The 69597-nt window shown below is 57.0% G+C and overlaps 1 protein-coding gene and 1 long non-coding RNA gene across 4 annotated transcripts in view; one reads left to right on the top strand and one right to left on the bottom strand.

Annotated features, from left to right (window-relative positions):
* LOC120889572 (uncharacterized) overlaps nt 1-6325 on the top strand; it is a 7124-nt gene extending 799 nt beyond the window's left edge. The window contains exons 1-3 of one of the 2 annotated variants that reach the window (XM_078046174.1): nt 1-99; nt 222-290; nt 2975-6325. The exon at nt 1-99 is cut by the window's left edge and continues 799 nt beyond it. In XM_078046174.1, the coding sequence (XP_077902300.1) occupies nt 3292-4200 (909 nt within the window). In that variant the 5' untranslated portion in view covers nt 1-99; nt 222-290; nt 2975-3291 and the 3' untranslated portion in view covers nt 4201-6325. Of the gene's footprint in view, nt 100-221 lie in introns of both variants that reach the window. The other variant, XM_078046173.1, reaches the window with a different exon arrangement.
* A 33970-nt stretch (nt 6326-40295) lies between these two features.
* Nucleotides 40296-45869, bottom strand: LOC120889570 (uncharacterized). 2 transcript variants are annotated; one of them, XR_005733524.2, is made up of 4 exons: nt 45627-45869; nt 44176-44357; nt 42543-42704; nt 40296-42201 (listed from the first exon to the last, which is right to left on the bottom strand). It is a non-coding gene; the product is annotated as an uncharacterized LOC120889570 (long non-coding RNA). The 2 variants fall into 2 exon arrangements; XR_013437601.1 differs by lacking the exon at nt 45627-45869 and adding an exon at nt 44942-45378.
* Between the last annotated feature and the right edge of the window lie 23728 nt (nt 45870-69597).

Here is a 69597-nt window from a genome sequence, read left to right as displayed (position 1 = left end):
CGCGGGGCCGCTCCAGAGAGCAGAGGGCCAGTCGGAGAGCCGCCGCCACACACCTCTCCTGGCGCTGAGCCCGGTCCAGCCAGCGCCCCCCGTGCCCAGGTGCAGGGCCTCGCCCAAGCGCAAAGGACCGAGGCCGCTCAGTGGAGCTGTTGTAGGTCACCGGCTCCGGGAGCTGTGTTTTGCTGCAGCGGGAGACCCATACAGCTGCCCTCTGTCCCCAGGTCTGAGCCTCTTGTTCTCCTGCTTCAGGACGCAGCAGAGCACCGCCTACGGCTCCAGGGGACACACCGGTAAGACCCCGATTCCCCCACTTACCAGCCGTGGCCGCAGGCAGGTTCCTACCCTCCCTCCGGAACGTTTCTGTCCTTCCTCCACAACATTCCAACAGCAGTCCCCTGGGCTCTGGGTCACTGTGAGTGTGCAGTGAGATGATGCTCAGTACCTGACACGTGTGCAGTGCTCGATAAAAGCGTTGAACTGCTGCTAAGTACTTACTGAGCTCATACTACATGCCGCCCCTGATCCTGAAGTGAAGAGGCGAAATAAGACGGACCAGGGCCCTGCCCTCATGGAGCTTATATTCCAGAAGGGAAGACAGGGTAAACATGACAAATAACATAAAGGTCATATGTGCTCTGAAGCACAATGTGACAAGTGACTGAGGCAAGGGACTGAGTAAGACAGGCCTCTCTGGGGAGTGACATCCAAGCCAGGCTCCAGGTACCAAGAAAGAGTCAGCCAGGGGAAGAGCAGGAGAAGGGGTGTGTGGGAAGAGGGAACAACACATGCAAAGGCCCTGGGGTGGAGCTCAGGGAGGCTGGCGGGAGGAGCAGGTGGGAGCAGCCAGTCTCCGTGGTCCCAGGAAGCGCAGGTGATTGGCCGTGAGAGCGGCTGATACCGATGTTAGCTGAAGTTCAAGGCCAGACCTTGGGTAAAAGCTTGGTTCACGCTGGACAAGTGCCCATGAGGGAGGCCTTCAGGCCTGGCTTGGGTCGTGTTGCCATGGACACCTGTCACCAACCCCGCTGGGAACCAGAGCAGCTCCCAGAGGTCACACCCTCTGGGCCCTGACCTGACCTCGCTGGCCACGTGCCACCTGGCCGAGCCTCCCTTCCTGTCATCGGGAGGGGGGTGGGGGGCTGCACAGCTCGGGGCTGGTGCTCCGCAGGGTGTCCACCCACGGGCCCCAGGCCAGGCCGCCGTCCCTCCTGCTCCAGCCAGGCTCCAGGACGCAGCTGGAGGAAGGGCCTGGATGACAGGGACTGGGGGCAGCCAGGGGACCGTCCAGACAAAGGAGCTGCCCAGACGCACTCCTCACGAGAGCCGGCCACCGGGCCACCGCCACGGCGGGCAGTGCCGTGCCCAGGACTGGGGCCCGCAGCCACGGGACCCCAGGGGAGCCGCGGCGCAGAGCGGGGCCGAGTCTGCTGGGGACAGGGCCACGCTGCCGCCTCCACGTGGGCACAGTGTGTGCCCCACCCAGACCCGGCACAGCCATGAGTCCTGCGTGGCTGACAGACACACGCAGTGCAGGACAGACAGACAGACAGACACGCAGTCGGGCGTGGAAAGCACAGCAGAGTGGGCCGCTGGCAGGACGGACGCCGCTCCCGGGAGGACGTGCACACAGAGCCGCAGTCGCCGCCCTCCGAGCTCCTGCTCCAGGTGATTGCACCTGGGGACAGAAGCACCTGGACCCCACCCTTGCCCGGGCCTCGCCACGGATCGGGCGGCTAAGCTGAGCCCGGATCAGGAATTCCCAGTTTCCTAGCAGTGGACATGAGGGGTGGTGTCCGCAGCTGCCCTCTGACGTTCCAAAGGCTAATTCTGTACCTCTGGCTGGAGGGGACTCAGTGTACGTTCCTGCCATCCAGGGTTGGGTAAGGCCATCTTCTGGCACAAGGACCTCCCTGCCACCCTGGACTTCTGGCTCTTCTTCCCATAGGCCAAGCTCATGACTGCCTCAGGGCCTTTGCACCCCCTCTGCTCACTGTCTGAAACCCCCTCTACCCAGGTCTTCTCCTGATTCCCTCCTTCCCAACATTCAGCTCTCAGCTCAAATGTCACCACGTAGGAAAGGCCACCCTGACCCACCTCCTCACAATCCCTCCTTTAAAGCCAGCGGCTCAGGCTCAGTTGTTTGCTACCGAGGTTCTGGGCCCTGGCTGCTCGTTAGTATCACCCGGGGGGGGGGGGCGCCTATCCAAGGATCCTTCCATGCCGGGCCTGTGCAGGCTGATTAAGGACCCCTGCTCTGTGGGTCCCCAGTGCTGGCACTTAGGAAAAAACCCTCACACCATCTAATGCGCAGCCCAGACTGAGAATTCCCAGCCCAGAGGCCTCACAGCCAGCAAGAAGGCAGCGCCCCCCATCCTTGCTACAGTTTATTGAGCACCTACTGTGTGCCCACTGTGGTGGTTACATGCTTTGTGCCTGGTGCTGACTGTGTGCCAAGCACTGTGGAAAGTCCCTGCTGGGACAACAGCTCTGTGATGTGGCAGCTGCTACCATCCCCATTTTACAGGTGAGAAAAGGAGGCACAGAGAGGGACAGTTGCCTGCCCAAAGCCACACAGCCAGAAAGTGGCAGAAGCAGGAATGGGCCCAGGCGGGTGGCTCCGGGGCCTTGTCTTCAATGCTGACCCTGAGCCGCCCTGTTCCGTCCAGTCCTCATGACTCGGCAACCACCAGTAGAGAGTGAGGAGTGGGCCAAGGCCATGTGGGCAGCATCCAAGCCACTGGGACTCCACAGTGCAGGGTGCCACCAGGGAGGGGGTGGCTTCCTGATCCCTAAGTCCTTGTTCCTCCAAGTCCTGGAAACCAGCCCTGGGGGAAAGGTGCAGACCAGAGGCTGGCCCTGCTGCCCGTGAGTGGTCACAGGTCCTCTGGGTCCCCTGCCACTCTCCCTGATGGCAGTTTTCCTCCTTAACTATCCAAGCTCAGCTTCTCTGGATGAACGTTCTCCTTCTTCCTAGAAACGGGAGCAGTCCTACATCTGAGTGGAGGACCCCAAAGCCAAGGCACCTTGAGCCTGTGTGGGAGCCCCAGTGCCAGACTAGAGCACAAACAGGAACGGGGCGTGCCAAAGCCCTGGGCAGGACGTGCCCCTGGTAGGACAGCCCTGGACAGTCAGGTGCTGTTCCTCCAGCCACCAGCCCGAGCGCCACAGCGGGTGCTGGATGGAAATGCGCTGTGACACAGGTGGTGACATTTGGGGGCCTCCAGCTTCCTCCAGAGAGGAACAAGGCACCAGTGGCCCCTGGGGACCCTGAGCTCTGCGTGACACCTTCGGATGCCTGGAAACCGCCCGCGTGCGTCACTGCCCGGTCCATTAACGTGCGCGTGCTATTTCGGGCGGGTGGCCGTGTTCTCCGGGGTCACAGCCTCAGCGGAGCAGGAAACAGCCGGGCAGCGGGCGGCGGCGACGGGGAGGGGAAGGGCCGGGCCGGAGAGCGCGGAGGTGGCGTCTGGCCCTGAGAGTCCAGGGGTGGAGACCCCGGGCCGCGCCCCCGCCGCGCGCCCTGGAAACGCCTTCGCTCGAGCCTCGCGCTCTGCCTGGAGCTTCCCGAGGAGTCTGTCGGCTCCCCCCACGTGGCTGCGCCGACATCTGCCGCAAGTCACCGGGGACATCCTGCCTGGGGTTGGGGGCACAGTTTTCATTTCCAGCTCTAGTTGCCTCCTCCGGAGGCGGACCCCCCAGCCCCCTCCCCGCCTCACACAGGGTTACAGTCCCTCCCAGAGACGGGGCCACCTTCTGCTCGTGACCAGGGCGCATCTGCCTTCCCAGGAGGCCTTGGACGTCAGGGAGGACCCGCTAGGTCCCTGGGCCAGCCTCCCGGGTCCAGGCCAGCCTGGTGAGCCCCTCCCGCTCCTGCCAGCTCCACTTCAACCGCCCTCTTTCCTGGCACCGACCCCAGCCCCCATCCGCCCTGAGCCCAGTGGAGGCCGAGCTCCCGCCAGGGGTCTCCAGGACTCTTCCACGGGTCCTCCTCCAGCTTCACTTCCCAAGGTCTCTGGGGCCTGGGCTTGCCCTGTGCCACCCAGCCAAGGTCCTGCCCTCCCGCCTGCCACTCAGGGCCCTTCCAGACCCGTGTCCTCTAATCTGCTCCCTGACCCCCGCTCTGCTTGGGGCCTCCAAACTGGGCCCCGCAGCTTCCCTCCACGGCGGTCTCAGGTTCCCTGCATTCTGCTCTCTGCTTAGAGATCAAAGGGACCGGAGGCTGGCCCTCGCGTCCCACAGAGCAGGTCACCAGAGCGGAGGCGCTTGGATGAACCTAACAGCGGGCCATGGACTCATCCCAGGACCTGATTCTGTTGGGAAAGAAGTATTTTGACAAGTGCTGGGAGGAAGGCAGGAGCCTGGGAGCGCTGCCAGAGCCCGGAGCTGGGGGAGGCGGCCCTGGGAGGGGCCTTTCCCGTCCCTGGGGAGCGACAGCTCCTACGTGCTGGTCTCAGTGCCCGGGGACTGCGGGAGCTCTGCACGGAACACACTGAAGCCGTGGGGCACTTGGTCGCTGGCTGGCAGAGCGGCAGAGGAACCCCCTCGGGAGGCACCACGCTACCAAAAGGATGGCCCAGGAGCAGGAGGGCTCAAGTCAGGTGGAAATGGCCGTCTTCTCAGTGCCCATCCAAACCTAAGGCGGTTTTCCTGCCCGTCTGCCCTCTGGAGCAGTCCCTTAGGGTCGTCCATATACGAGGGAAAGGTAGTTTTTTGCAGGAAGTCCAAGGTCAAGGCATTAGCAGTGTCTGGCCAGGGCTGCAGGTGCCAGTGGTGGCGCTCCCCCACAGTGAAGGGCGGGGGGCAGAGGGGCCTAGTGGCTCCGCCAACGCTGCCCGAGGTCCTCTTCTGAAGGCCCCGGCCACCGACCTCAGCGCCTGGGCAGCGGTCTCGGCACCAGGGCTGTCTTTCCACCCGGCGGGGCTTCCCAGCCTTGGTCTGTGGCTCCCCAGCCCTCGTGGTCCCGGCAGGCACAGTCCTGCCTCCAGCACCAGGGGAGGGCGGGAAGGGGAGGCCCCCGGAAGGAGCATGCCCCACTTCGGCGCCCACCCACTGTCGCAGGTGCGTCAACAGCCGCCAGGAACAAGGGGGTGGGAGGGCAGCTGCGGGCCGCTGAACATCCTGTCCCAGGGCAGGAGGGGGATGGCCGCGGGGAGCCTCCGCCAGGTGCGGTCTCTCTCCCAGAGTTCCTGGGTCTGGAGAATCCGAACCAGGAAACCAGTAGAAGTCCAGGGGGGCCACGGGGCGGGACCCACAGCCACATCTTGTCCCCATGGCGCTGGGGGTGGGGGCTGGCCCTGCCGTCACTGCTTCTTCCAATTTGTCTCAGCTTCAGGACAACCATGCGGGGCCCATCAGTATCCCCATTTTCTAGAGAAACTAAAAGGCAAGGGATGTGCTCCATGTCCCCAAGCTCAGGGGTCTGCACTGGTTTGCAGCCCTGGTGGGCGCAGAGCTTGGAGCGCAACCAGGAGATACAGGAGCGCGGAGAGATCTGCTCCATGCAGCAGGTAAGAGCACCAGGTCCTTCCCAGAGAGCTCCCCGCGGAGCAGGCCAGGGGCTCCTGCTGGGGGACACCCCACCCCCACCTTGTGCCGTACTCACACAGGAAAGACGTCTCCCGGGCTCAGCTCCAGGTCCCGCTCCTGCAGACATGGCAGGTTCAGAGGGGGCGGCCTCTGGTGGAGAATTCAGGGCGGTAATGAGCGGCTTGCTCCAGGTCATCCAGAGAGAGTGGGCAGACTGACTCGTGGTGGTCTTGGTGCTCCATGTGTAAAGGTAAAATTTCTAAGCTGACTCTAAGCTGCAAGAGTCTGAGTTAAAGTGTAAAAGACTGGGGATTGTAAGGTTTCTAAGTTGAAAGGCTTGGGCCAAAAATAATAATAATAGGCCAGGTATTGTTAAAATTCCTCTGCTACCCCCGGAACCTGTACTCTCTGTAGCTGTTAGGACAATACCTGAACTGCCCAGTAAATATTTCCATTGATTCCCTGGTTGTTTATTAGCTAAGGGCTCCAAGTAGCTCAGACGTAAGCATCCAGGCCACAAAACCAATCAGTTGAAATGTTACCCCGCTCAGGGGTGACCAACCACCCCTGCCCAGATTGTTCCCGCCAATAAATGTACTAATCATGGCTCAGGGTTGTTGTTCAATTTTCCCGCGCCTCAAGATGATTTGTTCTGATGTATGCAAAGCCCCCCACCCTCTCCAAAAAGTGTACTTAAGCTCCTCTTGACCTCTGCTCTGGGCTCTGGGCTGCTCTCCCTTCCTGAGTGGGCCTTGAGCCCCAGCATGCTGGTTCAATAAAACTTCCCCCTGCAATTGCATCAGGCTGGTCTCTTGTGTGGTCTCTCCCTCCGACGCTCTGCTGGACCCTTACACATGTAAGATCCTCTGGAACAAAACAGTGACTTCCAGGGACGGTGGCTTCCCACCTCCTACCTGCCTGGGAACAGCAGCTGCAAAGCCGGGATCTGAAGGCGGCGCGGGCTCCAGGGCCCAGCTCAGGACCACCTCAGCCCTCAGCCCCTGCTGAGGGACGCGAGGAAGCTGTGGCCGGGCCACCTCGGGTTCTCCGTGACGACAGTGGAAGCTGCTGAACCCGGGAGCTGTCACTCCCTGTCCCTGGTGTGAAAACCGAGCAGACTTCCCCAGGCTGAGAGAGAGGTGCCCAGCGCAGGGAGCGCCCAGGGAGCTGTCCCCGAGGGGAGTGACAGCCCTTTCGCTCGTCCTGCTGGGGATGAGCAGACATGCAGGCGGCTTTGGCCAGGCACGGAGTCCAGTGCCTATCATCCAGCAGAGGCTGAGGCAGGAGGATCGCGAGTTCAAGGCCAACCTCAGCAACTTAGGCCCTAAGCAACTCAGGGAGGCCCTGTCTCAGAATTAAAAGTGAAAAGGGCTGGGGATGTGCTCGGTGGTAAAGGGCCCTGGTTCCATCCTCAGCACCACATTGAAAGTTAAGTTTTTTAAAAAAATTGCAGGAGGCTTTGAACTTCAGTAGGGTTGGGGGCAAAGGGCGTACAGGGGGTCTCCTCTAGTCCTTGGAGGCAAGGTGGACAGCAGCTGCTACCTGGGTCACTCAAACACAAAGCCACAGGCAAGAGGCTCCTCTCCATCTGCCTCCTACTGCACGGAAGCTTCCAGACCTCAGCCAGGCGCTCCCTGGGAACGAAGTCACAGATGTGAACTCCCCCGCGTGGCCTCCTGACCCCCTGGGCACACAGGGTGCTCCCATCAGGCTGCTCCCATGACACCGACGGCTGAGACAGGGTCACAGACCTCCCCGAGCCGCCTGTCCCCGGGATCCAGGGAGTATTCTGTCCCCTGCCCAGGGACGCCGCCGAGGGGCTGTGGGGACCCTGTGTGGGAGACAGAGCCAGGCGAAGGCCCGGCCCCTCCTCCTGCCAGGCCACGGCTGGTGGACAGCTGCAGCGTTGGGAGCCGTGGGTCCTCGGAGGCCGCTGTCCAGGCCATGACTGAGCCCCAGGCCTGCGGGTCCTGCCCTCTCCTCTCAACCCCAGGCCAGCGACGGCCGTCAGAGCAGTCGGGGCGGACGACGCCACGTGTCCTCATGGCCACGGCTGCCCAGCCAGCCGCGAGTTTCCGCATCTCTAAGGCCAGGTCCTCCCCCCTGTGGGCGAAGAAGGGCAGCTGGGGAAGATGAGCCCAGGGCCACCACATGCATGAGGGACAGAGCAGGGCGCAGGCCCCGTCCCGAGATGGTGGAGGCCCTCCCACCATGAGGAGCCGTGGTGAGGCAGCCTGGGGGAAAGAGGGCGGCGGCGGACCACACCCCGAGCGTCTTGGGCCGCAGCACCCCAGGGTGAGTCGCGACCGAAGTCCAGCTGCCCCTGGACCTCACCCCCACAGCCCAGAGGAGAAGCCACGGTGGTACCCGGGGTGCCCGCCCTGTCATCTGCAGCTGGGGCACCAGGGGTGGGCGGCCAGCCACTGCGGCCAGAGACCCCTTCCCCTTCACAAAGGTCAGAACTTAGAGGCCCAAGGTCTCTCGTTGGTGGGGGCGGTCCTGGCTCTGTAGGATCTGCAGAACTGGGTCCCCGTGGCCATCAATGTGGCCAGCTTTTCCTTCCACCCCCCCTCCGACCGCAGACTCTCTCTTGCGTGTCTGAGACCAAAATTATAGGGAGGGGAGGAAACCACAGCATGAGAGTAAGTCGGTCCCCAGAGACAAAGGAGGCGCGTGGAAGAGGCCCCACGGCTGCGGAGGCCGGGGAAGCACTCGGAGGCCGGGGAGGGTCTCCGGTCCTTCCCAGCTCAGGCCCCTGGAGATCCAGTCTGACGTGATCCTTTGCACGATCTCTGGACCCTCCCCAAATTGACCTGAGCTCTCCTGGGCAGGATGATGTTCTTGGCAACTCAACAGTTTACACCAAACAGGAAAACAGAACGGACTGCGGACCAGGAGCTCCCAGAGGAAGCAGAGGGCCATCCGGGGAGCAAAGCAAAGTCAGGGAAGCCCAGGGTCCTGGGGGTGACTGTCGGCACCACCCCAGCTTGGGCACGGCCATGTGGCAGTGCTGAGCCGCCCAGCCGGAGGCGGGGTCTTATGACAATAGAACCTGGCAGAAGGGAGGGGTGCCTTGCCCACTCCTGTCAGCTCCGTCTCTGCCCTCTGGTACCTGAGCTAGCCCGGGCTAGCCTTGGAAGGACGAGAGGCCACGTGGAGGTCAGCCGGGAGCCCAGCCCACAGCCAGCACCGGCCACCAACCCATCCACAGAAAGCCACTGTATCAGTGAACACAGGGGACAGCAGAGGAGCCACTTGAGAAATCCTAAATCACTTTATACGAAGTGGCAAGGCAGCATGACTATAGTTGACAACAGCTCAAGAAACGGGGGCCTGGACCTGGCTGCTTTTTAGCCAGAAGCAAATCTGGGAGCCACGCTGTGCCCTGAGGAACAGACAGTGAGGACTGGGTGGATTGTGGGGAAACTGCCCCTGGAGGCTGGGGAATGAGTGACATGGGTGGGGGGGGTGGGGTGGCAGGACACCTAGCAAGGCTGTCACCCAAAGAAGCTGGTAGAATAGAACAAGTACCAAGTGAATTTATGGATCCCACTAACATGGAGAGAGAAGTGTCTTCACAAGGAATTGTGTGGATTTCAGTGGCTACACGTGTGATTCACGGGAAATCCATCACGTTTGAGGGGATTGTATTGGTAAGAGAATCACCAGCTTGCATTCAAAAGGACGGGCAGTTCAGAATGGAGAGTCCCCTGGGCCCATGCATCCATAAGCAGGAATCAGACCAAGAAAGCTACCAGCTGCCAATATTTCTCATGGAAAAGACGGATCTCAGAGGGCAGGGGCCCAGTGGGTGGAGGCCAGATCTCAGAATTGCTAGGGACCAGCGATTGTCACAGCCTGATGGCCTTCCTTTCCCGCGTCACCGCATCATGGTGCACTCAGCCTGAGGGTTAAGACAGCTTGTCACTGAGCTCTCAAGTCCTTGGATGAAGGGACGCCTCATCAATGTCCAGTCCTGACCTAGACGTGAGACTGGACGTTGAACCTGGGCTGCAGTTGGAGGAATATTACAGAGACTTGAGGACAGATTTCACAGAATTTGCTGTGGAAAGAAGGTGAATAATTTGGGACCCAAAGGTAGCTGTGGTAGGATTTTTAATGGCTGCCAATTCCTCCCATCCCAACATCTCCACCCCTTTGCAGGGTGACTGCTGAGCCTCCCATTCAGGGATGGGGGCTGTTTTTTCATCTCCTCAAATCTAAACTGGCCTGAGACTTGCTTTTGCCAAGAGAATCTGGCAGAAGTGAGTTTATGTGGGTCTTGGAAGCTAGACCTCAGGAGGCTTCTTAACTACTGCCTTCACCCTCAGAATAGACTTGAGGTTTGGAGCTACAGCAGCTATTTTGTGACCATGAGACCTCAAGCGTCACAATGAAAACCAAAAAGCTAAGAATGTCCAAGAAGACAGATGATGATTCTGGACTCCCGATAGCATTTTTGAGGCCTGAACTACCTCCTCCATCACATACTCTAAGATGAGAAAAATAACTTTCTATTTATTGGGAACCTAAATTTCAGGCCAGTGGTTCTCAAAGCGTGGCCCCTACTTGAAGAGCAGCATTAATGGCATAAAGGGATCTGTTGGAAAAGCACGCTGTGGGGCCCCACCCAGATGTGTGGACCAGAACCTCTGAGCTCTCTGGGCTGAGCAAGTCCTCCGGGAGATCTCAGCCCGTGTTGGCATAGCTCCTTGTTAATCTGGAACTTATTTACTTGTATCTGACACGGGCTTCTTGCTGGCACGTCTCGGAGCCTTTGTGGACAGCTGTCTCCCTGCCCCACATGCCCAGTCCCCCCACCCCCCGTCTTTTTCAGGAACTGAATTAATTTCAATCACGGAAACCCAGGACAGCAGAACATTCAGCTGCGGCAGTTTGGCCCCGTGACGGATGATTTCCGGGATCTGGCCTCAGCAGCCTCCGTGGCCTGGGCGTGAGCAAAGAGCTGAGAAATCGCCCCATTTAGAGACTGCGCTGGTTCCACCTGAGAAACCCAGGTCAGTGTCCCTGTCACACCAGACCAGAGCCCCGAGCTGCAGGCTCCAGATCCTTCTCCTGGCAGCCACAGACTGCCCGGCTCTCCTCTCTCCAGGGCATAGCGGTGGCTCGGCACCGGGGCTCACTAATGTTGAGGACCTGTGTTCGATTTTGCAGCATAACCAGCCACCCCAAATCGCGGTTGCTTCACAGGGTGATTTCCTATTTTCCCAATTCTGTAGTTGACTGGAAGTTCCTCTGCTGGTCTAGCCTGGGTAGGTGTGACGCCGAGCCCTTCTCTCTCCATGTCACCTTTCAGCCTGGACCTCTGTAGGGCAGCCAGGTCTTGAGCAGAAAGTTGAAGGGTGGGGACGGCAGAGGAGAGTGGTCTCAACTCTCCCAGGAGGGAAGCCCAGTCCCCCCCCCCCGATGTCCTGCTCCCAGCACCTCGACGAATCAGCTGGCCTGTCCCATACGCATAAGGGCCACCTCTGGCTATGCCGTGGGCTGGTGACACGTGGCATTCTCGCTACCCTGTGTGCCGGTGACATGCAGGGCCGTGTGGCCTGGGTGCAGTCTTGCTGGAGTCGAGTGGCGCCTGATGAGCGTGTGTGAATGAGTGTGGGGGCCAGCAGGGGCTGTCCTGAGGCCCCGCCCACGCTTGGACCACCTTGGACACTCCATGGCTCTCAGTTTCCCTTTCTGTGAAGAAGAGCTGGTCCCCACACGAAGCTGAGATGCTCCACAGGGAAAGGTCCCCCTGGGGCTGGGACTCGGGGTCGGCGGTGGCCAGGACCCGGCCTTTCCTCATCTCCTTCCCACGGCGGCCTCCCATTCATCAGATGGGGAAGCTTGGATCAGAGACCTTGAAGTCACCGGCTGGTGAGCAGGTCCCCGGGCTGCAGATGTGTCCCTGGGCACTGTCTCAGCTGTCACAGAAGCAGCGCAGCCCCTGCCTGTCCCACCCTCACTGGGTCAGCAACTAGTGGCAGCCGGCCTCTGGGGACCCGCCCACCGCCCCTGAGTGCCTGATTCTCCCTGGAAGGTGCCTGTGGCTTGATGTGACATGTCCCTCAAAGCTCAGGCGTGAGGGGGACTGAAGGCAGGCGGGGTGTGGCTGGGGGAGGTGGATCATGGAGGATGTGCCCTTGGGGACCTGTCTTGTCCTTGCTCCACTGAGCTCGCTCATGCGCGCGCTCTCCCTCCCCCTCTCTCTCTCCCTCTCTGCTTCCCCACATGGTGTCCTGAGCTGCTTCCGCCCACCCCACTCTTCTGCCCCGATGTTCTGTGTCACCTCAGGCCACGAGGAATGGCGCTGGCCTCCTATGGACGAAGGCCTCTGACACTGAGCTCCCCAATAGTCCTCCTTTAATTGTTACCGCCAGGTCTTTGGGTCACAGCAGTGACAAAGCTGATTAACGCACAGGCTGTGCCCAGCAGGCGGGCTTCCCCTGGACCCTGTCCAGGCCCAGGCAGGAGGCTGACAGCACGTGGCCCAGCAGGGCGCAGGCAGGTGGAGGGTCATCAGATGTGGCCAGGGACAGCGCCTTAATGAGGGGGCTACTCTGGGCAAGAGACACTCAGGAGACCCCCACTTCAGTCACCTGTTGCTACCAGCCTCCCGCCTGGGCACGGTGGGGTGGGGGAGAAGCCACCCAGATCCCAGGTGGTCCCAGGGAACTTCCGATTTTAATGACAGCGACACGATCACAACCAACACACTCTGGCAGCGTCCCTCCACCTGGGTCTTCCCCCAGAGGTGGTGGGCACCCTCCAGCCAGAGGGCTGCTACCCAGGAAGCCACTAGGGTCCCCTGCCAAGCACCCGCCTCCCGCACCCAGAGCTGGCACCCACAGCCCAAGACGGTGACTCACGCCTTCTCCGGAGCAGGCAAGGGAGGGAACAGAGACTTCCCAGGCGGGAGCAGCCAGCCTCAGGGAAGCCCCCATCTGGCAGAGGCAATCTGTCCATCTGGAGGGGGGCGGAACGTGCCAAGCGCTTGAGCAGCTGTGCCCAAAGCCAGCGCTGCAAAGGCGAACCATGGGCCCGGGACCAGCTCCGCGGGAAATGGGGCGAGCCCCGCCCCCAGAGCCCCAGAGCCACGCCCCCAGAGCCCCAGAGCCACGCCCCGAGAGCCCCGCCCCCGGAGAGCCCCGCCCCCAGAGTCCCGCCCCCCGTGGGCACATGGAAGGGCCGCGGATCCCAGGGTGAAAAGGCCATGGACGTCCCTGCCTCACGTTTTCCCGGCATTCACACCTGGTTGCTGTTTAACCCTGAGGCCTCAGGGGCACGAGTTGACCTCGGGGTGCAGCTTTGGAACACGCGGATCCCAGCAGCCTGACCTGAGGGGCATGACGCTGAAGTGGGGTGACGCTGGGTCCCCATGTCTGGATGAGTGATCTTATGAGAAGAGGAGGAGAGACCAGAACTGTTCATCTCTCTCTCTCTCTCTCTCTGTCTCTCTCCCCCCCACCTCTTGGCCACGTGCGAACACAATGAGGACACGGCTGTCTCCAAGCCAGGAGGAGAGACGTACCGCTGCCAGATTAGTCAGCACCTTGTCTTGAACTTGCAGCCTTCAGAACAGTGAGAAATAAACTGCTGCTGTCTGTGCCGCCAGCCCGCGGCCCTGGGTCACGGCAGCCGGGCTGTAAGAAAAGTCCCCTGGTCTCCAGAGCTGGACTGGAACCAGATCCTCTCCCACCTCAGCGAGTCTTAACCTCTCTGGCCATAACCTCGACCCCCTGGCCACTCTATGAGTGAGGTTTTCTTGTCCCCGCTTTGCAAATGAGGTCCCTGGGGCCCAGATTGGTCCAGGGGACTTGCCCAGTCTTCCACAAGTGACAGACCGAAACCCAGGGACTCGGTTCCTGGATCCACACGGTCACCCACGGCAGAGCCAGCCGCATCAAATGTTCAGAGAGAGGTAACGGCCATTACTGTCCCCTGCTAGGAGGTCCCAGGACACAGAGCTGGGCGGGGCGCTGCGAGGAGCCCGTCTGGTGCAGGAAGAGGGACAGGCTGAGCACAGGCGGCCCCAGGGAGGGGCTTGTCCATAATGTGGTGCTGGGTCCCCCCCAGTCGGGCCTGGTTTCCTTTCGTAGTGGCCTCCCTGCCGAGGCCTCAGGGCACCGTAGGGATGTGCAGCCTCTGTCCCAGGTCCTCCCTCACCTGGAGCAGGGAGCCCACTGCTGGGCGCCAGGGGATGGGAGGTGCCGCGTGTCCCACAGGCCCCAGAGAAAGGCCGGAGTGCGGTCCCTAATTGGAGAGCTCACCAAGGACAGGAGTGTGTCGGGCGGAGGGGCAAAGCCAGGGATAGGTCCCAAGCAGAGTCCCTCCAGCCGGTGGGACTGCCGGGCACTCAGCTAGGAGGACAGGGGGCGTTGCCTCCTGTGGGGAGATGGGACGCCCTTCGGGCAGTGCGGGGCAGGGCGTGGGTCTGTGCGGGAGACGTGCCGGGTCAGCAGGGATCTGTCGGAGGCCCAGCCGCCCGCAGGCAGGTAGGGCGGTCCTGCGCGAATACGGTCCACACCTGCAGGAAACGGACAGAATAAGCTGCAGTGTGCAGAGCGGGCCACCGAGGGGCCACCCAGCTGTGGCTGAACAAGAAGACCGGGTCAGCTGAGCAGGGACGCCCGTGCTCCCCGTGGACAAGGACAGGTCAGGCTGAGGCCCAGCGTCCCTGGCCACCTTTGCGTTCACCCCAGTGATGCCGCGGGGTGGGGGCCGCGGACGCTGGGCTGCCAGGAGGTTGGCGGGCACCTCTGTGGGCGCGGACGGCACCCCCAGGAGGCAGAGCGCTGTGCACAGAGGGTCCAGGAGGAGGGGTGGGCGAGGGGAGGCTGGTGGGGGCGTGGGGTGGGGTTGGTGGAAGAGCTGCCCCCGCAGCCCTAGCCTGGCCACCTGGAGGGGACGTCTGGGCCTCTGCCGCTCAGGGTCCATGTCCCTTCTTCTGGAAACGTCTTGGTCTTCCTGGAGGGGACTCCCCTGACTCCACCGTCAAGGTCAGAGCATTCGCTCCAGGCAGAGCTGACCCCAAGCCCAGCCTGGACCACAGCCCGAGCACATGCCCGGCTCAGGGCTGGGTTGGCGTGGGAGTGGGCCAATCAGAGTCAGCCTGGGAAGGAGATGGTCGTTGCAAACGGAGATTGAAATGGGAGGGGGGGGAAGCCCTGAGGTGTGGACAGACTCTACCTCAGCGTGAAGCCAGTAAGTACAAGTGAAGTGGAAGGAGAAAGATGGAACCAGAAAGAAAGGATGCAAATGACATCCCTTGAGCACCTGGATCCAGCTCTACCTGAAGCCCAACGCCCAGCCAGTTCTGAAAGCTGCCTTTCTGTCATTGCACCCAAAGAACTGGTTCACTGTTTTCACTCCTACACTCCAGTCACGCAGCCTAGTTGCAAATTCTTAGAAACGTTTAGATTTCTCCCCTCCAGACGGTCCCCAGGCAGTAACGTCTCCCAGATCCCAGTCCCCCTCACAGCCTCCGCTTGAAGCCCTGCGCTACCTGCCTGCAGGAGCCCCCAAGATGCAGTCACAGCGCCCTGGGGGAATTGCCACCGGCCCTGCTCTGCATTCAGCCCTTCCCTCCAAGCCCTGGGACACCTGCTCCCGAGGCCCTCACCACCCCTGCCCACAGGTAGGCCCCGGGCAGCGCAGGCTGCAGGGCCCCTCTCCGCCTGTGGTGCCTGGGGCCTGCCCGTCCTCCTCCCCATCTTCCCGTGAAGTGCTGGGGCTGTGCTGAGGTTCAAGTTCAGACTCTGCTGCGGGCAGCTGTTAGCCTTGGGCAGGTGACTCGGCCGAGCACCCCCTGACCCTGTGGGTGACACTGTGATAAAATGCATTTGGCATAAAATTTGCCACCTCCACCGCTGTCAGTGCGCAGGGAGTGACGCGTGTCCGCTGGGTACCGCGCTGCGCCTCCCGCGTCCGCCTCCCGGGCCCTTTGTATCTTGCTCAACTGAACCGACCCCCAGGACAGCCCCCGCCCGGCCTCCCCCTCTACCCTCTGTGTCCTGCAGTCAGTGCCCAGGTTCCCCGCGAAGTGGGATCCCGCAGTGTGTCCCCTGTGATGGGCTCCGCTCAAGGACAGTGTCCTCACGGCGGAATCCCCGCCTTTTTAAGCCTGAACGATGTTCCAGGGCGTGTGTCACGTGTCATCTCTAAACTGAGGCTGGAACTGATGTCCCCAAGGAATGTCAGCCGCTGGGAAGGGCTCATGGCCAGCCCACGTCCCTTCCAGGCCAGAGCGGGGCAGCGGTTGGGAGGAGGCGCCTGGGTGGAAGGGGAAGTCAAGTCCAGGTTGAGGCCCAGCCTCCGCGGCGCCCCAGGCCGTGGTCTCCAGGAGAAACGGGAGGTGGGTGGGGGGTCTGCGCTGTTCTCTGGCCACGAGGGAATGGGGTGCCCCGGGGAACCGTCCTCCTCCCCAGTCCCTCTGTCGGCTCCCAGGACCTCCTCCAAGGGGGGAGCCAGGCTGGCAGCCACGGTGTCCCCTGGCCCGCGCCCCTCTGCCTGCCCAGGACACTGGCCACGGGTGCAGAGGGGCGGGGAGGGGAGGGCCCACCAAAAGCTGTTGGCGGAGACCCCAGTCACAGGTGACGCTGCCACTCCCCGGGGGATCTGCGAGGTGTCAGGACTGTGGGGAAGGGACATCAGGCACTGGGTGGCAGTTCAGGGAGCTGAGACGGAGGAGGAAAGGCACGGAGGTGCTCTGGGCCCACGGGCGGCCCCAGGACTGCGCTGGGCAGGCCAGGCGCCTCCCGCAGGCTGGGACCGGGACCGGAAGGCAGCAGATGCCCTGCCCACGCCCCGGGCCTGTTGGTGTCAAGGTCAGCAGGCGCCTGATGCCCGAGAGATCCTGCCCCTCCAAGGCCCGTCCCCAATCCTCCGTCCTCCTCCCAGCACCTGGAATCCACCCCAGACCCAGCCAGCACCCGAGCTGTGACGGCCAGCGGCTGCCAGCGGGCAGGACAGGCTGTGCTTGCTGCAGGGAGTGAGGAGGTGACCTGGCCAGGACGCCCCAGGCCAAGGAGCTGTGCCCAGGCCGTGCCCAGTGGGAGGTGCACCCCTCCACCCCCGAGTTGCTTAGGGCCTCACCAAGCTGCTGGTCCTCCCGCCTCAGCCTCCGGGTGGCTGGGATGGCCGTGACGTCAGGTCTGGAATGTCCACCCTCCGCCGTGGGCAGAAGGCAGCCAGCCGGGGACAGTGTGACTAACACCAGGAGACCCGATGGCAAGCCCCAGCCCCAGGCCACACCTGACACTGCAGGCGACATCCCCCGCAGGGCCCTCGGGGACCAGCCAAGCCCAGACCAGGAGTGAGAGGCACACATCTCCCCCAGCCCTGGACAGGGCAGTCTTGGCAGGTCACCCTCCTGGGACCTCATCCCAACCCGGGGCTGGGGACCTGGGCCCTCCTTCCTTCCGGCAGAAGGAAACCGAGGGCAGGGCCGCGCCTGGGTCCCCTCCGTCCCAGCAGGACCCAGCCCAGGGCCTGGCTCCCAACTCAAGTGTCCAGTGAAGTCCATGGGACCAGCCCAGCCCAATGTGCGCTGGGGACTCTGTCCCTGGAGCTGGGGACTCTGTCCCTGGAGCTGGGGACTCTTGGGTCGCGCAGTGTCCACAGGCTGAGGGCAACCTGGGTGGCAAGGGGGGGCACACCAGGGGGGGAGACCCAGTCGTGCCTGGAGCCACAGCGGGCAGCCTCCCTCTGAGCCACACGCTGCCAGGCATGGGGAGCCCGGGGGACACACGCCACATCCCAGTTGGCCTCATGGTCCGTCTGTTCCAAGAAGGTGAGGGCCTAGCGTCTGGAGGTGACAGGCTCCAGCCTCAGGCCGCTGAGTCCAGTCCTGGCTCTGCTCCTGGTTGGCTGTGTGACCTTGGGCAAGCTACCTTGCCTCTCTGGGCCTGTGTCTTTCCTCCACGTATTCAAGGCCAGCCCTCCCTGGAGCCTCACATGCCAGCCCCTTTCACCCACTTAAGGCTCCAGCAGCGCTTCCCGCTTCCCTTCCGGTACCACCCACTTCCCTTCTTTCCCAGGCCAACCTTGATGGCATCCGGCATCTGGCCATGTTGATTTCTCCAGCCTTAAAACCAAAACAACTACAAGGACCTCCTCACGCCACCCCTGCACCTGCTTCCTCTGCTGCCTCTCCTAGCAAAATCCCCTTGCAGAGCAGCCAGACTCGACTGTGAAAAGCAGCTGGCCTCTCTCCTAGCCTCTCTCCAGGCTTCTCTTCTGGCCTCTCTTCCCAGCCTCTCTCCTGTACCCTCTCCTGGCCTCTCTTCTGGCCTCTCTTCCCAGCCTCTCTCCTGGCCTCTCCTGGTCTCTCTCCTGGCCTCTCTTCCCAGCCTCTCTCCTGGCCCCTCTCCTGGCCTCTCTTCTAGCCTTTCTCCTAGCCTCTCTCCTGGCCTCTCTCCTGGCTTCTCTTCCCAGCCTCTTTCCTGGCCTCTCTCCCAGCCTCTCTCCTGGCCTCTTTCCTGGTCTCTCTCCTGGCCTGTCTTCCCAGCCTCTCTCCTGGCCCCTCTCCTGGCCTCTCTTCTAGCCTCTCTCCTAGCCTGTCTCCTGGCCTCTCTCCTGGCTTCTCTTCCCAGCCTCTCTCCTGGCCTCTCTTCCCAGCCTCTCTCCTGGTCTCTCTCCTGGCCTCTCTTCCCAGCCTCTCTCCTGGTCTCTCTCCTGGCCTCTCTTCCCAGCCTCTCTCCTGGTCTCTCTCCTGGCCTCTCTTCCCAGCCTCTCTTCCCGGCCTCTCTCCTGGCCTCTCTCAGGTTTTCATCCTCATGACTCCACTAAGCAGCACTCTTGTCGGGATCACTCACCTTGTCTCCAAATCCAGTGTCATTTCTCAGGTCTCATGTCACTGGCCTTCACCCCAGCCACCGCTCCCACGCTGGCAGGGTCTCCGTGGCTTCCTGCTGCCTCCTGCTGTGGCTCTGCTCCTCCTCTGGTGGGCCCAGGGCTGTGGCTCCTCTCTGTCACACTCACTTCCTGGGGGTCGCGGATGCCACACCACGGCCGGCAGCTCAGCAGGGGACAGAAGCCAGGCCTGTCTGCACTGCAGTCCCTGGATACTTCTGGGTCCCCGACCCCAGCCCTCTTTTTTTTTTTTATTGGTTGTTCCAGACATTACAAAGCTCATGACATATCATCTTTCATACATTTGACTCAATTGGGTTATGAACTCCCATTTTTACCCCAAATACAGATTGCAGAATCACACTGGTTACACATCCACATTTTTACATAATGGCACATTAGTGACTGTCGTATTCTGCTGCCTTTCCTATCCCCTACTGTCCCCCCTCCCCTCCCCTCCCCTCTTCCCTCTCTCCCTCCTCTGCTGTTGTTAATTCTCTCCTTGTCCCCCCCCACCCCAGTCCTCTTGTCCCTCTGCCCATGCGGGGCTTCCTCCTCTCCTCCTCCAAGTGGTCCACGGCCGACCCTGCAGGGCCCTGGTGCTCAGGTCCTGGGACCCTGACTTGCCCCACTCCCCGTCCCTCACCCTGATGGCCTCCAGGCCCCTGAGAGAGTGCCCCCCGCAAAGCCTCTGGGGCCTGGTGGCTGCCCAGTGTCCCCAAGGCTCCCGCTCTGACTCCTTCCCCCGACCCCAGGCCCCGACCTCCTGTCCCCTCCCCAGGCACCTCTGCCTGCGGCTCAGAGCTCAGCAGGGCACGCGGCACAGAGACGTGACTGTCCCCGCCACCGTCACCATCTCCTTCCACAGTGGGTCACAGCGGGGCCCAGAGACACACCTGGCCCAGGCCACACACAGAGCTGCTGCCCCGGGTGGGATGGCCTGGGACGGCCGGCTGGCCCTGCTCCAGGACCCTGGACAAGATGGCCGCAGCCCCTGTCCAGGTCCTGGGCCAAGGTGAACTGGGCGGGGCTCTGCCCTGAGCCGCCAGCCCCGACCTCTGGGCCTCTGGCTGTCCCCGTCGCTCAAGGAGAAAGGGACCCAGGAGAGAGTGGGCAGGGTGGCCGGGCGCCGCTGTCCCCGGGACCTGCATCTGCATCCCGGGCGCGTTCTGCCCACGCTCTGCCCGTCCTGCCCGCCGTCCTGCCCACTTAATTGAAGCCGATTATTTCATACAAAGGAGCAGAGGACGGTGGTCATTGTGTCTTTGTCCCAGCCACAGGGCCCTGGACACGGAGCCCGGCTGCCTTTGTTTCCTGAGCTGCTCATTAGAGACCAGCTGGGCCCGGGCGGGCAGCCGGGGCCACTTGCTAGGACTTCCAGGGCGGGGGCTGGGCTGTGGGCACAGGGTCCCTGATGGGGGACAGAGGGCAGCCGGGAGGCCGGAGGCCCCGGGGGGGCGGGCAGGATAGAAGCAGCCCAGGACCTTGAGAGCTCATCCACCCTGAGGCCCAGCGTCCTGGCCCCGTGTCCAGGGTGGCCACGGTTCCGGAAGCCATCGTGGGAGTACCCAGCACAGCACCCGGGACGCGGAGGGAGCCTGCGTGGGCTGCTGGGTCGATGGGATGGTCCCTTGGTCACTATTGAAACAGCGGGGCTTGCTTTGGAGGCCACCTGCCCTCGCCTCGTCCCTGCTGTGTGACCTTGAGCCTGTCTGTGTGACCTTGAGCCTGTGGAGTGCCCTCTCGGAGCCTGATTCCTCGTCTGTAACAGGGCAGTCACAGTCACACAGACCCCAACGTCCTGCCTCGAGAGCAGGGACGCACCAGGGGCTTAGGCGGCAGCAGGTCCTGGGCCAGGGTACAGCTCAGTAGCTCGTGGCCACAGTCACCCTGGGTGGCCCCCAAGGGCGGCACTGGTGTCTGAGTCAACGCTGGCTGGGTGCCTGAGGCACGTCGCTCACCCTCTCTGGGCCTCCGGTCCTCAGCTGGAAAGTGGAACGAGGTCCACACCCTCAGAGGGACTGGGGCAGGCCCTGGAGGAGGTGGCATCGAGGGAGGGGTCTGCAGGAGGGGGGCCAACGGGAAAGCAGGGACAAAAATCCCAGAGGACAGGAGCGTGGGACGGGCTGCAGGCCAGCAGGCAGCCCCCTGGGTGGGCAGGGGAGGGGGCGGCCCTGACGACCGGGGTCCTGGAGACCTAACTGGAAAGGGCTTGGAAGAGCCACCTCCCGGCTCAGTGTCCACCGTCACCGCAGAGTGGCCCCTGTGCAGGTCCCTGATGGTGGCCGCCGAGGCCCCAGCCCTGCAGCACAGCCCTCCGTGGCTTAGGGCAGGGCTCCCCACCAGGTCCTGCAGCGTGATGGCCAGCTGCGGGGGACCGTCCTGGGCTCTGCAGGACAGTGAGCAGCGTCCTCGACCTCTGCCTGCTAGACGCCGTTGCATCCCTGTCCCCAAAAACGTCTCCGGGAATGACAAAATGTCCATCCCGTGGGTGCAAAACAGCCCTCAGTGGGGACTCACTGGCCTGTGCCTGTCTCCCTGGCCCCAGGCTTGGTGTCCTCCCGTCCTCTTGGGGCGGGGCTGGCCTTCTGCCCACTTCCGGTCCCCAGGGGCAGGTGGAGCCCGCCCTGGCTCACGTGGTCCCCTGCGGTGGGATGGACCTCGGCCCCCCTGGGGGCTTGTTCTTCCAGGACGGTGGCCCAGCACCACGGCGGCCCTCGTCCGTCCCAGTGCGGGGGACACACCCGCCATGTGGGGACCCGGCCCATGATGACAGACACCACCCGGAGGTCAGCAGACCCTGGGCAGGGAGGGACGGGACTGAGAGATCAGCCTCTAGCTCTGCCGGGGACCACGCTCTGTGTCTGTTATTTTTAATTGGTCACAATTTCCATCCTGCAGGCGGTGAGCTGCCAAGAGTCGAAGGTGTAGAGAACGAGGCCTCCGCCCGCGGTGCCCTGTGGATTCCATTTCTGCATGTTTGGCGGGGACAGGCCGAGCCTCCTGTGGTTACAGCCCCGGGGACCGCGTTGGGGGGGCCTCGCCTCGTGTTTGTATTTTAAATTCCATGAGAATACCAAAGGCATCTGCTTCTGTGGCTCCACGGCCCGTCGTGCCGGAGCGCAGTGTTGGCCCAAAGTGCAGCCCGGGGACCAGCTCCAGGCCAGGGCCCCTGTGGCCTGTGGCCTCGTGGTCACAAGCGTCTTGCAGGTGAGGCTGGATCCTCGGTGACGGTGAGACCCCGCGGCTTCCTGGGCACACAGCCGACCGCGGCGTTGACCGCAGCCGGGCTTCGGGGGACGGCGGGCAGCCAGTTCCCTGGGCTGAGGTCCTGGGACTTCCAAATCACAGGGTGTGCTCTTGGGGTCACAGGACCTGCGGTTTCTAAACTGAAGAACGCCACGAGTCCCCCAGGGAGGTGGCTGACATGTGTGCGAGGTCAGGAGCGCCGTAGTGTAGCGGCTGGACTGCAGGACTTTCTCACCAGAGCACCTCGAGGGGCCTGCGGGAGACGTGGCGGGCACCCCCAGGCCCCACGCCTCCCCCCGTCAGCTCCCTCCCTGCAGCGGGCTCCCTGAGCAGACCTAGCGCCCTGCTTCTCGCTCTTTCTGTTGGGCTTCTGCGGCTGGAAGCGGCTGCTCCCCTCGATGCTCAAGGGCCACGCGGTGCTAAGGACATGCACTCGGGAGGCTGCGGAGGACCTTAGTGACAGTGCCGTCAGCCAAAGCCCCAGTACCAGTGGGTCACCCCTGGGCACCGAGCTGGGTGTCATCAGACGGAAACAGACGCAAGCAAAGCCCCACGCACACGGGTGGCCAGGCCCTGGCCAGTCTCACAGGCCCCCGACGGGGCTCCTGGGGTCCCAGTCCTATCTGGCTTAGAAAAGGGACGTGGGGCTCCAGGTGGGCACGTGGGCTTTGGTCCCCGGGGCTCCTCACTCCACGCCGGGAAGCTGCTGGAGGAGAAGGGGAAGGATCCGTCGAAACCATCCAATGTGGCACCATCCAGCTGCGGCTGCCCACGTGGGGTGGAGCCTGGGCCTAGGAACCGCGCGGCCTAACATGACATCTCAGGCATAGTATGACGGTGGTGGCTGTTTAAATGTCCACTTGGGACACAGTCAACATGGAATATGATTAAAGTCCGCTCCACCGCGTCTCTGCACCTTTTATGAAAGGGCGAGTTGAGAGTGGGCACTGCCTCTCCCACTGAATTTCGGATTCTATTGCGGAGTCTGCTCTAAAAGCCTCACGTTTGCAGGCCTCAGGGTGGTTCCCGTGCCACCCGTCCCAGAGCCAGAGAAGGACAGACGGACGGTGGAACAAGGGGCGCAGACACAGCCACCGTAGGCCAGGCCCCGGTGGCCACCAACCTGCCGACCGCCGTCCTCCCAGACTCGGGTCACTGAGCGGTTGCATGACGTTTGGTTGACAAAGAACTGAGTGTACAGACAGGCCTCGCCGGATGACAAAAGCCAAAAAAAATCCCTCTTGCCGGGTGACGCCTTCGCCGTCTTGCCGGGTGACTGTCACATAGCACAGCGTCTTATTCACGAGCTGGCGGTGCAAACCAACCCACCGCGCTGCCAGACGGCGGGAAGCACCAAACATACAATTACCAGCAGCGCGGGGCACTGGGTCACGAGTGGCTGGCCGCTGGTTATGCACTCACCCTACTTTCCATAGCTATTTTTTTGAAATGTATTTCATCTACTTAAAAAAAAATAAAAAGCGTCCCTTACGGCGTGGCCTCGTCCACCTCGGGCCCGTGACCTCCCCTGCCCGGCTTTCTCTTGTGCTTGACTGAGCCTCCTGTCGTCCACCTGTGGTGGTCCGAGGAGCCCAGCCTCTGAGTGGCAGGGGGTGCCATCTGGGTTTGCGGAGGAGCACTCCGCCATGTTCACAGGGTGACAGAGTCGCCTAAGGACAGGTTCGCAGAGCCTACCCCTGTCATTGAGGAACGCGTAGTTGTGTTCGTCACATTTGGGATTTACTGATTTAAGGATGGTTAGGATTTCCACAGAGGACCCTCGGAAGAATAGCATGGAGGATTGCAAAAAAATAGCCAGGAATTCTTTCCCTCCCATCAGGAAAGGAAGTGTTTCCAGGCAGGGTGCTGCTGCACACCTGGAATCCCAGCTCCTTGGGAGGCTGAGGAGGGAGGATCGAAAGTTTGAGGACAGCCTCAGCAACTTAGTGAGACCCAGTCTCAAAATATGAAAAGGCTGGGGATAAGCTCGGTATGCAAGTGGTGGGTTCAATTCCTAGTATTAAGGGAAAAAACCAAGTGGCGTCTGTCTCTGCACCCTGTGACTCTGGGTCGGCAGGCGCCACCTGCTTTGGACAATGGACATTAGTGAATGTGACTGGAGCAAGGGCTTGAAAAGTGCTTGTGAGCTGGAACCTCCTTATGGTAGCTGCAGCAGGAAGTCCGTGCCTTGGGAAGAAGCCCCGGTGACCCCACTCGTTGCTTCCTGTTCCCACTCACTCTGCCTGTGATTTTGAAGTTCCTCCCATCGAGAGGTGCAGTGATTCCCCATCCCTGAACCTGGGCTGACTCGGACATTCAATAAGATCAGTCGATGCAGTCGAAGGAGCTGTGCCTGTTCTAAGCCTTCGCTTTCTGCCAGCGGCCGTGTGAGTAAACTTGAGCCACACCATCGCTGCAGGAAAGACCATGAAGAGCAGAGCCAAGTCAGCCCAGTTCTTCTCCATAAAGCTGTCCGAGACCAGCCGCAGCCAGCTGGTGCACTGACTGCAGATCGATGATCACGTCCAGCCGAGATCAGTCACGCCGAGTCCAGAACATCTGAACGGCTCTATCAACCTTCAGACTTGTGAGCTAAATCAGTCCTTGCTGCATTATTAGTCTGGGGGCTGTTTGTTATGCAGCAAGCGTTAACCAATACGGTCATGCTGATACAGATGAGATTTGAACCTGGATCTCTGGTATTTGATTCCAGAACTGAAGATCTGAATCACCACACCCAGAGCTTTGGGGTGAGATGGAGAGAGCCAGCCTAATGAGGTCAGTATGATCATTTTCCTAACAGCAGGAAGATTGGCTGCCCCGTGCTAAGCCACCTTCAAAAGGCACGGCACCTGAACTTCTGGTCTCAGGATCAAACGTTAATAAGCAGCCTGTGCTGTCCTCGGGGTGACAATGAGTCTTTGCGGCGTGAGCTCTGCTCTCTCCCTCATCGACTGTGATCAGCTTCACCCCTCTCTGCCTGTTGTTAGGACCCAGGAAGGTGCTACCCGTCAGGTCTCCTCTGGCTCCCTAACTACCCGTCCTGGGGACCAAGCACCTCCCATTTTCCACCATTCAGCAAACCCTCGGCATTTGCAAGCCCTCCCCCAAAGCTCTGTTCATCCAGCTCATCAGACTTGCTTTGGGGATGAATCAAAGCCTCTTTGATGATCTAGTCACCACGGTCCTCAAGGCCTTGTCTCCGGGGTGTTAGAATAGTTTCTAGATACGCACCTGGTCCACCCCGCTGCACCTCTGTGAGAGGTGGGAGTCATGGAGGGGAAAGAAGGAAGCGGGCTTCTCTGACTCTCTCTGCCTCATCCTAAGTGGGGCTCACACAGAGAGGTCAATTAAGTTTTCTACTGCTGCACAGAGAGTTGCGACACATCTTGAGGTTGGACCCTGGACCCGGTTCTCTCGGTCTCTGCAGGTGGTAAGCCTGGACGTAGATGCTCAGCTGGGTCAGCTCTGGGGCCTCGCCAGGCTGTCGTCCGAGAGGGGTGGGCTGCGGTCTCAGCAGAGGCTCGCCTGGGGCAGAGCCGCTCGGCTTGTCCAGGTGGATGGAGTGGCCTCTCCGCCGCCCTGGGCTGGAATCACGGCTCCTCTGCTGTCCGCCAGTCAGGCCGCTCTGGGGGCCCTGCAGTCACCCACCAATGCCTCCCTCCGTGAGATTCCCAGGACGGGCAGCTTGTGGACTCTTCAAAGCCCGCGGGAGTCTCCCCGCCCCCCTGGGGGCTGAGACGCAGCCTCATCTCAGGGAACACGCGGGAGCCGCGTCCTCCCTCCGCGTGTCCCTGGTCAGAAGCCCCTGCAGGCCCTCGTCACGGCCTGGAGCCCAGGAGGTGGGGTGTCACTGGGGGTCCCTGTGGAGCCTGCCCATCAAGCTGAGGCCGATGTCACACAGCAGTGGGCGCCTGGGACGTCTGTGCTCCTCTCTCGGGGAGGGGGCCTTATGCATGGGCCCCTGGACACACCCACCCGGGGCACCCAGGCCTGGCACGGGGCCTGCTCCTCGGCAGAGGCACCATCCGAGGTCTTGGGTCTCGAGTCATGTTCCAGCTGAAGAGCGGCTCTCCTGCACTAAGGTGGTCACCATCTGTCCAATGAACACACCGAGGACCACCCCGGGGGCCGGCGCAGTGGTGCACACCTGGAATCCCAGTGGCTCGGGAGGCTGAGGCAGGAGGACCACAAGTCGAAGGCCAACCTCAGCCACTCAGCAAGGCCTTGAGCCACTCAGTGAGACCTTGTCTCAAACCAATGGGGGGCGGCGAGGGGGTGGGTGTTGGAGCTGCCTAGGGGTCTGTCTGAGCCACGAGGCAGGAAAGCTGCTTCTCTGGGAACCCCCGGTGACATCCCTGGTTCCAGAAAGCCCAGAGCCCGAGGCCCTGCCTCAGCTCAGCCGCCGGAGACGGGCGTGACCTGCCGGGCACCAGACACCCGTGTCCCCTCCTTCCTCCTCTCTGAACCCCCTGGTGTGTCTCACTGTAAATGAAGACTCGCGGCGTCTCTCCTGGTTAGGGTCGGCCCGTCTGTCCACCGTCAGGCCCTGCTTTCCTTAACGCCCTGGGTTTTGTGTTGATTCCTTAGTGTGACTTTCCTCTCCAGCGGCCACACCCCCAGCGTCACCCACTCCCTCCCCACGCGGGCACGGGCAGAGCTGGGGAGGTGGCCCGGGGTTCCGCGCCCTGGGTTCAGTCCTGCGGCATCTCCATCCTTCCTGCTGAGGTCCTGAAGTCCAGGTTCAGCCGACCCACACGGGACGCGGGCTCTCCGGCTTTGCTCTGGCCCTGGCACTTCCCCGTCTAGGATCCTGTGTCAGCCTGTCCTGGTCTGGGCTCTGCAGTCGCACCGGAGACCCGCTCAGCCCAGGGCCCAGCAGGCTCTCAGACCCAGCGGTCCCTAAAGGCCCTGTGTGAACAGACGGAGCCAAGAAGGAACAAGCAAATGGGGCAGGTTTAGGAGCGGGGCAGTGTGGCCTGCTGGTTAGGGACCCGGGCGCTGGAGATCCCTGTTCGGGTCCTTGCTACCCTGTGACCTTGGGCAGGCACTGTTTTCTGTGGCCCAAGTCCACACCTGTAAGAGGTGACTGTCACCATGTTCCCTCATGGGGTCATTTCTTGGATTAAAGGAGTTGGATTCTCCACCGTGTTTTCAGCTGCATATGGTATACAGTAAGTACCCAATTAATGGTAGTTCTCTGGCTTCAGTGGTGTTGAAAACTGGCCCAGATCCTACCTCTGGGGCTTGCAGTGTAGCGGGGAGGCCAGCCGAGGCCATCACAGAGCGGTGTGGGATCGGAACCCTGCTGTGGACACAGGCGCCAGGGAGCTGGGGAGGTGGAGTTGGCAGACCTGGCCTGCAGGTGCTGGGGACAGTGGTCCCCAGGAAGCGACATTTCAGCTGATAGTTGGGAGAGAACGGGCAGAGGTGAGGGAAGAACTTTCCAGGCATCGGGAAGGCATGAGCAAAGGCCCTGAGGCAGAACACAGGACTGAAGGAGGCCGGGGCGGAGCTTGGGATCCTCGCGTGGAAGCGGAGCGCCTCTTTCTTGGACTCCCTCAGGTAGAATTGTCCCCTCTTGTGCTCTCAAAGCCCAGTTCAGGGAACCCTATTGAATCATCACCTTGTTGAATGGCGCGGTGGGTGATGCGCTGGACTGTGGCTCTCTGAGCAGGGCCCTGTGCTCCACGGGCCTCTGGACTCCTGCCGGCCAGGCCAGCCTCCTCCAGCCTCCCCCAGCTCCGGGCGGCCACCCTGCCCCCCTCTATCTCACTGCTCCCTCCTGGCCTCCTCAGCCTGGTCCACTTCTGCGTCCCTAGGAGGGGGCCTCTGTGCCTGTCCCGCACAGCCTTGGGGACACAGGACCCTGGTGCTTAGGGAGGAGGCTGGAGCACTGGCTATTGACCTGGCCCAGACGGGCTCCTGCTGCACAGGTGGGAAAAGCCCAGAAGGCCCGGAGCTGCCCAGCGCTGGACAGCCAGGCTGTGGTGCGTGCTGGGGGCCTGGGTCCCCGCGGGAGGACCGGGCCGGGGCTGGGTCTGTTTCCTGGCGGCCTGCGGCTGCCTGGACAAGGCAGGAGCTGGGTGCTGGGGGCCTGGGGCGAGGATGGCTGTGGAGTCAGCAGTCTGAGGCCCGAGAGGCTAATCACAGATAATCACCGAGCAGAACCCGACTCGGGCCAGAGGCGCCCGCAGCCCAATTATGAGCAGAACAACTAATGACAGCCCCTGGCAGGGCCCTGATTGCTGTTCTCACCCCCACCTCAGGGCTCCAGGGGCCAGCTGCTCCCCACCGTGGGGCAAGAGGCTGGGAGGCCTCCTCCGGCCTGGGGCCAGGGCCTGTGCAGCTGGAGAAACAAGCCGCCGCACAGCTGGCAGAGACCCAAGGCCTGGAACACAGCCCCAGCCATGTCCACCCGCGGCCCAAGCGCACACCCAGCCAGGGCTCGGCCTCACCCCGCAGCCCGGGGCCTCCCTCCTTTCCACAGCAGGCAGGGGAGGGCAGGACAGACCGCCGCGTCTTGAGCACTTCATTACGCCAGGAAACTGCAACCCTCCACATGCAGATGAGGAAACAGAGGTTCAGAGAAGCTAAGTGCTGATCCCAAAGTCACACAGCTAATAAGTTTAAGGAACCCGATTCAAATCCAGGGCCCTCTCACTCCAAGTCAGGTTTCGTTTCAGAGTCTGGGATGTGCGACATGCTCCAGGGGAAAGGATGCACCGGAGGAAACAGGTGAAGAGTTGGAGCCTCCTCCGGGTCTGTGGAATGGCCCAGTCCCCAACCAGATACTGGGAAGCGTGGCCGTGGTGGTCAGCGATCCTGACCGCGGGGCAGCACCAGCCAAACTGCAGATGGCCATGAGGCCCAGCAAAGCCCAGCGCGGGTCCAGGAGACCGGAGCCCGCCTCGGCTTGTGCTCAGCTCGGCCCAGACGGCTCTTCACCCTCAGGATGAAAGAGAAAGGAAGTGTTGAGAGCCACAGCCAAAGGGGCCCCAGCAAACTTCCAGCTGCCAGCAAGCTTCAGACTGCCCCAGCAACATCTAGCTGATTGGCTCCTCTGCGGTGATGTTCATTGGGCTGTTTCCCTGCCCTTCAGACTGCCAGCTGATGATTGGCTCACAGCTGCCCCAGCAACATCTAGCTGATTGGCTCCTCCACGGAGCTGCTCATTGGGTGACTTCTTTGGCTCTGCCCACGCAACCCAGCCAATCGGCCTCAAGAGGAGGAGGATTGTGGGAGGAAAAGGCTGGTGTGGGGGAGAGAGGCTTGTGGAAGCCGGTGGTGGCAGTTGGGCTCTGAGGGTTTTTCCCTGGAGCTGTTTTGTTTGGCGTTTGTAGTTCTAAAAATAAAGTTAGTTTCTTTTTGACAAGTGGCTCCTGATTTGTGCCAAGCCAGACTTCGGCATTTGGTGGCTCGCACGGGGAGCAACTGAGGGTAAGTAAACTGCTCGCCCCTGAGGGCAGGGCGAGAGGATGGGTAGCCATTCTAAGATTCCTCTTTTGTTTTGCTTCATTTTTGTTTTAACTTGCCTGTCCCTGGAGATGAGTAAGAGGGAAGAAAAACCACTCACATCTGAGGAAAAACTATTTGCGTTTGAGGAACAGATAGGGAGAAAGGACGGATACATATGTCAGGAGGATAGAAAGGCTGTTATAATGATTTTGTGTGGTTCCCTTTTTATTGGATTCTGTCTCGGTTTTGTTTGGCGTCATCTTGTTGGGTTGTATTATAGTAGAAATACGGGATCAGCAATTAGTAAAAAACAAACCGAAAGAGTGTTAAGTAAATTGTTAGAGGAAGGAAGCTTCCCAGTAAAACCAAGAGCAGTCAGGGCATACGTTGATGTAATACAAGAATATAGCCCATGGCTTTTTAAGGAGGGGTTGTTAGATATATCACAATGGAACCATCATGGTGAAGATTTAAAAAGAATAGAAAAGAACAACCCGGGGACTCTGCCAGTTGGCACATTGTCATTGTGGACGTTGGTATCTAGTTTGCTTAGTCCAAAGCCTTCAGTTCAGACAGAGGTAGAGGAAGAAGAAGACATATTGATTCAAGTAGAAGAGGAAGTCTCTCAAGTTAGTCAGACAGAGGAAAAGATTCAAGTAAAAGCTCGAGCTAGTCAGAAAGAGGAAAAGATTCAAGTAAAAGAGAAGGTCTTTCGAGATAGTGAGACAGAGGAAGGAAGTTTAGAGCAGAAAAATCTATCAGGGGAAAAGTTAAAACAGGTGACTGCTAATAAGACCCTTTTGTTAGAGAGCGTAAGTGTCCAACCAACAGCACCGCCTCTACAGGAGACTGCTACTAACAGCATTCTATCACCAGAGGGCGTAAGTGTTCAACCAACAGCGCCACCTCTACAGGAGACTGCTACTAACAGCACTCTATCACCAGAGGGCATAAGTGTCCAATCAACAGCACCACCTCCATATGCTAAGAGACTCCCAACCCCCGCAGTTGATAGTTTGGATCCTGAGACAGGATCTCAAGTATGCCCTGTATTTGAGGTAGGAGGGCAGCGAACTTACCAGGGTTTAAATTTCAAATCAGTGAAGGAGCTAAAAGAGGCTGTAGCAACCTATGGTCCTCAAGCACCCTTCACTGTAAGCTTGGTCGAATCCATTACCAACTTAAGCATGACGCCAGCAGATTGGGCTAGTTTGTGTAAAGCTGTGCTAAATGGAGGACAATACCTGTTATGGAAGGTTGCCAATGAGGAATTTTGCAAGGAGACGGCTAGTCGAAATGCAGCAGCTGGTTATCCTCAGAGAAATCTAGATATGTTGTTAGGAAAGGGACCTTATGAGGATCGGCAGCAACAACTTGCATATGATCCTGGTGTATATTTACAAATTGCTGTAGATGCAGTTAGGGCATGGAAGTCTTTACAAGAACCTGGAGGTTTACAAGGTCAATTATCTAAGATAATACAAGGAGCTAATGAACCTTACGCTGAATTTGTAGATAGGCTTATTCAAACAGCTACCAGAGTTTTTGGGAATACAGAACAAGCAATGCCATTTATAAAACAACTGGCTTATGACCAAGCGAATCGTTGGTGTAGAGATATCATTAGACCATGGAAACATGAAGATTTAAACACATATATTAAATTATGTAGAGACATTAATGAACAAGGGCAAATTGTGGCAGCTGCAGTAAAACAAGCTTTAGATGCCAGAGACATTAATGAACAAGGGCAAATTGTGGCAGCTGCAGTAAAACAGGCTTTAGATGCCAGAGACATTAATGAACAAGGGCAAATTGTGGCAGCTGCAGTAAAACAGGTTTTAGATGCCAGAGACATTAATGAACAAGGGCAAATTGTGGCAGCTGCAGTAAAACAGGCTTTAGATGCCAGGCCAAGAACATGCTACAATTGTCAACAAACAGGACATTTTAAAAGGAATTGCCCCATAGGAGGAGGGTTTAACAAAACTAGGTATCAAACAAGTAGAATACCGGGTATTTGCCCACGATGCCGTAGAGGGAGACATTGGGCTAATGAATGCCGTTCTCAAACCACCATAGAGGGTACTCCATTATATTGGGCTAATGAATACCGTCCTCAAACCACCATAGAGGGTACTCCATTATCAAAAAACGAACAAGGACAAGGTGTTTATCCACAATATCGTGGACAAAGGCATCGGGCTCCGTTGCCAAAAAATGGACAGGGGGCCCCAATGCTCCGGGGCCCCAAACCACAAATATACGGAGCACTGGAGGAACCCAGCAACCCCAGCAACCCCATCAGGGTAGTGCCCAGCACATCAGATCCCTCATCAGACAAACCAGAGGGAGCGCAGGGTTGGACATCTGCGCCTCCACTAAATCAGTACTAACTCCAGAGATGGGAGTTCAAATCATTCCCACAGGGGTAAAAGGACCTCTTCCCAAAGGAACAGTAGGCTTATTATTGGGACGCAGCTCTTCTACTCTAAAAGGACTTTTGATAAGTCCTGGGGTAATTGATTCCAATTATGAAGGTGAAATAAAAATTATAGCCAGTTCTCCAAAGGGTATATCAGTAATTTCACCAGGAGATAGAATAGCACAGTTACTAATAATACCAAGCCTACATGATAAATTTTCCAGTCATGTTGTAGAAAGAGGTTCCAAGGGATTAGGCTCCACAGGTGTAGATTGGGCTATGCTTTCTTTAAATTTAGATTCTCGCCCCATGCTAAAACTAAATATTCAAGGACATGAATTTAATGGGCTACTGGATACAGGTGCAGATCTTAGCATCATCTCTCGTCAAGAATGGCCAAAACATTGGCCATTACAACAAGCCACTCAATCGCTTCGAGGCCTAGGAGTGGCGACTAATCCCGATAGAAGTGCAATGCTATTAGATTGGAAGGATCCTGAAGGATGTGAAGGAACTATACAGCCATATGTATTGGATCATCTTCCCGTAAATTTATGGGGACGAGATGTCTTAGATCAATTAGGTTTGACATTAACAAATAATATCAATCAAAATGCACCCACTATTATGGCTAGACAAGGTTTTAGGAAAGGAAAAAGATTAGAAAGACAAGAACAATGTATAGCAGCACCAATACAAATAGATCAAAGAACAGACAGACATGGGTTGGATTTTCACAAAGGGCCACTGAGACAATAAAAATTACATGGAAATCAGAAAGACCAGTATGGGTTCCTCAGTGGCCCTTGACTAAAGAAAAGACACAAGTAGCCCATGATCTGGTCAAACAACAATTAGCGGAAGGACATATACAACCTTCTGTATCTCCCCATAATACTCCCATTTTTGTCATCAAAAAGAAATCTGGTAAATGGAGATTACTGCAAGATTTAAGAGCCATTAACAATGAAATGGTCATTATGGGACCTGCTCAATCGGGGATTCCTCAATTGTCTGCTTTGCCAAAAACTTGGTATGTTTTAGTTATAGATATTAAAGATTGTTTTTTTTCAATTCCAATTCATCCTGAGGATAGTCCACGTTTTGCATTTACTATCCCTGCACTAAATCATGAAGGTCCTGATCAGAGATATGAATGGAAAGTACTCCCTCAAGGGATGGCTAACAGCCCAACTATGTGTCAAATTTATGTTAACAAAGTAATCCAGCCACTTAGAAATCAAAATCCTGAACTACAAATATTTCACTATATGGATGATGTGTTATTGGCACACAAAGCTAAAAACACATTGCTAGAATGTTATGCCACACTTACAAACTTATTAAAAAATTATAATCTAGAGATAGCAATAGATAAAGTGCAATTAAATTTTCCAATTAATTATTTAGGAGTTCTATTATCCTCAACCATGGTCCGTCCACCAAAAATTCAAATACGAGTAGATCAACTCAAATCACTTAATGACTTTCAAAAGTTATTAGGAGATATAAATTGGATAAGGCCTTATCTAGGTATTCCAACAGGAGAATTGGGACCTTTATTTGATATCCTAAAAGGTCCATCAGATCCAAATTCACCCCGAATGTTAACGCCTGAAGCAAGAAAGGCATTAAAAATCATTGAAACATATATGGAAAATATGCATTTGGATAGAATTGATATAAGTTTGCCTTTATTATTTATTGTATTACCAACAAAAAATATTCCTACAGGAGTATTTTGGCAAGAAGGTCCATTATTATGGATACATTTATCTTATTCTCCTAACACTATTCTTACTAGATATCCTGAGGCTGTAGGACAATTAATACTCAAAGGAATAAAAACAGCAAAGGCAGTGTTTGGAATTTCTCCCCATAAAATTATTACTCCATATACTATGAATCAAATTGATGAATTAGCTAATGAGTTAAATACTTGGGCAATAATAATGTGCAAATCTAATGTTTCATTTGATAACCACTTACCATCTAATCCTTTATTGTCTTTTTGGTCATTGCATCCTGTAATTTTTCCAAAAATGACAAGAAAAACACCTATCATGAATGCTCCAAATATATTCACTGATGGGTCAAATAATGGTACAGCAGCAATAGTTACACCTGATCAAACTTTTACATTTTTAGTACCCAAACAATCAGCTCAAAAGGTAGAGCTTAATGCAGTATTACAAACTTTTGTGATGTTTAAAGATTCTGTATTTAATTTATTTTCTGATAGCCAGTATATAGTTAATGCTATAGTATCCCTTGAAGATGCTGGTAGAATTTCCCCTTCTTCTACTGTTTTCTCTTTGTTTTCCACTATACAAAGTTTAATCTGGGACAGAAAAGATCCATTCTTTATAGGACATATCAGGGCACATACAGGATTGCCTGGAGCCCTTAGTTTGGGCAATGATTTAGCAGATAAAACTACACGTGACATACATATTTTCTCTATACTAGAAGAAGCTATAAATTTTCATGAAAGATTCCATGTCAATGCTAATACTTTACAAAAGCGTTTTAAAATAACTAAGGAACAAGCTAGACAAATAATAAAACAATGTCAAAATTGTGTGACCTTTTTACCACAAGTTAATCTTGGAGTCAATCCTAGAGGATTGATGCCTAACCATATTTGGCAGATGGACGTCACACACTTGCCAGAATTTGGAAAATTAAAATATTTGCATGTTACAGTTGATACTTCTTCTGGATTTTTGATGGGCTCCCTTCATGCCGGTGAAAAAACTAAAGATGTTATAGCTCATTGCTTACAAAATTTTGCCACTGTGGGCATTCCAAAACAGTTAAAAACAGATAATGCCCCTGGTTATACGTCTACTTCTTTTAAACAATTTTGCTCATCATTTGGCATTACTCATATAACAGGAATCCCATACAATCCACAGGGTCAAGGCATAGTTGAAAGAGCTCATCAAACTATTAAAATGTACTTATTAAAGCAAAAAGATGGAATTGGGAAGGGGTATATATTCCCCAAAGATAAACTTAAAATAACCCTTTTTACTCTAAACTTTTTAAATTTGGATTCATTAGGACTTAGTGCTGCAGAAAGGCATATGTGTCCAAAAAATGTACATAAGCCTAAGGTACTTTGGAAAGATATTCTAACAGGACAATGGAAAGGTCCTGACCCAGTAATTGTCTGGAATCGGGGGTCTGTTTGTGTGTTTCCACAGGAAGAACAGCAGCCGATTTGGATTCCAGAGAGATTAACCAAGGTTCTGACCCAGAACAGCAGCCGATTTGGATTTCAGAGAGATTAACTAAAATCCTGACCCAGTGATTGTCTGGAGTCGGGGGTCTGTTTTTGTGTTTCCACAGGGAGAACAGCAGCTGATTTGGATTCCAGAGAGATTAACTAAAGTGATTTCTACAGACCAAAAAGAAGATGATTTAGCTCAAATCCATAATAGCTGATATCCAAAACTCCAATTTGGCTATCCTTACATCTGCGACAGAACCAGGATGCTTTTTTCAATATCTATTTTATTATTGCCCTTTCCCATATCATGAAGTTCTATTTTATTTTTTTGAGCTCATACAGACCTAGGTTAATGTTTTGCTGATCAGTTCTATTTTTTTTTGACTATAGAGTTTTTAAACATTGCAATAGAGATTTTACCTGTAAAAAGTTATAAGGCCTTTACTATTATGTTATGTGTTGTATATATTATATTATGTGTGCACACTTGTGTTTTGTGTTATATGTTTGAATGTACGTATGTCCAATGTATGTATTTCCATATATCATATATGATGAGCGCTCATGAAAAGATGGATCCAAATATTTTTTTTTTTATTCACGTGATTTAAATGGTTTAATTTAAATTGGGTAAATAACTGTTAAGAATTGTTTTAATATGTAAACAAAAAAGGAGGTTAACAGATCTGTTTGTTTACTCTCACCTTTCGTTTTCATTATATTTAATAATTCTCTTCACTATAATGTAAATTGTTAAGAAAATTGTTTTCTTTTAGTGCCTTCTGAAATGTTACCTAATTTTTTCTTTAGCCATTATTGCCAGAATTTCTATCTTCAGATGAAGATAATATAAATTGTTAAGAAAATTGTTTTCTTTTAGTGTCTTCTGGAATGTTACCTAATTTTTTCTTTAGCCATTATTGCCAGAATTTCTATCTTCATCCCAGTGCCGATGAAGATAATATAAATTATTAAGAAAATTGTTTTCTTTTAGTGTCTTCTGGAATGTTACCTAATTTTTTCTTTAGTCATTATTGCCAGAATTCCTATCTTCATCCCTGTGCCGGTGAAGACAAAGATAAAACTAATCTACAGTTTCTGCAATAGCCATCACTGAACTGCTTACAGGACTTGCACTGAACTGCTTACAGAACTATGTGTCACTTATATGCATTGTGAACTATCTGTTGGTGCAGCGACTTGTGGTAGTGTTGGGGTATTTTTGCTGATGATATCATCGGTGGTACAATTTTCCCAAAAGGAGCCGTCAATTGACTTGGTATATCTTCCTCCCTTCTGCTTGTCATGATCATTCAGCTAAAATTTGAGGGTCAACAGAGGTGAGGCAAAGAACCTCACCCCCCCCCCCCCGCTGAGACCTCTCCACAGGTGTGGCTGTATACTGGACCGGTAGTCAATGACGGGTAAGATCCAATTACAATGGTACCAACCTAAGACAGGAGGCTGACGCCCTGAGGTCAGCTCATCCGAAGACGGGTAAGGACCATATGTATTGGACAACCTAAGGCAGGCACGGTCCATAAGCCACATGCTTGTTGTTTAAACAGAGAGGGGGAGATGTTGAGAGCCACAGCCAAAGGGGCCCCAGCAAACTTCCAGCTGCCAGCAAGCTTCAGACTGCCCCAGCAACATCTAGCTGATTGGCTCCTCTGCGGTGATGTTCATTGGGCTGTTTCCCTGCCCTTCAGACTGCCAGCTGATGATTGGCTCACAGCTGCCCCAGCAACATCTAGCTGATTGGCTCCTCCACGGAGCTGCTCATTGGGTGACTTCTTTGGCTCTGCCCACGCAACCCAGCCAATCGGCCTCAAGAGGAGGAGGATTGTGGGAGGAAAAGGCTGGTGTGGGGGAGAGAGGCTTGTGGAAGCCGGTGGTGGCAGTTGGGCTCTGAGGGTTTTTCCCTGGAGCTGTTTTGTTTGGCGTTTGTAGTTCTAAAAATAAAGTTAGTTTCTTTTTGACAAGTGGCTCCTGATTTGTGCCAAGCCAGACTTCGGCAGGAAGACGGGGGACGGGAGGAGGGAAGGATGAAAAGATGGTCTCATTCTTCAGATGAGCTCCGCAGGGATCCTACAGGCCCACTGTGCTCGGCCACTCAGCTGTGCGAGGCCCGGGGGACGCCGTCAAAACGGCTGGCCAACAACCACTGGACATCAACCACCAGTGGACATCACGCAGAGAGAGAAGGCCCGAGGCCACACCTGAAGTGCCCCGTCTCCCAGCGCAGGTGGCACAGGTAGGGGACCTGCCAGGGCAAGGCCAAGAGCCCCTGCATGCGTCACAGGCTCTGAGGGAGTTGAGTCCCAGGGTCCAGGACATGCCCAGAACTGGGGCCTGGGATGCCCTCCCCGATGACGGCCAGTGGGGGAGGGCATCCCAGGAATGTCCCCACCCCAGTGTGCCTTCCTCCTTGCTGGGCTCCGTCAGGCTTCTCTGGTTATTATCAGGCCTGCAGCGACCGAGTCGGTCAGCAGAGCAGAGTCACGTCCGTCCACGCCAATGGCCTCTCCTGGGTGCACTACCTGGCTACCACGGGCGGGTGACAATGAGAGCGAGTCTCACAACAATGTGGACACACACACACACACACACACACACACACACACACTAACTCTATACCGTCCCAAAGTGTATCTCAATCTTTTATATGTTCCTCGCATGGCGGATGTACCCAAGGCCAAGGCCACTCTAGTGTGAAGTTCAGCTGAGCTCTGGAGAGAGCCAGGCAACCACGTTCTCCAGGAGGAGGCCGTGCACAGGGACAGCCAGATGCTCCTAACACATCTTGGGGCTCTTGGACCACTGGATGCCAACCCCACTCAGGCAGGAGTGACAGCTCCCATATTGTATTTCCAGCCAATCCGCACGTGGTCTGTACCAGTCGATTCACCAATGAAACTTCACCCTACACCTATTATGCAAATGAGCAAGCCCTCATGGGTGCTGATTGGAGAGGAGACCTCAAAACCTCAGAATTGCCCCTGTGCATTGTGGGCTTCTGATCAGTCTCTCAAATGCTAATCACGAATCCTGGGGTCTGTGTTCTTCAATCTCCTGCCATCTCCTACCATCCGACAGTGTAGATTAAAAGTAATTCACAGGATATGTCACACTGTCTCTCTGAAGTCTTCTCAAGTGAGTCACAGGCAATTTCACGCCATTTAAAGAAAAGAGCAAGCTCCACAAAGCCCAGGACTTGAAAGTGGCCTTGGAGCTGGGACTGGAGCCTCCACTGGAGCAGAAGCTCAGGCACCGTGTCATTTAAAGAAAAAAACCTTCAGGACTTTGGAGCGTGACACTGAACCGGACTTTGCATGCTCATTTGAGTTTTGGAGACTCTTTACCCAGTAGTTGTTGTGCCCAAAAAGATTTCTCAGAAATTGACTTTGAGCTTAAACACGCGGAGTTGAAGGTATCGAAATCCCAACCTAGTTCTCTCATAAGCTTTCAAGTTCCATTACACATCTTTTTCTGTTTATATCGAGACGATTTAGCAAGCACGTCCAAGAGCTCTTTGAAGGGTATTTGGTTCTGGTTACAACATAATGAATTAAACACAACTCAGACAATTCATACTGAATTTATAAATTTAATGTTTCCGCTGTCTGCAGGGGATCCCTGGGGGGGGGTGTCCCGGGTCCCGGTACTGTTCTCTTTCTCGATCAGGCTCCCTGGGTACTCGGAACTCTTCGGAGCGTGAGGTACACCTCAGCACAATTTTTTTCAAGTTATTTATATGATTTTCCGTTAAACTCATTTGCCTGTTTTAACAAAATCTCCCCGGATACCTCATTAGCTTTCATCTATCTATTAGATGAAATGTACAAATACCGTGAGCCCGGAATTCTCTTAAATATCCCATTACCAGCTTAAGCTTCGTAAGATTTCAACTTGAGCTCACACATCTAAGTTAATCACCCCATTGCTTTTCAAGTCAGAATGATTAGATTCTCGCTTTAATGGGCTCACTCAACTTAGCATTACAAGTGAGCACACAACGGAAAATAGGGGAGTGGACTTAAGTTCCCCCAAGTCCAGCCACACCCAAGGCCAGATCCTTCTGGAGGAAAAGATCCACACCCGCCAAGGGACCCCAGGCGCCAGTTAACTGGGGCTGCCCAGCTCCTGGGGAGCAGGGACAAGCTCCATTTGGGGGCGCAGGGATGAGGACCTTCTCCCGGGCGGCTGGTTGGGTCACCTGGTGTCCCCGGAACCCCCTTGGATCCCGTTTCCAGGTTCCATTTCGTGGGGGAAGGTGTCCAGCTCCGCCTCTGGACCCTGGTGATGGATCACTGCTGGAGTCACCTGCTCCTGCTCCCGCCGGCTGGAGGCCACCTGGGCTTGCGCTTGCCTGTCTCAACTTGACCATGAACTCAGGTTTTTGCCCTTTGAACTCTGAGGAATGGGAGGAGGGTGAGTCGTACTGGGCGCCACCCCATGGAATTCTACCTCCTTGGCTGCAGGTCAGCTCGGACTGCTTCCCGGGACGCAGAGGGAAGCAGGAGACTCTGGGCCTGGAGACTCTGGAGCAGGTGCTGACCGCCCCTCCTCTCCACTGCCAGAGCCCAGCCCACTGCCACGCTCTGGGTGGAACCTGCGGCCGGCCTCGGGGAGCCTGCCCCCCAGCAGCGCCCCTCAACGCTCATCCCAGCGGACTCCTGCAGCCTGCGCCTTCAGTGCTGGCTGGTGGCCAGGTCCGTGACAACCTGTGGGCCCTTCCCAGCTGACGACATCCAGAGAGGCTCTCCCTGCAGCCCCCGCTCTCCCTCTCCACAGAGACTTCTCTCCTGACCACGCACTCACATGGCTCCTCTTGTTATTTACTCCCCCGGTTTCCAGCAAGACGCTACCCTGGGGACAGGAGGCGGCTGGTAGTCAGCGGGGCTTCAACACGAGTAGCAGCAGCAACAGCAACACGTTCACTGAGCGCTTAGTATGTGCTAAGTGTTTTACATGTGCTTGACCCTTTCGTCATGAGAGCTCTGGAAGAGGAAGCTGAAGCACAGAGAGGCTAAGTAATTTTCCCAAGATCACACAGCCAGTGTGAAAATTGGCACCCAGGTCTCTCATTGTAAATGCTGTCTGTGACTCCTCAACTCTATGCTGTCCAATGAGGGGAGGCCTCAGGCTGAGCCCAGGGCCTAGCCAGGTAGCCACAGGGTAAAATGGGAGGGAGGGGCGATCCAGTTGTACCCAAGGAGCAAACTTGGCAGAGATGGAGAAAGCTGAAGAGAAAAGGGTCGGAGATAAACCTCCAAGAGAGGAGTCTGTGGGGAAAGAGGCTGCTGACAGGACAGATGGCCTGCCTTCCAGGCTGCCCCAGGGCCCTGGCCACCCTTGGTCCTGCATTCCCCAGACCTCAGAACTCAGTCTTTGAAAAACGTGGAACTGTCTCCACCTCCGTAGTCTTCACAATCCCCTAAAAGCAAATATTGCAAACAACAAATAGAAGCAGAGGAAGAAATTGGCACTTGGTCTGGGAGCTGCACCCCACCGCATCCCCAAGAGCCCCCCGCAGCCCCCTCCCAGCCAGGACCAGCCCACTGACTCCATCTCTCAGGATGCTCTGAGGTCTGCCCATTCTAGAGATGGGGACGCTGACCCGGAAGTGACAGAGTTGGCTCTCCTTGGAGGACTGTCACCTCCAAACCACAGAAATTCAAATCCCAGCTTTTTGCTGACTGTTGGGGATGTCAGCCTCTAGCTGACAGTCTGCTCAGGTGACCAGAAAGCCATCTCCTGCTTAGTATCAGTAACGTTTGGTTGAAGCCAGCCGTTTGCCAGGTTGCATATAAGAGGGAGAACAAAAGAAGAAAAAGGCTGAGGCTCAGAGAGGGTAAGTGATTTACCCAAGGCCACACAGCACATCCATGGTATCCTGGAGAGTGGAACACCCATCCCCTTGCCCCTGCCCTTTTCCCAGGCCCCCCACCTGGTGCACACCCTGCTCCTCGGAGACACCCGCCTGGCCTGCTGAGAAAGCCTCTGCAGACAGATTTGGATGTGTCTGGCTCTGCCTGGCGTGCTGCTTAGTGATGGTTCTCAGCCCGTGTGTGGGCTCCTCCACTCCCCCGTCTTCTATTTCTTTCTGCGCCCCCAGCGGGCCCCCAGCCCCCAGCACCCAGCACCCTCAGCAGGTGTTCGACAGCCAGCAAAGGAGTGAGGCGCCGCCATCTGCAGGGGCCCACCCCCACCCAGTGCCACCCGGGCTGAGCAGGTGGGTGCAGAGAGCCCGAGGCACCTGGACTGGTGCCCGCTGGGTGGACGGAGAGGACCGGCTGCCTGAGGAAGCGGTCCCCGGCCGCTGTGCCTCCAGCCGGCCCTGGCCTGTGGCAGGCCCCCAGGTCCCTGCCTCATCCTGTGGCACTCAGGGACTGTCCTGCTCCGCCCAGGGCCCAGATCTCCCCAGCAGGCAGGCTCCGGGGCCTGGGCCCCCCAGAAAGGAGCCCCACACGGCCTGGACAGCCATGCTGGACAGGGAGCAGCGTGGGCTTCTGGGAAAGGAGACTCAGGCCTGGGCTTGCTCCTGGGGACAAACTGAGAGGGCCCGGTGTTCCCAGGGAGTCCCCACGGGGCTTGGGGGTGCCAAGCATCGCCCCCTTGGGCGTAAAAAGACTTCCTGATTTCTGTGTCCCGTGAGCCCCCAGGTTCCCCAACACCACTCTGCAGGCTCTGCGTGGGGGCGGGGTCTGTCCTGCAGATTCCTGTCCAGCGCAGAGCTCCCCGGGCCTTGGGGGAGGCCGGGGGCCTGTGTTCGCACAGCAAGCCCCTCCCCGGGGCTGGGCAGAGCTGGAGCTGCCATCTCCTTGCAGAGACCCCCAGCAGGGCCTGCGGCTCCAGAGGCAAAGGCTAGATGTGGCCTGGCGCCTGGCCTGTCCCTTCAAGAGCTAGCTCAGTGCCATGACCCAGGCTGTGGCTATAGCGCAGAAGCGGGGGGCCGTGCTGGAGAGGGGGCTGGCCGTCTCCCCGGGCAGCCTGTGGGAGGGCTCGGATGGGCCTCCTCTGCTGACGGGAGCCCGGGGTCCAGTGAGGTGCCCACTCACTGCGACGCCAGGAGCTCCGTCTCGGGAACAGTGAGCTCCCGCAGCAGAGACCCGGGAAGGACTCCGCAGGACCTGGGCTCTCTCCCACCTAGGGTCAGGACACGGGGTCAAATTGGCAGCGGCCACAGCTGATGGTTGCGGCTGCCTTGAGCATCACCGTCCTGAGGTCCCACCACGGGGCGTGTGCAGCCTCGGGGCATCGCGCAGATACTTCCAGAGCCTGCATCTGGCACCGTTCTAGCATTTCCCACCTACGGTCAGTCCTCCGCCCTCCCGCTCCACGGATTCCATCAACTGCAGATGGGCACCGAGTCCATGTGCTCGCCGCTCGCAAGCCAACACCTGGGAGGTGAGAATTGGAGGGGAAATCGGGTTTACTCCAGGGTCAGCACCTGAGAAGGAGACAGGGAGGTATTACCCCAAAAGACCATCTCAGGGAACTTGGTCTACACCGGCGATCACACAGGGAAGGAAGGAAGCACAGGGGACAAGGGACAGGGGGAGAGCACGCCAGGCAGGGCGCCCTCATCCAGGAAGGGCTTTACCCCTCGTTACTGGAAGGTGGCCATTTAGCAACCAGCACGCTCACCACTTAGGGGCAACTGTCCTTTAGAATTTCAAACGCTGGGCAAACAGGGGGTGGGGACAACTCCCCAAAGGACAGCTGCCAGAGGCAGCCACTGTGACCTCGGGCCCCGTTATCTGAGGGGCTGGCGAATCCAGTCATCGTTACCTGTGGGGGATACTGAGAGACGATCGTATGTGTGCAAAACTGACTGCAGTAAAAGCCCTCACCGGGGCTGGGTTGTGGCCCAGCGGCAGAGCGCTCGCCTGGCAGGCATGAGGCACTGGGTTCCATCCTCAGCAGCACATAAGAACAAAATAATGTGTCCACCTAAAACTCAAAAAGAAAACACATAAATAAATGTTAACACCAACCCTCAGGATCCCCACAACATACAGTACATCTTCTGTTACCTCTGCTTTACAGACGAGGAGGCCAGCACGCGTCAGCCCCCCGCTGAACCCCTGGCTGCCCCAGCCCCAGGGTGAGTGGGGAAGAAACCACGAAAGACCTTCCCGACTCACAGACAGCTGGACATAATAAGCCCCACGTCCCCGCGTGCACCGGCTTTCCCCCCAGGGGGTGCATGGCCAGGCCCTGCAGGAGGAAGTGTCCAGGTGACCCCGCCAAGCCACCAGGAGGATTCGCTGCTCCCAAGAGGTTTCTTCTCAGTCTCCTCCATGAGTCCCCTGCTCTGAAGGGCCTTGATGGGGAAGGGGGGCAGAAGAGGGGGCCGGGGACCAGGAGAGGTGGGGATCGGGGCAGCAGGCCAAGCCAGGACCCAGGAGAGGCACCTTCCAAGGTGGGGCCCTGGGTTGAGCCACGGCAGCCTCAGGTGCCTTCACCACCCAGGAAGGGCCTCCCCAGGGACAGGGTGCCCCAGCCCAACTCTGGGGCCTCCAGAATCAGCATCGGCACTTCAGTGAGGGGAGGGAGGGTGGGAGGGATGGATGGATGGACGGGTGGACAGATGGATGGATGAATGGATGGGCAGATGAATGGAAAGACAGACGGATGGATGGATGGATGGATGGATGGATGGATGGATGGATGGGCAGACGGATGGATGGACAGTTGGACAGATGGATGGGTAGACAGATGGATGGATAAACAGATGAATGGATGGGCAGATGAACAGAAAGATGGATGGATGGATGGGCAGATGAATGGAAAGACAGGTGGATAGATAGATGGATGGATGGACAGGACGGATGGACAGATGGATGGGGATGAAGCTGGAGGCAAGAAGTGCAGGGCAGGTAAGTCTCCACTGGGAATATCTGTGGGTTTCTGTTTTTGCACTTGACATTTGACAATCACAAATTGTGTCTTATTTCTTCTCCTCCTACTTCATCTTCCAACCCCTGACGTGACGCAACACCCACATATACTCACACAGACAGCACACACCTACATACAGACCGAGACACACAGAGCCACCATAGGCAAATGGCACGCTCCATGACACAATGACATCCATGCACTATACACACACACACACACACACACACACACACACACACCTGTGTCCTTACATATGCACATCTTCCCACGCACACATGGGACCTCACAAGCGGCCTCATACACACAGAGGCGGACATACATTCACGGACATGTGAGCAGATGTGTGGCCACTTCAGGGACACACACTTCCAGTCACCGTGTCCTACCTCTCTCCGTGTAGGCGTGCTTCTGCTCTTTCCCATGACTTTACAAAGTGCTTTCCTGTTGGTTCCCTGCCTGACCTTTTAGAGGGCGTCCTCTGCACTAGGTAACACACACGAAGATGCCTAGGACTCACCCTGCCCGGCGAGGCTCCTACTCCAGTACAGGAAACGAGAGAAAGTGACAATCAAAACCTCTTGGGATCATACAACTGGGAAACTGTTTCTTGAGCATGTACTTTGTGCTGGACCTGCGTTGGGCTTTGGAAAGGCAGAGGGAAGTAAGGTCCCATCCTCCTGGTCTCAAGGAACTTGCAGGCTAAGGAGGGGAGAGACAGGCAAAGACATAATACTTTGTCCTGATGCACACCGGGCAGTGGTAGCCCAGAAAGGGGTGATGAACGCCTCTGGGAGAGAATCAGGGAGCACATCAGTCTGCGCCAGCCGCTGTAACAGAATTCCTTATACTGGGCAGTTGGTTCTACAAGCTGGGAAGTCCAAAATCAAGACACCTGCAGACTGGGTGTTCCTCATAGATGGTGTCTTCTATGTGTCCTCAGTGGGCCTTACCCTTGAGGGTGGATTCCTCATAACCTAAACTGCCACCTTTCAAAATTGCGGCAGTGGGGATTAGATTTCAGGAGCCACAGGATGGAGAGCGCTCCGCCCACGGCAGAGGGCCCCGCCCACGGCAGAGGGCCCCGCCCACGGCAGAGGGCCCCGCCCACGGCAGAGGGCCCCGCCCACGGCAGAGGGCCCCGCCCACGGCAGAGGGCTCCGCCCACGGCGGGCGCTCCAGGCTGGGGTGGCGGGGAGGTAGTCGGGGGCTTGTGTGATGGCGAGGAGTTCAATAAGGACCTGTAGCAGGGTGGCATTCGTATGCAACAGGAGCAGCGGCCTCACCTACTGGCGCCCAGTCTGGGCCTGTTGTGACGGTTGTGCTGGGCTGGGGTCTGCCATAGAGGACGCTGGAAGGACGGACAGAGGGAAAGAGCAGCGTCTCCAGTTGACACTGCACGCTAAGGAGGCTCCGGTGGCTCTTTGACTCGGACCTCTGCCCGAGCCTGCTGCCCCTGCTCTCTGAGCGCCAGGCGGCTTGCTAGTGGCCACATGAGTAAAGCTCAGACAGCTGTAAGGTGTCACTGCTGGGAGCGATGATTAGTCCTGAAGTCGGCTTGGCAGGGCTCTGCCTGGGTAATCAGCAGCTCAGCAGGCCCCGGCGGGGGCATTTGGGCCTCTGAGGCTGAGTGGCCCCCTTTCCAGCTACCGCCCCTCCCCCGCTCTGCCTGGGTCCCCTGCGCGGTGGCTGGCCGCCAGGCTGTGTCCAGAAGCCCCTTGGGGACGCCCCCTCTCCCTTTCTGGTTCTTGCCACCATGGCCCACCCCCAGCCATCCTCTCATGAAGCCACCCTCCCCCTCCCACTGCCAATTATCTCTCATCAGGCAATTAGCGTTTCCTCCTCCTCTGAATTTCTCCTTCCCTGGTCCCCGGTGGTGCAGGGGCTGAGTCACTTTCCTAAAAGGAGCTTTGTCAGAGGAGCCCTGGCGCCACCCCCGACTAGCTGTGTGATCTCGGGCCGACCACTCACCTCCCGAGCCTCAGTTCCTCACCGGTGTGGGGAGGGCGATGGGAACCCAGAGAGTCATGGGTACCAGGAGCTCTCTGCCAACTCGGGGGCTCCACTGCTTCCGTGTGAAACGCGGGGAGAGGTTCAGTCGGAAGCCTCACACTCCTGATGCCCAGGGGCAGACTCCGCCATGTCCCCACCCCAGGACCTCACCTGGCCTTCAAGGGCCTTCCCAGTCCAGGGCAGGGGCCCGGGCGCCAGCAGGGGGCAGCACCCGTCTTAGTCACCTGGAAAAGCCACGGGACAGAGTTAGCAGGTGTCAGCAAGTGTTTGTTGAAAAAAAACAAACTGGGACGCTTGGGGCCCAAGGTCAAAACTCATTTGAAACCCAAGAGGCAGGAAGGCGGAGCCCGGGAAGCCGCAGCTTAGAATAAAGATGGTCCTCCTTCAGAGTTCCACCATCCTGGTGCCTGCATCTGCCTTCCATGGTCCCAGGGTGCAGAGGAGGCCTGCTGGGCCCCAAGCTGCAGCCTCAGCGGGGGAGCTGGCAGGACCCCCTCCCAGGAGAGCTTCCCTCCACCTGCCGGCCCTGGGCTCTCTGCCTCCTCTTGTCACTCAATAGGAGTAGGAATCCAAGCTGTTCCTCTCTGCGCGCCTTTGTTTTCCTGTGTTTCTCTTTCTCTTCCTTCAATAAGGTCTGTCTGTCTTCATCCCTCGGGGCTCCTGCTGGCTCTGTGTGCCTCTCCCCACCTCTGCCTGTCTCCCCATAATTAGCCTGGGTTGTAGCTCTCACACCCTGGCTCTCCAGGCAGGGGCCGCGGGAGGCGGGGCAGGACAGGAGGGAGCCTCTTTGTAGCCTGCAGAAATGGGGCCAATTAAAGAAGGCGCTCCAGAAACCCCACCAGAAGAAAGCAGAAATAGCCCCCGTGAGTGCAACTGGAAACAGGAACAGACTGAAGGGGCGAAACCAGCACTGACTGCGGGCCCAAGGTCTCGGCCTGGCCTGGGGGGGGGGGTTCCCTCCTCCCAGACCTCTGGGGGGTGGCTGCCTGCTTCTTTGAGTGGAGTGCCCCCGCCTCATCTTCTGTCCCTGCCTGCGTCTCTCCTCTTCCCTGGAGGGAGCCTGGGGCTGCCAGGCCTCAGGGGAGTCCTGGGCTTCCTCCTGCCTCTCGGTCCCTCCTCACATCCTTGGACTGAGGTGGCAGCTGCCAGATGTGTCTGTGTCTCTGCAGGCCTGCTGGGAGCTGAGAGCTAGGAGAGGCGGGGACAGGCACCCCCCCCCAAATCCAAGGCCAGGTTTCTTCTGCCCTCCATCCCCAGCCCAGGGCCTGCCCCTTACAGGCTCTCCTGAGCGGGGGACAGAGGGGCAGTAAGCCATCTCTTCTCCAAGGAGCTCAGAGTCCAGGGGGGAAGCCAGCCGGACAGCTGTAGCCACCAGGAGGGCCTCCTAACTCAGACGGGGACCCACCAGGGAAGGGCTCCCGGGAGCCATCTCCCAACATGCCGTCTACCAAGGGAGTCTGCTCAGAGTGGGCGGGGCTGCGGCTGCCGGGAGCAGGGGGCACAGAGGGACCATTCAAGAAAATGAAAGAAAATGAAAATACGTCCTTAGAGAGGAGGTGGGGGGCGAGAAAACAGGGGGAGCTGCTCATAATCCAGAGCAAGGAGCTCGGGGTTCAGGTCCAGGGCCCTGGGAGCCCCTCTGTTCAAACCCCCAAATGGCTCCCAGACTCCGCTGACGGCAGCTCCCATCCTTTTGTCCCTAATCCTCGGCCTCTTCTGCCTGGGGCGCATTAGGTGCTAAAACGGACGAGCAGTTCCTCAAGGCACGACCTTGGCTGGTGTCCCAGGGAGGCTGGGCGGAGGCCTGGCTTCCCGTCCTCTCTCGGGCTGGCGGGATTCCCTCCCCCAGCCTGTGCGCCTTTGATGGCTTTCCTTCTAGAACCGTCTCCCTGCTACACACTAGGATCTTCTGAGAAACTGAGGCAGGGCAAGACCCCCTCCTCGAACCCCGATTCTTGCAATCAAGTCAGAAATATTTCAGACACGCCGCTCAGAGTAACAGGCAGGAGTGTATTGAAGGGGACAGAAGGGAAAGGGGACACTCTCAAGGGACACAGGGAGGCGAGGTGCCTCTCCGGCTCTCAGTGTATTGTGGATCCCAGGCACTAAGTTTCCAGGGGGTTCACCCAGGTCCGCCTCTTCATTTGACGACAGCAAGATGACATCAGACTTTCAAATCCTTACTGCCGTGACCACTCTGTCACCTTGTCCCTGGCTGAAGAGTTCTAGTGGGATTCTTAACCATAGATTCTTACAGATTCTTATCTCCCTGAGTTTTGAGATCTGGTCTGTGAAAAGGGTCATGAAAGTGTCCCCCTCAAGGTAACTTGGGTTTCTCTGGTTGACATTATCTGGGGCCTGCTGCATTTCTCCTGCATTTAATGGGTAGTTTACTGAGGAATGTGCCACATCCTGTCCCTTTAGACCAGGCAGGGCACAGGTACCTGACTTCTTGGAAGAGAAGCCGGTGGGGTCAGCACAGTGGGTCCATTTTATAGAATTACTCCCTTAACCTCATGTTCGCAACCGTTCACACCTGTCTGTCCCTAAGGTACCCAGACCTTACCCATCCATCAGCCCAGTTCAAACACTGCCTCCTGCACCCGGCTTCCCCTCCCCCTCCTCCAGTGCTCAGAACACATTATGGGGCCTCTCTACCATGGGCCACCCGGCACTGTTGCGCTACCCTGGCAGCCCCCTCCAAACTCAGCCTCTTTAGGGCAGAAATCTGTGTCTGACTCCATAGCTCTCCGGACGGTGCCAGGCCCCTTCGAGGACTGGGGGGAGGGAGGAGGAAGGGCAGAGGGGAAGTGAGAGGAGACCCGCGGACGTGGGGCGGGGGGCATCAGAAGCCCCTGAGACTTGAGTTGCTCTAGATCCCGCCAGACCTCCCTTCTTCCCTTCCTCGCTCCGTGCTCAGGGCTGCCTGCAGCTGGTTCTGCCCTTCAGACTTTCTGCCCTTCTCCTCACACCCAATCTGACATGAATGCCAGACACCCTGACTTTCTTCTTTCACTGAGACTTGCTGCAACTCCAACCTCAGTTTCCTCCCAGCCACAGAATTGGGTGGATGAATGGTGAATGGATGGATGGGTGGGTAAATGGATGGGTGGGTGAATGGATGGATGGATGAATGGTGGATGGGTGGGTGAATGGATGGGTGGATGGGTGGGTGAACGGATGGATAGATGAATGGGGATGGATGAATGAATGGGTGCATGAATGGGTGGATGGATGAATGGGCAGGTGGGTGGATGGATGAATGGGCAGGTGGATGGATGGATGAATGGTGGATGGATGGGTGGCTGGGTGGGTGGGTAGATGGATAAATGGATGGATGGATGGGTGAATAATTGATGGATAGATGGAGTGATTGGCCCAATTAATGGCTAAGAGGAAACTTTCCAAGAAGCATGAAGGATAGACTATAAATAATGTGATCCCAGATTTGGTGGACCTCAATCAAATTCTGGCCATGTTCTAATTCATCCACGGGACACTAACAGAGCACCTGTCATGCATGAGGCACCATGGTAGACCCTAGGGATCCTGCAGTGAATGACCACAGGGTCCTGCCCTCCTAGAGCTTAGCCTCTAGTGAAGGAGAGAGACAGGAATCAGGAGTCACCAAGATAAAGGAGTGGGATGAGCATGGGGGTGGGGAACAGGCAGGAGGCTGCTGAGCAAGGGGAGGCCTCTGGGGAAGGTTTGGGAAGCTTTCTGAAAGACACTGCAGTTGTGCCCAGGGAGAACGGGTGAGCAGGGGGGAGGGGAGGGAAGGGAAGCGAGACAGGCAGGGGCACAGCGTGTGCAAAGGCCCGGGAGGGTGACAGCGCGGCAGATTTCATTTTGGAAACTAGAGAGTTCCCTTTGCTGGATCAGCAAGTGCTGGGGCGCGAAGACAGGAGCCAGGTTCTTTACCGCTGTGGCCCCTCCATAGACCAGGCTCTGGCCAGGAACAGGGGACCCTCAACGGGTTCTGGGCAGGGAGCGATCTGACCACCAACTCAGGAAGATTTTAAGTTTTTAAAAAAGTCTACTGAAGTGTTTTCTGTTTGTGCACAAGGATTATTTCTTCTGATGTTTCCCCATAAATAACGCTGTGCTAAATCTATAAGTCATCGGGGAAATTAAAAAGCAGGGAGACTTGCCCTGCTTTCCTTGGGTTGAAAAGCTAAAAAAACAAACCAGCGCAGCCTCCTACCCCAGATTCAAGTTCCTCGTTGACCAAGCTGGTCTATTTTCTTTTTTTTTTTCTGTTTCAGTTTAGTCTAAAAATGACTCCATTTCGTATTTTTAAGCCAAAAGGTTAAGAGTTCAGAAATGAAAACTCCCGTCCTTTAAGATAATACTGTGTTTCGCCAAAGAAAAATAACCAGAATGTCAAAGCTTGTTCTTTTGGTTAAATGATCCGTCTTCTGGCGTAGACAGGCGTTCACGGTAGCTCTCAGGAACCCGCTGAAGGCAGCCTGGTTCCCACGCTCATCGAGGACCACAGCCAAGAGCTTAGGCAAACACGATCCTAAAGTGAGCATTTGGTTTCCTGGTGCAGCTAGAAAAGTATCAGAAAAGAGAAAAGCTCTCGGGGCAGGGGGGCTCCCCCAATGGGGGCGGACAGCTCTCTGCTACAGCAGGTGGCCTCCTTCCTCCAGGGGCCTGATGGGGCCCTGGCTCTTCATGTCCCCGTCTGTACCTCAGTTCTCCTTCCTGAAGTGTGAGGGGAGGGGTCCCAGGCTGTCCAGGACTGTCTGTCCTCCCGCCCCTCCTGGCCCGCCTGCCCTCTGTCCTGGAGGCTGGGAACATGGAGTCAGCGGCAGCCGCGTGCATTTCTGAAAACCCAGCCATTTAAGGAAATCATGTCTCTCAGTGAACACTCAAGACTGCCCCCCTTTGTCCCCAAGGGAGGCGGTGGTAGCGCTGGGGGAAGAGATTCCCTTTAGGTGAGCAGGGCCCCAGAGGAGGGAGACAGCGAGTCTTACCCAGGCCTGCTCTCCCCAGGGGGTCTGTTCCCCGCCCCGAGACCCAGCCAGACCCCCGGGCCGCGCTGCCACCAACAGTGCCACCAACGGTGCCAGCAGGAAGGCCAGAGCCACCTCGGGCTCTGTGGAGCGGTGGCTTCTGACTTTGCATGACTTTTTCAATTTTTACATTTATTGTGAACACACGCAGGGAAGCATGGACCCTCCTGGCACATTTTAGAGACTAGGTCTATCCGTAAAATAATAATAATAATAAAACCAAGGCTTGCACGGTTGCCACCCAGCCTAAGGCACACTCCGGATGCCTCCCGTGGCTGTGGCTCCTCCTGCCCGGGTCGCCCACTGGGTTGGCAGGACCAGGCCCACTCCCGCAGAAGGAGGTGGCCGGGCTCTGCCAGCAGGCGCCAGGGGGCTGGAGCCCAGTGTGCCGTCGGGGTCAGAGGGTCCCCGGTGGCTGGAGGTGCCCTGGTACGTCAGCTGCCTCTGTCCCGGGACACCGCACAGGGGACAGGGAGCCTCGCCGTTTGCGGGGACCCCCAGTGGCTGGGCCTATGGGAGCAGCTCACGGTTCCCAGTTGGCGAGCGGAGCGTGGGGGGTCGCGTGTTTGTGTGCAGACCCTGCGAGGTAGACCTCCAACAGCAGCCCCACCGCCACCGTCGCCACCGTGTCGTCCCCACCCCAGGCAGCCGCCTCTGTTCCCGTGTGGGATGCGGGTCAGCGGGGGGCGCCGGGGTGCGGCCAGAAGCCCTGAGGGGCAAGAAGGGGCGACCGAGACCCCTGGGCCCTGCGGCCCCTGCTCTCACAGCCCCCAAGGGAGTGGCCAGCGCCCAGGCCAGCAGGGACCAGAGCCAGAGGTAGCGGGACTCGGGCTGCAGGGGCATGACCACGGGGCGGAGCCACCGTGTCCTCCCAGCAGCTCCCGTCCCTCCCGCGAGGCCTTCAACTGGGGCCTCCTTCAGCGGTGGCTTCCTGACCTGGGGACAGCTGTGACCGGCCTCGGTGGCCTGCCGTGAGGACTCGGTTTAAACTCCACCAAGTGGCTGGCACGCAGCTGGAGCTCAATGGATGTCGGTCCCCTGTCCCCCTGGGAAGGCCTGAAGCCACCGTTAGCAGGTGGCAGAGAGCAAAGGGGAGACCCACGGGTGTGCCCTGACCTGGGCTGTCCCTGACGCTGGACAGGGAGCAGGAGGCTGGGCGGGGACAGAACAGGAGTGGCCCTCCCAGGCTGCCCAAGGGACTGTCGTACTCAGGGCTGCTGCGGGGGGCCGGGCAGGGGGACAGGGACGGGACCCCAGTGGACAGGGCAGGAGGGCAAGAGGAAGAGGGGAGGAGGGGAGAGGCGTTAGGGGTGAGGAATGAGGGGAGCACCGTGGGGGGCAGGGAACAGAGGAGGGGACATAGCGGAGGACAGTGGCCAGGAGGGAGCAGCCACCATGCACCTGCCTGCTGCTCAGTGTGACCAGGGGGGAAAGCAGAATGGACAAGCGGAGGGCCACGGGCCAGCCTGCCATGCCCAGGGGTGGCCCAGGGGTGGGGGCTGGGCATGCTGACCTTGCAGTAACCCCCACGGCCCCACAGAGTGACCACCACCCTGCACTCGGCCCATTGGGAGTCAGGGGACCTGTATGGAGCTGGATCCACTGCCATCTGTCCCCAAGGGGATCGGTGACACGATGCCCCCTGCCCTGGACCTCAGGGCCAGCTGCCAACCTCACAGAGGCCGTGGCCAGGGACCAGCTGCTGGGCTTCCCGCTGTCAGGCCTGTGCCCTTGTGTCCCCACGCCCACCCCTCACTCTATTCCCCAGCCTCAGCTCACTCAGGGACCGTCCCCAGGGGCCCCCATGTCCTGCCCTGCTCCCAGCTGCCGTTGAGGGAGAGAGCAGGAACCAGGGCACCAGGAAGCAGGGGTGTGTGGGTTTTGTCACGTGGGTGGAGAGGGCCAGCTGTCCCTTGTTATCTGTTCTCCCCTTCATCCTGATGAGTGGCACTCCCGACGTCTTGGGAGGCATGTGGCTGTTTGGAATAAAAAAATTACATTTCCCAGGCTCCTTTGCTCAATGGATCATGTGACCAAGTTCTGACCAATGAAATAAATCTGCAACCCGGGGCACATTTTCCAACTCGTGTTCAACCTTGTTGCTTTTCCTCTTTGGAAGGCAGTCTTGATGGCTGCAGCAGGGACAGCCACTTTGGCTCATGAGGCAGAGTCGCATATCAAAGATGGGAGAGCAAATCAGGAGCCGCGGTCTCAGATGACCACTGAGCTAGCATCCAGCCCAGGATGCTTTTCTCTGTTTAACAGAGAGAGAAATTTACTTGCTTAAACCACTGGCTTCGGGGCTCTCTGTCACTTGCAGAAGTTTGTAATCTTAACTGACAGGGTCTCTAATTTGCAGTGTGACCTTGGACAAGTCACTTTCATCTCTGGGTCTTAGTTGATTCTTTTGAACAACGAAAGTTTTGCACTTTTAGAGCATCTGCGGACCTCCCTGCTCTGACATTTAAGGTCAGTACCCAGGGGCAGAGGGTTAAAGGGGCACCTGGGGACTGAGTTCACGACTAACAAGAGACTAGAAGGTAAAGTCACTGGAGCCAAATGTCTATCAAGACTGAGAGAAGGTAACAAAAAAGTGTCTCACTGAGGCCTATAGATACCTGCCTGATGGGGGCCGGCCCACCTCTCCCCCTTATCTCCTGTGATTCCCTCCCTCCAGCCACACTGGCCACTTTCCTGGGCCCCAGGCTCCTGTCCACCACAGGGCCTTTGCACTTGCCATTCCCTCCCCTAAAATGCTCTCCCACTGGAACTCAGGCCTCTGCTCACTGTCAGCTCTTAAAAAAAAAAAAAAAAAATCCCGCCTCCCCCTCCTATCAGGCATCGCACCCTCCACCCCATCACCATAGAGGTGCGAGTTCTTCACAGCACTCGCTGAGAGCCCGAATTCTCATTATCTGCTAGTGTTTTTCTGCTTTCCCCAATGAAATGCAAACTGCGCGAGAGCAGGCACCGGTGTGTTAAGGGAGCACCTGGATTGCAGCACCTGGCGTGTGGTGAGTCTCCATAAAGGGTCAGCCCAGGCGGGGGGAGGGCCGGGGGGGCATGGAGGTTGACCGGGGACTGAGTGTGCTTAGGTGAGTCAGCTCGCTCTCTCCTCTGGCCATCTCAGGTAGAAGATGTCATCCCCGTTTCCAAATCTGGATCCGAGGTCCTAAGATCCAGGTGCTGCACCTTCAGGACCAGCGCTGGCTGCAGCGGGGAGGGGCTCAGGCCAAGGTGCGCTGGACCAAGTCAGCTCCGGTGGACCTTTGTGCCTTTGGCTGGAACGGGGCACACCCTGGCTCTGGGAGGTGGCAGGCATCCTTGGACGCCCCAGGGCCACTGTTCAGCCATCCCCCGCCCTGTCCAAGCCACCCCTCCCTGTGCCCCGAGCAGCTGCTCCACAGGCTTTGATCACAGCTGCCTCCTGCTGGGACCTCGAGGTGTCTCTCCCACTCGGGAAGGAGGACGTCTCCTCCCGGAGGGAAATGGGGACGCTGCCACTTCCGAGCTTGTCCTCTGCCAGGCCTGCTTCCGGATCCTGCCTGCGCCGCTCCTGCAGGCTTCCTGCCGGCGCTGGCAGGGAGGCCGCTGTGGGCACGCACCCAGCTCCTTGGGCTTCTGAGCTTTTGCTTTCTCTTCTGAACGAGGGGGACAATGACGGTCCTCGCCGGGGTGTGTGGTTGGGAGGTGGGTGGGTGAAGTCAGGCCGGCGGGACTCCGGGTAAATCAGGAGAGCTCCTGAGCCCTTCCCTCATCCCGGGAGGCCCCAGACCTCCAAGGACAGCCTCCTGCCCCCTGAACTCTTCAGTGCTCCACAAATGTGAAGAGTCCTCCCACCTGCTGGCCAGGTGACCCTAAGTGAGTCCCTTCACCTGGCTGGCCCGTTTCCCTCTCTGCCAACGGAGGAAGGTGGACTAGATTCTCGTGAGCTCTGAGATTCTGAGGCTTCCTCATCACAGAAAAGCCCTGGGGACCAGTCCTGCCTCTGGGGAGCCTTTATCATGGCCACTTAGATGGCCCCATTGTGTCCTCCTCTGAGAAAGCCACTGTCATTCCCATTCGAGGTGAGAAAACTGAGGCTCAGAATGGAAGAAACCACCCCGGGCCACACAGGGCGAGGTCCGTCCAAACGCTGGAGTCGCTGACCTCCACGGGGTGCTCAGGACCTGGATCTATCCCCCTCCACCTCTCGGCCCCCTTCTGCTTGGTCGCCCTGGAGGAAGGGCCACCTGTGGCTGAGATGGCAGGCTGCAGGGCGGTTGCAGGCGGGCTGGCGTCTGGGCCGCAGCTTCCACTCCAGACTCTCGGGTGCACACCTCCAGGTGGCGCCTTCAAGTCTGGAGATGTGTGCGGTGGTGGGAGGGACGGGGGGTGGGATGTGACAGCCATCCACCGAATGCGGAAGGCAGGGGAAAGAGCCGCACAGGCAACATCACGTCATCGATCTCGGTGCCAGGGAAATGTCAGAACGCGGTGTGCCGGCAGGGGATGGCGACGAGGACGCGTCTTCGCTGCCCCAAGCACATCCTTCACTTCCCAACCTGCGTCTCTGGCGGGGGAATTAGTCACTTGTCAGCTGCTTCAGCACCGCGGACAGCACCCGCCTCGTCTTTCAGGGGCTCACCCAGGCCCAGGGAAGGGCTCTCCCGCCAACTGAGAGCCTGCCGCGCCCCCTCGCCTCCAGGGGCCACCACCTGGTCCAGGGAGGGGACTGGCACGCGAGGAAGCTCACCCGGTGCCCGGTGCTCATGGGTGCCGTGGGAGGAGCCGCTGAGCCCAGGGCGAACCTGTCCTCATTCAGGCACTTGACGGCAGCCTGCGACTCTGCGCCAGACCCACGGGAGGAAGAACTCAGATGGGCCAAGGCTCTGGCGCCCTAGAAAGTCCAGGGTTGGTGGGAAGAAACGGTCACCCACAGGACAGACTGACAGAGCGTACACACCCTGGGGCTCCACCTGTGCGCCAGGCAGGGTGGCGAGAAGACAGCCACTGCTTTATGTCCCAGGGTACAGGCGAGGACACCAGGTCAGGTGACTGGTCCAAGGTCAGGCAGCCCCAGAGCGGCAGAGCTGGGCTGGGCACCCAGGTGACTGGGCTGCAGAATCCCTGGTTATAGCCCCTTACCACAATTCTGAGGTGGGGGCATGTGATCAAGCCCAACGGGGCTCAGGGAGGACTCCGGGGTCTTCCAGGAGAGGAAGTGGGAGAAGGGCAGAGAACAGCTTGGTGGGAAGCCTGGGAAAGGCAGCCCCCCATCTCGGGCTTGAAAACACGGGGTGGTGAAAGGGGAAGCCCAAGGGCCAGGCCTGAGGGGTGCTGTGCTGAGCTGAGGAGTTTGAACTTGACCCTGCAGTTTCCAGGTCTCCAGAGGTGATCAAACTGACCTTCTGGAAAGAGGTGGACAGGACAGGGGCCCTGGGGGGGTGCGATGTCCAGCCAGGGCTGCTGCAGAAAGGGAGGCGGGGCTGGGCTGGGGGTCAACAGAGGGGAGAGGGTGACGCGAGGACCCCCGGGGACAGCAGGACCTCACCCACCCCTCCTGGGATCCCAGCCGAGGGCAGGAGTGAGGGCGAGGCTCCAAGACCCAGGCTCCTACAGCTGCGCCCTTTGCCCGAGACAGTGGCCTTTTCTTTACCCACGGACCCCACAGAGTCCAGGGCCTCAGTCCCAAAGCACAGCAGGGTAGGAACAGGAAGTCGAACAGGACGGGAGAAGGGCTCTGAGGCAGCAGTGACACCTGACAGTGATAGGGGATATTAAGAACCAGAGCTTTACACACACACACACACACACACACACACACGCATACGTACACATGCACAATGGCATCACTGGGTGAATTATGGAAACATCAGTGCAGTTTACATTAATCACCGATTTAACAAAGCAAGGAAACAAGTGGTCATCTTTTTTTTTTAGATCACTTTAATATTAATTTTTTATTTTTTCCCCACATTTTTATTGGTTCATTATAGTTGAACCTGATGATGGGCAACTGGTCATCTTTTAAAAATATTTTCATCCGAAGGGAAAAATGAGCTTTTTGTTGTTGTTCTCTTTAGTCACATGTGACAGCAGAACGCGTCTGGACACTTCGTACGCCCGTGGAGTGTGACTCTCCACCTGTGGCTGTCCCTGATGTGCACGTGCCCTATTGTGAGTCAGCATCCACATTCGGAAAGGACATTTGGCCTTCGGATTTGGGGACTGGCTTGTTTCACTTAGTGCAACAGCTTCCAAGTTTAAGTCACGGACAGAGCGAACCTTCAGCTACACTGACTGGCCACCTGCACCAAAGCTGGGCGACTGAGAGCTTTTTGGACTTTTACAGCTGAGCCAACCCCGTCAGCTGTCCTGATGCTCGCCATCACCCCTTGAGGACAGCAGACAGGGGGGTCACCCCAAGTCACAGGTGAAGAAACTCAGATGAAGGAAAGGCTTCCGTTTCAGAGTCGGCTCGTAGCGGGGTGTCCCAACTAGCGGCCACGGAGCTCCCCAACCTCCTCCCCACACAGGCCACACCCACCGCCCCAGGGGCTCCTCACTGCGGCTACTGATTGGCTGGTGAGAGCCCTGAGCAGCAGCCCTCTCCTCCATAGGTCCGTGGTGTGGTGACCTCAGAGGTCATTTGCATGCCCATCCGCCAATCAGCAGCTTCTGGCCCTGGACTAGACAGCGCTCTGATGGGGCGGGCCTTTCCCTGAGGACCCGCTCCTTGGAAGCCGCCTGTCCTGGACGCTCAGGGGCCAGGCCTGCAGCGCACGGGTGGCCTGCTCTCTCACCCATGCGCCCGAGTAGGCTGAGGTAGGAGCTTTTTTCGATTTGTTTTTTTTTTCCAGTTCTCAAGTGAAGAAACTTCCAGAATCTAAGCATTTGCCCACGGTCACACACACAGTAAGTGACAGCGATGGAGTCTGAGCCCAGGAATGCCCGACTCCAGGGCTGGCTTCTTCTACAGCCCCAGCGTCTTCCCGCAGGGACACGCGTGTGCCTTGGCTCAGGCCTGGGTGGCTCCTGAACAGGACGTGAGCCAGGAGGACAGCTCCTCTAGCCCCCCTTACCTGTGGTCCCTCTCCCCAAGCCACCCCGATTTGCTGGGCCCAGAGGGTCCCCTGGGGCCTCCTCCACTGTGGAGGGGTGGGCAGAACTCAGAGCCAGCCAGGGTGTGGCCAGGCCTGGCAGAGGCTGACACACGAGGTGGCCTCCGCCCCTGGAGGCCGCTGCCTGGTTCACCCCTGGAGGCCGCCCTGGTAATGGCTTGTGCCAGGCAGTCAGGGGAGGCTGCCTGGAGCCCGTGGCAGTTGAGGCCAGCTTGCCGGGTTGGCTGGTGTGGCCGCCGCGCCTGGAGGGGAGGGCAGGCCAGGGAAAGGGGTCAGCCTGTGTCCTGTGTGGGGGACAAGACCACCCCTGAGGGTGGGCAGGAAGTGTGTGACGGGCCAGGTGAGCACTGGTTCCTTCACTCCCAGCCCGGGCTTCATCTAAGTCTGAGCCCCAGCTGGCACCTGTATCCTCTTCTCTGTCTGGTCATCACTGGACACAGCCTGGCATGGACGGGGTAATCACGGCCATGTCTGCCAGTCAGGACCCAGGTGGCCTTCAGCAACCACCCCCCCCCCCCCCTCAGCAAGGTCCAGGCCTAACTTGGCCTCCAGGGCCTTGGAGCGCAGGCTGGATTCCGCAGGTGGTCATTTGGCGCCATCTGGTGGTACATATACAAAATGACAACAGGTGGCTCTTCGAGGTGGGGGTAGGAGGGAGTGGTGTGGACCGGAGGCGGGGGAGGGAGAGAGGAAGATGAGTTGACCACTTCGTGGCCTATAGGGATCACCAAGTATTTTGCTGGGGACAGACCATCTTGGTCCTGCCCCTTCGTGACTATGAAAGTGGGACTTTGGACTGTTCACAGCTCCTCCTAGAACCTCTGTTTCCTCATCTGTTCAATGGAAATTAAAAACCCCAACTGTAAAATGTTCCCTCTGGTGAGCTGTGAGCAGGCCTTCCAGGCGCTGGGAAAGCCCTCTGTGTTGGTGGTGGTCATGGATCTTAAACACCATTACCCGGTGCCCCTCGGCCTGTGCCCTTCCCTGTACATACAGAGACTCTCCTTGTCCAGGGTTGTGCACCCATGGATTCAAGCGACAGTGGGCAGAAGGGCTCAGAAAAAACTGGCCCTGTGGTGAACATCCAGACCTTTTGCCCTGTCATATTCTCTGAACTGTGCAGTGCAACGATTTGCATGGCATTCACATTCTATTAGGTGCTGTGGGTGGTCTGGGGACGATTTAAAGTCGTGGAAAGGTGTGTAGATTACCTTGTGTCTGTGCCATTTTACAGAAGGGATGTGAGCACCCCTAGATTTTGATATCTCTGGGGGTTCCTGGAAGATATCCCCCATCCCCCTCTGTGGCTTTTTGCCGAGGATTAAAAGGAAAAAAAAAAAGGAATCAATATTATCTACCTGTCTCGTTGGTTTCGTGAGGACTAAGTGAGACCACATCAAGATCTGGCACAGAGAGGGTGATGATGCCCCCTGTGGTCACCAAGCACCTTCAAATTCCGCTACGCGTTCAGCTTTGCAACAGATCTGTAAACCGACTCGCTCCGACAGCTGAGGGACTGAGGCTCAGTGGAAAAATACCACTCCCGTCGTTCCACGTCCCGGACTCTTCCACCTGAGCCCTGCCGTCCAGCCAGAGTGGGCCCAGCAGGGTCCAGGGCCGCACAGCTGCCTGGGCAGGCCAGCCCTCGGGGCCACTGTGTCTGGAGGAGAGCCCACCGCACAGTGTGGCTCCTGGCTTCCCAGGCGAGGTCCCCAAGAGGGCCAGGCAGAAGTCCAGGCTGGGAAGTCACTGGGTGCCATGGTCTGGATCGGAAACGTCCCCCAAAGACCATGTCCTGAAGGCCTGGCCTCCGGGTGGTGGCACTATTGGGAAGTGTGGGGACTTCGGGAGGGAGTGGAAGTTCGGGTCGTGGGGGCGGGGCCATAAGGGGACATGGCCCCGCCCATTTCTCTGACACTTCCTGTCCCCCATAAGTGACCAGCCGTGCCCCCTACCCTGATGTGCTGCCTCCTCACAGGCCCAGGGAAGAGGCACCAACCAGCCACGGACAGGAACCCCGAGCCCTGAGCCTAATAAGCCCTTCTTCCTGCCAGTTGTCTGCAGAATTCTGTCACAGCCACAGAAGTCGGCCAACACACAGAGCGTCCGTCACACCTACCAGGGGGAAGGTGCCAAAGGCCTGCCCGGGGCAAGGCAAGGGACAAGGACCCACCACTTGAAGGCAGCGGTGGCAGGGTCACACCATGAGGAAAACATAGGGACAGGGGATACTGCGGTGGCCATGTTTGAAACACAGTCCCCACCCCCCTCGTGGCACCCAGAGAGGAGACCCCGCCCCCCAGCCTGCCGTCCCAGACCCCCGACGGAGCGCTCGGGAAGGGCCACCTGCCGGCTCAGAGGGGGACGTGCTGCGTGGAGGCACCGGGCACTCCTGTCCCCAGGCCTGCTGACCTTGAAAAGCTCTAGGGAGGGGACAGCAGGGGTGGTTCAGACCCAGAACGTCCCTGTCACACTCTCAGTCCCCAAGCAGCGTGCTCAGAGGCCGGGCTTTGGGGAAGTGACCGGATCTTGAGGCTGTCGCCTCCTTAGTGGCGTCCATGATCAGGACGGGCTGCCGGAGGCCGGCGCACCCTGTTGAAGGCAGCGGGTCCTTGGTGGTGTGCCCTGGGGACGGTGCCTTGACCCAGGTGTCTGTCTGTCTGTCTGTCGTCCTCCTGCTCTGTCCGTCCCAGCTGCCTGGCACTGGGCAGCCTCCCTCCACCACACCCCTCCGCCCTGACCTTCTGCCCCCTCAGGCCCAGGAGTGGAGCTGCCGGCCGTGGACCGAAACCCACCCTGCCTCCTCTAGGAGGTCCTGTCACCGTTTGGTGGCAGCGAGGATAAGCTGACTAACACGCAGCAGGGGCACTTCCTGTTGGGGCCAGGAGCTCTGCTGGGGGCCTAGGCTGGATTCTGGGCCGTGCGCCCTGCAGGGGGTCCCCCACACCCGCGTGAGGGTGCCGTCTGCAGGGCCGGGCGTGAGGTGCCTGGTGTAGCAAGGGCCCCTCGAGGGCAGCCGTCCTGGAGGCCCTTGGACCTCCTGGGCCTGCCTGTGGGGGCCTAGCGCAGCGCCCCAGGGGCTGTGGGTTCAGGGACCCTCCCCAGCATGTTGTCTTGCCCCCAGGGCAGCTGCTCAGGCCAAGCAGGAACAGAGGCCCCGCAGGCAGCCGGCCTGAATCAGCTGTCACAGTGTGGGCTTTCTTTGAAGTCTGGGGCTCTGTCCCCCAGATGCATGCAGATTCTGCCTCCTGATCAATAATGTCCCACTCTGGGGCAAATCCCAAACCAGTGCTCTGGGTGGCTTTCCCCTGCAGGGAGCCCACCCTCCAGGGAGACGACGGCTCACCCTGTGACTTGCCCGACTCCTGGGCTCCCTGACACGAACCTCTGGACACTCCAGGCCGGAATTTGGGAAGGTTGACCCCCCACCTCTCAAGACCAGTCAGGTCTGACCTTTGACCTCTGACCCATGCCTAGACACCTCTCTGAGCCACCTTCACTTTCTGTGCCTCCGAATCCATAGCGAACTCTGACCAGTGCCCGGGGCAAGGAGGAAAGAGGGTCTTGCCTGGACAGGCAGGATGCAGGCCTGGCAAGGCCGTGACCCGTCCCCACCCTGCAGTCCAGGGAAAGGACGCCCAGGGACACCAGCTGCTGATGACGTCGTTCACGCCCCCAGCACCTTGGGCGTCAGGGGTGGTGCCCACAAACTCCTCTTGGGCTCTATCACTGACACCCCAAAGAGTCCTAGGGAGTCACCCCCCCTAGAGAGGAGGCCCCTGGGAGGGGGATCGGATCTTTCTGGGATCTTTGGAGGGGCAGGAAGAAGCAGATCTCCCGGGGCGCTGCGAGACCGAGAAGTGAGTACACAGCGGCAGCAGACGGCGGGAGGAAGCCCTTCCTGAGCAGGCCTGCTCTCCCGTGGGGTACGGCCCGGCAGGTGGCTGCCTCACCCGTGAGACCTGCCCTTGGCGTAGGTATGATGAGCCCCCGAGAGCCAGGATCCCAGAGACCAGGAAAACCCGTGACCCACGGTGACCTGTGTCACACCCCTGGCTTATTCTGTCATTTTCACCCTTTGAAGGCACACACACCCAGAGGGGCGGTGCCCACGGGCCAGGGGGACTTTGGAGAGATGCACCTTTCGTTTTGTTCCAGGGGAGATGTGTGCTCGGGCGGCCAGACCCCAGAAGGGGCTCCGCGTTGGCGTAGGAAACGTGAGACCGGAGTAAAATGTCCTCTGGCAGGTCTGACTTGGCCGTGTCACCAGCACCTCCTGGAGTTGCCAAGAAGGTGCGAAACGGACTGGGAGGGGGGGTGGTTCCTGTAGCATTCAAATAAAGGAACCCAGAGATGGTGAGGGATTTCTTCTGGACACATCATCGTCATCGTGGGACCAAGTTGGAGAAAGATCCCAAATGCCATGTGCAGCTGCCCCAGCATCTGGTGGGCTGGTCAGATCCAGGGGGTCTTCCCTGATGTGTGGGCAGCAGTGTCCAGGACAGGTGATGCAGCCTGGCCACCTGGGCACAGCATCCTCATCACACAGCTGCTGTTCAGCAGCGTCACACTCGTAGAGGTATTACTCCAGTTGTCCACAAGATGGCAGCAAAGTGTGCCAAACAAGAGGCACCTTTTCTAATCTGCACAGATCGCAGCTTCTGCCCCCAATTTGGCAGCAGCGATCCTGCAGAAGACCGTCATCCCCAGGCTCCGGTCTAAGGTTAAGTTTCACTTTTCCTATTGTCGTAGCTTTATCTCAGCAAAGTGACACATCTGCGGGTGTTAAATGTTTCTTCAAGACAGAACAAAACCCGGACACCTCTTCTTGACCCCATCCCGCCAGCCTCCCCTCCCATCCCCTGCACCTCTTGCAGGGTCCCTCCCCCATCTCAAGCTGCTAGGACGGAGTGCTACACGCTCGGTCTTTTAGAAAGAAAAGCAGCGCATTTCTCAGTTTGGGGGAGGCCAGAAGTCCAAGACCACGGCTCCACCGTCTCACTAGGGCCTTTGTGCTACTGTGGGGGGGGGGAGGCAGGAGGGTTGGGGGAGGGGCAACCCCCCATCCCTGCCATGATCAGGACCATGGTTCACCATGATGAGCCCACTCGGGGGATAACAGCATCCATCCATCCACTGAGCCAAGCCCCCCAGGGCCTGCTCACCCCTCAAAGCCCCCCTCTTAACACTGATGCTTTGGAAGCCAGGTTTCTCACACATGAAATTTGGGGACAATTTCAAGCATAGTAGCGTCTTCTGTTTTTTTTGTTTTGTTACTGGAAATTGAACCCAGAGGCATTTAACCATGGAGCCACAATCCCGTCCTTTTTCTTTTGGTCGGGGGGAGACAGGGTCTCAATAAGTTGCTTAGGACCCGCTAAGTGGCTGAGGCTGGCCTTGAACGTGCAACCCTCCTGCCTCAGCCTCCTAAATTCTAAGTAGCCCTCTCACAGTCCTGGTCCTTGATTTCTGCGTATTCCAGGCCGTCTTTGGCTTTGATAGAAGATCAGCTTCCACTCCCGCTCCCCGCTGCCTCCCGATCCAAACGAGGTCCTGGTCAAACCACTGTTCTGGATGCTTATCTGCCTTTTGGTTTTTTCTACAACGTTCCTGCCACCTCTGGATTTATGGGAAGCCGATTTGTCACCGTGGTGTCCTTCCAGCCTTGTTTCTGACCAGGGGACTCATTTCATGGCAAATGGGTGACAGGGTCTATGTCTGGCCTTACCGTCAGCCCTCACGAGGCAGGAGCAGCTGGCCTGGTGTGAAGGTGGCACTGCCCTCTGAGGTCTCAGAGAAGCGTCCACCCAGGGCACAACGTCCCGGCAGGCAGGGCCCTCTAACAGGACACAGAGAGCGCTCGGATTCCAGGATCAGTGTAGGTTTCCCTCCCACCTGCACAGGGGTGGGGCCAGGGAGCAGGGGTGGGGCCATGGAGCAGGGGTGGGGCCAGGGAGCAGGGGTGGGGCCAGGAAACAGGGGTGGGGCCAGGGAGCAGGGGTGGGGCCAGGGAGCAGGAGAGGGGCCAGGGAACAGGGGTGGGGCCAGGGGGCAGGGGTGGGGCCAGGGAACAGGGGTGGGGCCAGGGAACAGGGGTGGGGCCAGGGAGCAGGAGTGGGGCCAGGGAGCAGGGGTGGGGCCAGGGAGCAGGAGTGGGGCCAGGGAACAGGGGTGACAGTGACATTGGAATTTTCAGAGGAAGCTGACCCACTGCTTCTGCTGGAGGTGGGTCTGCACGGGCTGCAGGCCTCTGCGGCCCTCACCACCAGGGCTGCAGCGGACCCCGCAGCTCATCTTCAATTTCTTCTTTCAGGACTCTTTTTTTAAATTCGTTCTAATCGGTTATACCTGACAGTAGGATGCATTCGTGCACTTTGATATATCATTCATAGATGGGATGTGATTTCTCATCCTTCTGAGTGTGCATGTTGCAGAATCACATTGCTCATGTAGTCACAAGTATACATACAGTGATGGTGTCTGTTTCATTCTACTATCTTTTCTGTCTCCACATCCCCTCCCTTCCCCTCCCTTCACTTCCCTCTACCTAATCTAAGGCAACGCTATTCTTCTCTAGTGCCCCCTGCCTTATTGTGGGTTAGCATTGGCATATTAGAGAAAACATCCGGCCTTTGGTTTTATGGGATTGGCTTGTTTCACTTAGCATGATATTCTCCAACTCCAACTATTTACTGGGAAATGCCATAATTTCACTGTTCTTTAAAGCTGAGTAATATTCCATTGAGTATATATACCACATTTCCTTCATCCATTTCTCTATTGAGGGACACCTAGGTTGGTTCCATAGTTTACCTATTGTGGATTGAGCTGCTATAAACATTGACGTGGCTGCATCACTGTAGTGTGCTGATTTTAAGTCCTTTGGGTATAAACCAAGGAGTGGGATAGCTGGGTCAAATGGTGGTTCCATTCCAAGTTTTCTGAGGAATCTCCACACTGCTTTCCGTAGTGGTTGCACCAATTTGCGGTCCCACCAGCAATGTGTGAGTGTGCCTTTTCCCCCACATCCTTGCCAACACTTATTGTTTCCTGTATTCTTGATTGCCATTCTGACAGGAGTGAGATGAAATCTTTGAGTAGTTTTGATTTGCATTTCTCCAATTGCTAGAGATGTTGAATACTTTTTTACATATTGATTGATCGATTGTATTTCATCTTTGGTGAAGTGTCTGTTCAGTTCCTTAGCCCAGTTATTGATTGGGTTGTTTGTTTTTTTGGTGGTAGATTTTTTAAGTTCTTTATATATCCTGGAGATTAATGCTTTATTGGGGGTGTATGTGGTAAAGATTTTCTCCCAGTCTGTAGGCTCTCTCCTTACAATATTGTTTCTTTTGCTGAGAAGAAGCTTTTAAATTTGAATCCATCCCATTTATTGATTCTTGATTTTACTTCTTGAGCTTAAGGCGTATTGTTAAGGAAATCAGATCATAAGCCAACATGGTGCAGATTTGGGCCTATTTTTTCTTCTGTTAGGCACAGGGTCTCTGTTCTAGTGCCTAAGTCTTTGATCCACTTTGAGTTGATTTTTGTGCAAGGTGAGAGAGGTTTAATTTCATTTTTCTACATATGAATTTCCAGTTTTGCCAGCACCGTTTGTTGAATAGGCTGTCTCTTCTCCAGTGACTGTTTTTGGCACCTTTGTCTAGTATGACATAGCCATATTTGTATGGGTTAGTCTCTGTGTCCTCTGTTCTGTACCATTGGTCTACAAGTCTATTTTGCCATTTTTGTTACTATAGCTCTGTAGTATAGTTTAAGGTCTGGTATTGTGATGCCTCCTCCTTCTCTTTTCTTGCTAAGCATTGCTTTAGCTATTCTGGGTCTCTTATTTTTATAAATTTCGTGATTGCCTTTTCTATTTCTATGAAGAATGTCATTGGGATTTTAATAGGACTTGCATTAAATCTCTATAGCGTCTTGGGTAGTAGGGCCATTTTGACAATATTAATTCTGCCTATCCGGGAGCATGGGAGATCTTTCCATCCTCTGAGGTTTTCTTCAATTTCTTTCTTTAGTGTTCTGTAGCTTTCATTGTAGAGTCTTTCAGGATTCTTGTCTCCTGAATTGGAAGAATGAATTCCACAGACCAGGATGGGTGGGTTCTTTATTAAAGAACAGGAACAGAACCTGGGGACACAGCACAGATTTCCTCCACCGGAGGATGCTACCAGGGGTCTACTTGCCGCTTGGCCCATTGCTATTGGTCCAAACTTATGCTAATTAGGGTTTGGAGACCTATGAACAGCACGGATCCAAATTTATGCTAATTAAGGAGCTGTATCACAGCTATTGGTCAATTCCCGAGTCCCAATTTCCATTCGTGTCTGCCGGCTTCCATTTTCTCACGACAGGTCAGGGAGCCGGGGGTTGAGGTCACTGGATGGGGTGCTGGGGGAGCTGCTTCGGCAGCTGGGTCCATGCGGTGCCCAGGCCTGGCCCAGGGAGGACGACAGGTCCACGTGCCTGGCCGCTGGCTAGCTGAGCCTCTGGAGCCACGGCTGGCCTGTACGGGGCCCCTGGAGGCCGCAGGCTGTGTCGCAGAAGCCGCTGTGACCCACGCGGCCACCGTTTGCCACTCCACCGCTCTGCAGCTCTGGGCTCCGCCGCTGCCTCTCAGCGGGCCGTGGCTTGGTGGCAAGGGAGCCTGGCCGCAATGGCTTCCCTCTCTGTTACTCTTGAACCACGTGGACTCCGCCCATTGGCCATCTTTGCTCCCAGAGAGACCACGAGGGGACCATTCCGTTGACTGGAAACTCTGGGGGGACTCCTTTAACCAAACCAGCAGGCACCGTGTAAGTCGCCCTCCTGTCCCTGTGACTGATGCTACAAAGTGGCCGTATGATGGAGGGACTGTCCAAATCCTGGATGGCTTCTGAGGGCGCGTCCAAACTCCTCCAAGTCCCGGAACAAAACTCAGTGGGAAACTCCAGCAAGTGAAAGAAGTCCGGGAGGAGAGTTGGGACTGCTCAGGAGTCAAGGCCTGGGTCACCACGACCAGCCCAGGTTGGGCGGAAGGAGATGGGACACAGCTCAGGTGTGGTGGAGGGGATCACTGAGGACCAGCTGTGGCCTGGCAGCCAGTAAGAGAGGCACGGACTGTAGCTCTGTATCCTGCCCTTGCTCGTGTGTGTGTGTGTGTGTGTGTGTGTGTGTGTGTGTGTGTGTGTTCCTTAATCTCCTCCTTAAGGATCCTTGGTGGCGGTTGGTTTTGCCATTCAGTCTTAGGTCACAGAACAGACAGGCAGGACTTTGATTCAGTAGCACTTTGGGGGAAGTGTTACTGTCAACTACAGAGGAACTCCCAGAGGTCGGAGTGACAACTGTGCAGAGCCCTGCCTTTGAGGTCTGGAGATGCCAGCACCTCTCAGGAGTCTGACCCCAGCTCTGTGGAACATCTCTTCCCCCCATACTCTCTGCCTCCTCCTCCAGCCCTGGGGCTGGTGGGTGTCTCCACTTGGCTGATTCCTCAGAGTTCCTCTCTGCCCCTTCGGCCCTCAAGTACCTGATTAACCAACTTTCTCCCTTTTCCTCTTTCTGTGATAAACTCGTGTGCTGTGTGTCTTCACGCCTGGACCTCAGTGGATATAACCATGGGTGGATAAAGATGAAAAATTCAAAATCTGACACTTGAAAGAGAGGGGAAAAGATTATTCTCAACATTTCATAAAAAACTTATATCACCAAATATTTTGTGATGAAACGTACAAAAGTGATCAGGCTCCAAGTGAAGGAAACTACAGAATATTCGTGATCAACGTGACACATAACTGGGACCAGTGGAGAGACTCTGTTATAGGGCCAAGGTCACATCACTGATACCCCAATTCTCTACTATATTGTGATAGTCAACCTTTCATGGCTGTGACCAAAATACTTGCAAGAGCAACTCAGAAGAGGAAAAGCCTATTTTGGCTCGCAGTATCAGAGGCTCAGCCCAGAGTCAGCTGGCTCCATTGCTCTGGCCATGGGGTGAGGCCGAACATCCTGGGGGAAGGGCACAGTGGAGGAGAGCTGTGATCTCCAAAGAGCTTGGGAAGCCCACCCCGATGGCCTTGCTGGTGGTAGCCCGTGGGGATAGGAATGCAGACCGTAAAGACTGGTCGTAGCCCATGTTTGGCTCTGTCTGCAGCCAGCAGCCTTCCCTAGCTGACTTTCCATGTTACTGATATCTCTTAATTTTGGGAGTCCCCACTGCAGCTTTGACTTCCTTCTCAAAGCCTCATGAATTGCCCTCTCAGGTGCTGCCTGCAGAGACTCCAACCCTGCTTATACTCTGCCAGGCCCCCAGGCCTTTCTTTGAAGTCTTAGTGGAAGCCTTGATGCCTGCCTTCCTGTAGAACCAGCATCATGTGGATGGGGACAAGATCTGCTGCCAGCTCAGGCAGTAGCTGATTCTCCCTTCCCCATCCGGCTGCAGTGGCCTGTGAGTGCCTGGGCACCTGAGCGTGGTGCAACAAATCCTGGGGATGTGGCTTCTAGGCATTTTTTAAAAATATTCATTTTCTAGGTGTAGATGGACATAACACAACGTGGTGCTGAGGAACGAACCTGGGTCCCGCCCGCGCCAGGCAAGCGCTCCACCGCTGAGCCACAATACCAGCCCTGGAGGCATTTCTGTGCAAGCATGGTGCCCCCGTGATCTCTCAAATTCCTACCCCCACGAGCCTGCCATGGGTGTGGTCTTGCTGTTGCCTGAGATGCCCTCAACAAATCTTTTTTAATGTCTCTGTGCAAAGTACTTAGCTTCTCTTTAGTGGTGGTGATCTCTTCAGAAACTACACCTTCTTTGGCCCCAATATTATGTATCCTGCCTTTTTTTTTTTTTTGACAGACTGCGAGTTTTTCAAATCTTTTCTCTCTGATTTTTCTCCTGATTCTCATAGTAATCCTGGTTAAGAGATGCCAGCAACACCCATGCCACCACCTGAATGCTGTGCTGCTTTGAAATGTCCTTTGCCAGATTAGTTAGCCAGTCACCTTTAAATTCAACCCACAGAAACATGGACAAATTCTCTGCCAGGATGTAACATGAATGACCTCTAGTCCAATTTCCAATAGAGTCCCTGTTCAGGGAATTCCCCATTCAGAGAAATCTCTGAAACCTCAGGAGCACAGTCTTTACTGTCTGCATTCCTATCCACTTTCTGGTCTTCTCAGCTCCTACCAGAACCAACCATTAAGCTCTGCTTACAATATTCTAAGGCCTGTGTCTCCAAACTTTCCCCAAACTCCTTCCCCAAACCAGTTCCAAAGGCTTCTGAACCATATGATCAAATTAATAACAGTAACAAACCCACTTCTCAGTACCGATTTATGTTAGTTAGCTTTTCTATCCCTGTGACCAAAATACCCGACAAGAACAATTTAAATAAAACAAAGCTTTGTTTTGGCTCATAGTATCAGCGGTCCAGTCCATGACGAACCAATTCTATGCTCTGTGCCTGAGGTGAGGCAGAACAAATGACAGAAGGAGATGGTGGAGGAAAGTTGCTCACCTCATAGCAGCTGGCGGGTGGGGGGACTGTGAGGATAAAAATATAATCTCCAGGACACCCCCCAGAGACCCACTATCTCCAGTCATACACCATAATCCTACAGTTACCACCCAGTTAGTTTATTGGAATTACTAATCCAACAATGGATCAATACACTGATTAGGTTATAAGTCTCATAATCTAATCACTTCCATCTCCTTCCTTAACACAGGGGCTTTTGGGGGACACTTCATCTCCAAACCAAACATATTAATTTATAAATAAAATGGTATTTCATTCAATATCCCTCCGG

This window comes from Ictidomys tridecemlineatus, chromosome 4 (assembly GCF_052094955.1).
Source record: "Ictidomys tridecemlineatus isolate mIctTri1 chromosome 4, mIctTri1.hap1, whole genome shotgun sequence".
Classification (NCBI taxonomy): Eukaryota; Metazoa; Chordata; class Mammalia; order Rodentia; family Sciuridae; genus Ictidomys; species Ictidomys tridecemlineatus.
This window is presented reverse-complemented; position numbering and strand designations above follow the sequence as displayed.